The sequence below is a fragment of the Musca vetustissima genome, unplaced genomic scaffold (assembly GCF_032173495.1).
Source record: "Musca vetustissima isolate MV318-11 ecotype Yass unplaced genomic scaffold, APGP_CSIRO_Mvet_v1 utg4859, whole genome shotgun sequence".
NCBI lineage: Eukaryota > Metazoa > Arthropoda > Insecta > Diptera > Muscidae > Musca > Musca vetustissima.
This window is the reverse complement of record NW_026881021.1, coordinates 189082-261170: the sequence shown is the minus strand read 5'-3', so window position 1 is coordinate 261170 and position 72089 is coordinate 189082. Positions and strand designations below refer to the sequence as shown.

The 72089-nt window shown below is 35.6% G+C and overlaps 3 protein-coding genes across 3 annotated transcripts; 2 read left to right on the top strand and 1 right to left on the bottom strand.

Annotated features, from left to right (window-relative positions):
* The first annotated feature begins 14901 nt into the window (after positions 1 to 14901).
* Positions 14902 to 17419, top strand: LOC133327093 (nuclear envelope integral membrane protein). Its single transcript, XM_061535670.1, has 4 exons — positions 14902 to 14998; positions 15072 to 15582; positions 16413 to 16887; positions 16952 to 17419. Exons 1-4 carry the CDS (start codon positions 14902 to 14904, stop codon positions 17417 to 17419), a joined length of 1551 nt encoding a protein of 516 aa, XP_061391654.1.
* A 9677-nt stretch (positions 17420 to 27096) lies between these two features.
* Positions 27097 to 39879, top strand: LOC133327092 (uncharacterized). Its single transcript, XM_061535669.1, has 2 exons — positions 27097 to 27219; positions 39334 to 39879. The coding sequence occupies exons 1-2, from the start codon at positions 27097 to 27099 to the stop codon at positions 39877 to 39879; spliced, it is 669 nt and encodes a 222-aa protein (XP_061391653.1).
* A 6321-nt stretch (positions 39880 to 46200) lies between these two features.
* On the bottom strand, positions 46201 to 67299 carry LOC133327078 (protein rhomboid). Its single transcript, XM_061535653.1, has 4 exons — positions 67126 to 67299; positions 53122 to 53483; positions 46591 to 46933; positions 46201 to 46512 (listed from the first exon to the last, which is right to left on the bottom strand). The coding sequence occupies exons 1-4, from the start codon at positions 67297 to 67299 to the stop codon at positions 46204 to 46206; spliced, it is 1188 nt and encodes a 395-aa protein (XP_061391637.1). The 3' UTR covers positions 46201 to 46203.
* Positions 67300 to 72089: the final 4790 nt, after the last annotated feature.

Below are 72089 nucleotides of genomic sequence, written 5' to 3'. Positions count from 1 at the left end.
TACAGCTCATGGTTCATTCGACGCAGATCGGCCCATATATCTTCCAGAGAATTTTTCTCTCAAACACTCCAAGAGCTGCCTCATCTGATCAGCGATCCACTCAACATCACGGGTAGTATCATCGTCTTGAAGTGTGTGAGTTTGGTCTGGCGGGAGGTGGCTTTCTTTCTAAATTGCTTACATAGACTGTTGGCCAACACTATTCTTCTCCGGATTTCAAAGCTGATGTTATTAGTTTTGTTTATGGCGGTAGCGAGGTTCAAAAGTGGATGTCGTTCAAAAGTGGATGTTGCCGCTCGCAATGTTCGACGTAGGCGAGTAACTTATGCTGTCTGGTGTACAGACCACCATTTCTGTTCACATTTGCATCTAGTATGACCCATTCCAGCAGGATGTTAAACAGGTCACACAACAAACTGTCACCTTGCCTGACTTCTCCTTCGGCATTGAAGGTCTCTGAGAGGTCCTTTCTGACTTTATCTTATCCCTATTCCAAAACGAACTTGTATAAAGACCTATTCCGCAAAAGGAACATCGGACCGATCTTTTGGTTCATCTAGTTCATGTTGCGACAGTCGTAAATTGTTGTCATGTCCTCCTAGTTCATTTTGATTCAATCGTTCATCTAGATTTTTCCGTTTATTGGCAAAAGGAACGATCGGCCTAGGCCCGTTCTTTCAATCATCCAGTTCAAATGGCTTCCGTGTACCAATCCCGTTGATCCAATCGCTCATCTAACTAAACGAGTAGATTAACAATGAACTATGGAACTAAATTATTATTCATTTTGTAATTGTCAACTCCATTGATCGCCCACTTTGAACGAAACCTAAAGGTAAATCATGAAGAGGCTAGAAAAAATAAAAAGGAACTATCGGACAGGTTCATTCGTTCATCTAGTTAATTTTGCGCCGGGCGTAAATCATTGTCATGTTCTCCTATTTTATTTTGATTCAATCTAAATTTTTCCGTTCATTGAACTTTGCGAAACAAACTAGTTCAACGGCCCAACTTTGAACAAGACTTAAATATAAAGGCTGAAGAGGCTGGAAAAAATCGCTTTAAGGCCGTAGGAGACATCATAAAGGCCAGAACTGTTTTGGGGACTTTTACATACCGTCGATATAGCCGTTTTAAAAAAGAAAAAATAAAAGGGAACAATCGGACAGGTTATTTCGTTCGTTTAGTTCATTTTTTGTCCTGTTCTAGTTCATTTTGATTCAATCGTTCATCTAGATTTTTGCATTCATTGAACGTTGCGAAACAAACTAGTTCAACAGAACTATTCCGCAAATGGAACGATCGGTGCTAGGCTCAGTTCGTTCGCTCATCCAGATATTGAAAGTCCACATTGAACGAGACCCATCGGAAAGATGAAGAGACTGGAAAAAATATTACGTTCGAATCGCTTATAAGCCATAGGCGTTATCAAATAATGGCCAGAACTATTTGACATGACTTTTAACTTAAACTTCATGAACTCAAGACCGAATTGGTGGCAGTTTAGGAGTAGGCTCGTACAGCAAGTATAGCAGCAGCGGAACAAATCTAGTTTATTAAAAACGATCTGATTTTTTCCAGAGGTAGTTATTTTTACCATAATTATGGGTATATATTTTTTTTCTTGGGGGACGTACCCGGCTGTTTGACCCGGAAGTTCGGATAAGGGTACCCGTTTAATGTATAAAATTTTAAGGCTTATGAATGGTGATATGAAGGGGTTATCTCAAATCGTTTGAGAGTTACTAAATAAACTCGGTTTTGAATTCCGATGTTTTTTGAAAAACTCACTAAAAGACCAACTTGGGTCCATTGTTGTCCCTCGCAATCCGGACTCTAATGACAGACTTTTCCAAAAATGCGATGTATGTGGCTGTATCTGTTGTGGATGAAAGGATATTGCCGTTAGGACCCTACAAAAACAAGGAAATTCTTTCGCGGAATATTTTTTTTTTTTTTTTGGGTGGTCGACCATTTTATAAGAAAGTTATGTCAAAGCTTCATGAGGATAGAACTTTTATGAATATTCATAGGCAGGCACTATCATGGCTTAAGGTATGGGGATTTTTTATGAATATATGTCCGTGTTATATTTCGTATAATATTTAACCGGACTTTCTCCTTCCCCCATTAGTACCCTTGAGGAAGCTGCTGATCGTTCCAGACGTAGATAAAAAAAGTCTTGTCAGGTTTAATGCTTTCGATAGGTTTAGTTGGGAGTCCTCGGTAGTATTTCTTTTGATTTTTGTGAACTCCATAACATCATAAAATTGATATCTATTAATCTAATATAAATTTTCTTTATTTTTTTAGGTGTTAGGTAAAACATTGAAAACAACAACAACCAATAAAAACAGCAACAACAACCAAGCAACAGCAACTGTAATGCAAATTACGATTAAATAATTACTTAATATTTTTTAGCATATATCAAAACAAAACAAAAAAACTAAAATATAATAATAAAAAAAACACAACAAAAAATACATTTAAATTAATTTTTAAAAACATTTTTCGAAAACATTTTTTCCCCGCAAAACAAAAATCAACATACCAACAGAAATACAAAACAAAAATAATAAAATCACATTTATGAAGTTAAATAAAGAAAAATTACCAAACCAATAAAAAACAAGAAAATTAAAAGAAAGAAAAAATAAATAGAAAAAAATAAAGAAAAATAGAAAATCAACACATTATTTATTAAAAAAAAGAAAAACAAATTAAAAGAAAATCATAAGATACAATTTTATAAACCAAAAAAATCTCTATTGTCTATCGCTCTCTCTCCCTCTAATTCTAATACTGTATTTTCTCTTTTCTAACTATCTGTCTGTCTCTCTATCCTTTAAATTCTAACTGTCTAACTCTTGTAACTTATACATTTTTAGATAGCTCTAACTAATCTTTAAAAACAAAAAAACCAACACCTTTACCTTAAAAAGTGAAAAAGAAAATACCAATGAAAACAAGAAATCACACACACACTATGAAATTACTTTAAAAGTAAATTTTTAATTTTAAAATCTATGTTTTTTTTTTTATTTTCTATTTACCCTAATGTAAGAAATTGAAAATTAACAAGAACAACAACAACAATTGTAACTCATTCCATTTGTAGTCGAACATTTAACATTGTGTTTTAAACCAACTTATAAAAAAATCAGCAAAAATTGAAACTGAACCTAACCTATATTCTAAAGAAAAATCGTAATTTTCTCTCTCTCTAGCCTTATAATTACCTATCCATTTCTCCGTCCTTCCAAACCACCCTTCATACCTTTCATAAATCCTATTTACAATATCATCTTTTAATTTTCCAACGAAATTGTGTTTGAAGCTTTTCACATGGAATTCGAATTGTATTGGACCCAAAATTGTCGGGTATGAAAGAGTCTTTTTAAATGAAATTGTTTTTTTATCCGACCACCTTGTGTTGAGTGTGAACCACTGATCTACCTTTGATGTAATTAAGCCCTACTTTACTGTATTTATTTAGATAGAGGATATTTCATGATTAATTGACCTTTCGATTATCCGCCTTGTATTTATGTAGACCTGGCTCCACAATGAAGTTGCAAAAATTACCTCTTTCCACAGACTCGACAGCTAAAGGTAAACCACAGTTAAACCGTTAAGGCCTCTGACCTGCACAGATTTTGAAGCATCACATTTTGTTCCATCTATGTACGATGGTTCCCATCTATAAGAGATCAATATGATTCCTACAGTATGTTTTTTATATATAGAATCAGACAATCTTTGGCAGTTTTATCTTCAAGTTTCTTTAAAGGAAAATATGGAAAATCCTTTAGAAATCCACTTCAAGGTTTTATATGTTTTGAAGGCCGTCTCGAATATCTGTAAAGATAATCTTTGTTTGGAAGACCTTGTTAACATCATCCCTTTAGATTTCTTATATGTGTGGAAGACCCTGTCTGCCTATAAAATACTATTTAGGTGGTTTTCCGTTTACAATCTCTTTAAAGATCGTGCGTCTATGTAAGGTTCTTCATAGACCTTCTATATGTGGAGGACCCTTGAGGAATGTTTTTTCCAGATTTTATTTAACTCTTTAGAGTTCCTCTTTGCTTGGAATATCTTTTTTAAAAATCTATCTTTATCTATAAAAGATCATAGAGTTGGTTTCCTTCAATAATCACTTTGGCGATCTATCTGTCTATTTAAGATTATGTATAGGCCTACTAAAATTTTTATATAAATGATCGCTTTAAGGAAGGTCTTCTATGTGAGTCTATATAGGATGTGTTCTATGTATAGAGAATCATATAATCTCAACAGAGGCTCTTTGGGGTCCTCTATCGGTAAAAGTTTCTTTATAGGACTTATATATGTGGAAGACCCTTTAAGAATTTTTTTTATATTTTTCTGAAGGCCCTCCCGAATTCCTGTATAGATCCTCTTTGCTTGGAAGACCTTTTTAAAAAAATGTTATCTAAAGATGACCATTTAGATTTTTCGTATGTGTGCTCGGGGTTTTCCTTCTAAAAATATCTTTGAAGATCTATTCATTTTAGTTTCTTTATGGGCCTTCTAAAACTGGAAGACCCTTTAGAGATCTTTTATTTACTTAAAATCCTTATGATATCTAATATCTTGTGTATAGAACCGTTTCTGAGTCCTATATCTATAGAAGACACTATCGGAATTTAATGTTCTATGGATGTCTTTTCGAGTTCTTCCATATTTTTGGGGCTCCTTTAGAGTTCCTCGAAAATACTCTCTAGAGATCTTCTGTTTGTAAATACCTACGAGCTCTTGTTTACCTAGAATTTGCATTGAAGACCTTTTTATAAAGCGTTCTTTATAGTTGTTCTATGTATGAAAGACCTCTCATCGGCCTTTTAAATATTTCCTGAGAAGAATGCCATTCAGACGGCCTCTTTCTATAGCAGACATTTTGTCTGAGAAGGTGCTTTGAGGTTCTCAACTATACAGAAGACAATTTCGAAGATCTCGTCTATCCGTTTAGAAGTTCTCTGCTACAGAATAGCTTTAGATATCTTTATGAAGGACCTTTTTAGATGTCCATTTGAATACCGTTAGAGAAAGACCTTGCAAATGTCCTCTAATTAAGCAAGGAATGCAATTCAAACGACCCTTTCTATGACAGATCTTTTGTCTGAAGAAGAGGGTTTAGAGGTTCTCAAATCTACAGAAGACAATTTCGAAGATCTCTTCTGCCAATTTAAAAGTCCTTTGTCCATAGAAAACCTTTAGAGGTCTGCAATATTAAGAAAGATACTTTGGGCGTCATTCAATTATAGAATACCATTCAGGCGCTCTTATTCCATTTGCAGTTCTTTTGTTTGAAGAAGACGCTTTATATCCGCTTATAAGTCTATAGAATACCGTTAGATGTGTTCTATATATCTTTAAATACCCCTTTAGGTGTCCTTCATAGGGTCCTTCACTTAATAACAAATACCTTGTGGAGAATTGTAATTGATTAATTAATTTTAAGACCACTTGGAGGAGTTATTCTGAGAAATCTTTGTGACACACTCAATAGAATTCTAATTATAGAAAAATTTGTAAAAAAATATATCTAAAGAAGACTTTAGCGACCCTCTGACAATATTCGCAGGTCTATCGTTTATTATAACGAAAATCATACAAACGTCCTCCTTCTAGCATTTGGAGCATTTGTCCGAATAAGACGTTTTGGAGGTTATCCATCCTATATATGCCTGTTTAGATACATATAGAATACCCTTTAAATATTTTCATATATGAAAGCTATCACGATCCTCTTTATAATAATGATCCGTTAGAAGTTTTGTTGTGATAAAAGTATTATATCTTCTCTATAGAAGGTTTTTTTAGAAGTCGTCTGCCCACAAAATAACCTTTAAAGAACTTTTGACATATAGAAAATCTTGCAGCTGGATATCTGTAAAGTAAACGAGAGTGAAAAAAGAAAACTTGGAGGTTAGCTCGATTTTTCCTTACCCGGAATGACATGACTGCATTCTATAATAAATGCATTATTGGCAACATTTTGCAGAAATCTTCTAAAATTTATGAAAGTAATTTCAGAAGAAGTCATCGGGTTTACCCTTTAAAAATCTTGTGGCAAATAGAAAATATTTCACGATCCTCTATTCAAAAGAAGTCCTACTTTTAGAAGACCTTTATTTATAACAGATCCTTAAATGTTTTCTGCTCACATAATACCCATAAGGTTAGATTAAAATCAACACGTGGAGATTTTTGCTCCATCGGCATCATGCAGCAGGATATCTTAAAAAAAAAACGAGAGTGAAAAGAAAAGAAATTCTAGGTTATCACGATTTTCCTTACCCAGAATGACACAGCCTTAAATATAACATGCTTTCTATATAATGCTGGTATTAAAATTTTGCAGAGATCTTGGGACATTCAAGGAAGTAATTTCAGAGGTCTCCTTTTTATTTTCCTTTATACGGAAATTTGCAGTTCGAATTCCATGTGAACGCGTTTTAAACCACCTTTCTTTATTTTCCCTTAAAAAATAACAAAAACTATTATTACAACTACAACTACTACTACTATTACAACAACAACAACTAATGATCATAGTGTATGTGGTCTTATACGTGCCATCTTTTTTAAAAACTTTAAACAATTGTTAGTCATACATATATACAAACATATTTTTTTTTTTTAATTACAAAAGAAAAATTTATAAAAAAAAATACCATAACATTTTGGAATAGGAATCTTAAAAGAATAAAACAAAAAAAAAAACAAAGAAATAAAATCCGAAAGAAAACTGTTAAGGCCCGGAGAAGAAGAAGAAATAGATGAAAATAAAAATTGTAATGCAGAATGCAAATAATGTAGAGAACACGAAAAAGGAAGAAGAATGCTATTTAAATTTAAAAGGAAAACTAAGCTAAGGCAATTAAAGTTACAACAACAACAAAAACAAACATGCAAAATAGAAAAAAAATGAAAGAAAATGCATTACAACAGCAACATAAACGCAATTTATTATTATTATGTTTATTCTTATTGTTATTAGAAAAACACATATAATTGATATCCTTAAAGAATCTCTCTCTAATTTAGTTTTGTTTTGGAATTTATTTTTTCTATTATTATTTATATATTTTTTCCTGTAATTTATTAAAAAAAATTGTTAATTTGTTCTCCTATAAATTGTATTATAATAAAATGTATCTATTTTATTTATTTATTATTGGAATTTAAATTGTTGAATTTAATTTTTTATTTTTGTTTTATAAATATATATTTTTATCTCTTTCCTATTTGTGTGCTTAATATTTATACATGTGTATTTCTTTCATAGTTCATTATAATTGTTTTAATTTTAATTATAAATTAATTTAAGCATAATTTTTATTATTAATAAAATTTTGTTTTAATTTGAAAATGAAAAAAAAAACAAATCTATTTTTTGTGTTTTATTTTATTTAAATTGATGTTATATAACTTGTATTTATAAAATGTCGGACTATAATATTATTTAAATAGAACAATATCTAATCCGAAAAAAATGTATAGGCCCTTAAGAATCGATCTATAATGAAGCCAGTCATGGCCTAAAAAAGAAACGTATTATAGTCTGAAGTCGAAGTGAAACCATAATAAGCCTTTAGGTAGTCGGTTTGACTGGAAAAAGGTTAACTGAGGCTCTGATTGTGTGACCTACATAACATTATGTTTGACTGTTTCATGTTAGATTTCGATTTCTATTGATTTCGATTTCTATTCTTTTCTATCAAAAAGAAAACTCCGCATGGAAATTCTTTTATTCATTTCAAGAACCTTTAAAGGAGTTATTCGATTCATAGAAATTTCAAAATGTAAAGTTAGAATCCTAGTCTGTTTAAAACTATATAGGTCCTTAAGAATCGATCTGCAATTAAGCCAGTCATGACCTGAAAAAAAAGAAACGTATAGTAGTGGGAAGTCTGATAGTCGAAGTGAAAACATAATTAGGCTTTAGGTATTCGGTCTGACTGGAAAAAGGTTAACTCAGGCTCTGATTGTGTAACCTGCATAACATTTTATTGAACTGCTGCACATTTGATTTCGATTTCTATTCTCTTCTATGAAAAAGAAAACACCGCATGGAAATTCTTTTATTCATTTCAAGAATCTTTAGAGGAGTTATTCGCTTCATAGAAATTTCAAAATGTCAAGTTAGAATCCTAGTCAATTTTGCAATCGGAGGCCAGCCAGTCAAGGCCTGTTTCTTACTTACTTTACATAGCTCGCTTATGACAGAACGGTCGTTCCATAAGCCGAGCTTAAAAAAGATTTCCGACGTGTCGGTCTTGTGCGCATCTCATCCAATTTGAAAGACCATTTTCCGATATGTAGTCTTCTACTTGATATTTCCATCGTATTCGTGGCCTTCTCCTTTTGCGTGAACCATCACTTGGCCAATCTCACAAGATGGCCTAGCCAATGAAGTCGCTGCAGCTCGATCGGTCTGACTTTGTCTATGTCCGAGAATAGATGGTATAGCTCAGGGTTCATTCGACGGCGATATTCACCATCGACGCAGATCGGCCCATAGATCTTCCGGAGAATTTTTATCTCAAACACTCCAAGAGCAAGTACCCATGCTTCAGATCCATACAGCAGTACGGGTAATATCAGCGTCTTGTAGAGTGTACGTTTGGTCTGGCGAGAGGTGGCCATCCTTTTAAGTTGCTTACTCAAACCATAGTAGCATCTGTTGGCCAGCACCATACTCCTCCGGATTTCAAAGCTGATGTTATTAGTTTTGTTTATGGCGGTACCGAGGTATATAAAATAGTTCACCAACTCGAAGCTGTAGTTTTCAAGTTCCAAAGTCTATTGGACGTCTTGCGCTTTGATACCATCAGCATGGTCTTCTCGCCGTTTACTGCCAGTCCCACTTTGGCAGACTCCTTCTCAATTCGTTCAAAGGTGGCTTTTGACGCTCGCAATGTTCGACCATTATGTCGATGTCGTCGGCGTAGGCGAGTAACATATGCTGTTTGGTGTACAGTGGATGTGTTTCCAGCAGGATGTTGAACAGGTTACTCGACAGACTGTCACCTTGTCTGATTCCTCGTTCGGTATTGAAGGGCTCCGAATGGTCCTTTCCTACTTCAACTGCTGACATTGTACCAGTTAAAGTTATCCTGCATAGTCGTATTAATTTTGCAGGAATGCCAAACGCAGACATGGCTTCAAACACCGAACGGATGGGGCTGTCGAATGCGGCTTTATAGTCGACGAATAGGTGGAATGTGTCGATGTGTTTTCGTGGGTTTTTTTTTCCAGGATTTGGCGCAGAGTGAAAATCTGATCAATGGTGGATTTGCCAGGTTTGAAGCCGCATTGGTATGGTCCCATGACCATTGGCTTCAGTCGTTCACACAGCACACTGGATAGCACTTTATATGCGATGGGAAGGAGACTTATTCCTCTATAGTTGGCACATATCGTCTTGTCTCCTTTTTTGTGCACGGGACACAGAATGCTGAGGTTCAAATGATTGAGCTGGTCAAATTGTACAAATGAGCTGGTGCATTCTCCTGACCAGCATCTGACCACTTTCTGTTGTTCATATGTAATTCGTTTATCACCGTGCCACATAAACCTCCAGTGTACCTCTATTGATGATCTTAATTCCAAATTTACATTTTTGGAAAACTGTATCTCCATGCCAAGGAAGGTGGCAAAAAGGATAATTATCGGAATTCTCCATGCTTTAATTAATATATCCAATCACATAGTGGGAGTAGAGAACTTCGCGGTCCAGTCAGTTATTATTTAATAGTAAACGAGGCAGTTTAATTGGTTTGTACTCCTTTAGTATGGCTTGAATCTGGTTTTCGCAGCTTTGTAAACGAAATTGATACATCCTCTTCAACTCTTTCAAAAATTAGCCACACACAACCCCTGGCAGTTGGATAGATTTTCAAAAAAAAAGTGTAACATTTTTAGATTGAAACCAAATTGTGAGTCTATGGCTCTTCTAAAAAAAATGACCCGAGTGTCTGGACCTTATCAGTACTTGCTGTATAAAATAAAGTTTCTCTTCGCAGTGTTCTTTCTACTCATGTGTTCCTTTTATCCGCAGAGTCGATGAAATTTTAAATAGCTCATAAAAATTAAGCATACTTTTAGGCGAATTAATTGTCAGCCAAACTATATTAAACCATTATGAATCGACGAGTGTAAAACGGAGGTCCACTGTCGGAATTTTTCAAAAATGTTAGTGAGTAGGTACCAGAGAAGATGGACATATATTGCTAATAGATTCTTAAACTGTCTCCCAATTGTCTGACACTGATTTGATTTAATCAATTTGGGGTCTGAAACCAAGAGGCACATTTTTTGTCGTAGCAAAGGGTATACAAATTGAATCATATGTCGACAAGAGACTACCGTGTATATTTATGTGGTATTTTTTCAAAAATATATTATATTTTAATTTATTGATGTTTTTTTATATTTATTAAATCCAAATTTATTTCCTTCTTTTTTATTACATATCTGTATTTCTTATATTCTTTTTAATATCCAAAAAAGTTTTATTATTAGAAATAAATTTTTAATTACTTAATAGTTGTTTATACATTTTTTATCATCCATTTTCATCACATTAAAAACCAAATACTCAACAGCAAATAAATCACTCACACAGCAGCGGCAAGTCACCATAACATTTAAAAAATATATTATATATTAAGAAAAAAACAAACAAATTAACAATTCTCTTCTCTAGTTGCAAACAAACATAACATTTTAATAAAACAAAAAAAATCATACATTTTTCTATAAACTAAACAAAAAATCTAAAAAAATATATATACATATTTAAAACTCTTAAATGAAAACAAAAAAAAAAATATTTTTAATCATAAGCAAAATACCTTTCAATGGTGTAAAACTTTAATGCAATCTTTTCTTAAATGCAAAACAAAAATCCCCCAAAAAACCAACAAAACTAAGTCAAGTGAATATTTGCGTAACATAAAAAAAATAAAAATGATATAACAAATTTTTATTAATCTAATTAAGTCTCTATTTGCTAATTTATAATATAATAATATTAATATTATTATTATTAATTAATAATAACAACAGAAATTATACTGACTATATATTATTATTAATAATAATAAAGAAAGAAAAACCAACAACAAGAAGTAAATAAAAAAACAAAGACATAAACAAATTGATTTAAGGAAGACAAACAAACAAAAAAATAAAGAAGAAAATCACGCAAACATGAATCATAATATTAAATGAAAAAAAAACAAATTAAAAGAAGATGAAGAAAAAATGATATAAATAACAAGACATAAATAAAGAAAAGAAAAAAGTTGTTTAATTAAAATTTAAGTTTAACATTATACAAGTACCTATCCCTAAATTAAAACTAAAAACAACAACAAAATAAATAAATAAAACAATGCACGTTTATAATCTACGACAATTTTCTTCCCTAAAAAAAACTTTAAATGTGTTTTATTATTTTAAAGGAAATGGTATTTATTTTTTTACCCCGAGCCTTATGGTCAACCTAAAAGAAGATGAAAAATATTTAAACTTCATATGAAGCGAACGGAATATAAAATTTCATTTATTTGATTTAGTTCTAATCTATACTAATTCAAGAATGTCCCTATGAAATTTCAAGTGATAATCTCAACAACTCTTGAAGATATAGCCGATTTATTGTGATAGCATAAAATGACGGTAAGAGGTCTTCTCAAACTTTAAACGCATTTTTCTCCAAACAGCGTTTGTGCGAATGGCGGGCACGATAACTCAAAAACTAATACTCCTATCGATTCCAAATTTTGGAACGTTTCTCTGTGAATGTATAGCTATCGTATGAACTAGGTGACAATATCTTTCAAAGGTCTGCCATTTTGTTGATTTTTGAGCGAAGTTAATAATCCTAGTTCATACGAGAGCCAGACATGTACCCTTTCAAACACCGTTTAAGAAAATAGCTGTACTAACGGATAATCTCAGTGGCATTTTGGAGGTAAAGAACGGTGGGAAGGGGAATTCTCTGGTGGAAGAGCTAGTTGTGCTGGGCACGGAGATCAATACCCCTCTAACGATTGGTGATGCAATAATGCAGATAACAAAAATAATTTTCTATCGACCCCATTAAATGCAAGGAAATCAATAGGATATTAACTGGCCATTGTTTCTGCAACAGCACACTAGCTCGTTTTGGAGTGGAATCGTCAGCTATGTGCGATATTTGTAATGTTGAGGAAACCACAGATCATGTAATTTTTGAATGCCGAAAACATGAGTCCATCAGGAGCTCTATTAACGAGCTCAGTAGAGCAAGATCAATGGACGATTTCATCACCTGTTATGGCTTCGGAAAAATTCTGATAATCACTTCATTGTTTGGATAAAGTTCATGTAAACCTTTAGGCAGTTGGCCTTTTCCATGTCCTGGGGGATAGATTGCTCACACTAGCAGTCATTAAAACAAAAAAAAAAAAACATAAAAAATAAATACATACATAGAAACATAGAAAAAAATCAAATCACAGCCAATTCCGCAAAACGTGTAAAAATACCAAAATGTAATAAATAATAATATTATGGGGAAATTTGTTACACAATTAGAACACAAAATATAAAATTACTGATAATTCGGTTGCAAAATGTTTTTTTTTTTTTTAAATACTGAAAATGTGGGCAATTATATGGATTTCCTGCTAAGATTCGGAACCCTTTTCTAAATATTTGACTGAAATTTCATACAATTTATTTATTAATTTGTTTTAGTTACAAAAATAAATATTGATCAAGATGTTCAAAATATAGATCACAATTATGACAGATAACAGAAATAGATGACAGATAGAGGACATATATTTTATAGATGGCAGCCAGTTAAAATAGATGATTGTCCTCTAAAAAAAACTTTCAATAGGAAGCATTGCTATAAATTGGTAATTAGAAATACATACATAAATTACAGTCAATTCGGCTGAAAATCCTGCCCAAACTTTCCAAAACAACAACATTTTGGAGGGCAGATCATTTCAATGGATAACTTTCAATAGGTGTTTGGTGTGCATATAATTTCAATGGATAACTTTCAGTAGGAAACTACTTACAAATATTAAATTACAGGCAATTCGTCTGAAAAACTTGATTAAACTCCACAAAATATCAAAATTGGGGGCTACTTGCAAATTTGGACCAATGGCGATTATTTTTAATAGGAAGTTGTACTACCTAGTGGTAATGCTAATTGCTAATTTATATCCCATTTAGCAGAAAATCGTACCAAACTTCCCAAAATACTGAATAATATGGGTTATTGTTATATGGGGTGATACGCTTACCAATATTGGTCATTTTTAGTGAGCAGATGTATTTGTACCCAATAAATACTGAAAATATCAAATTGCAGCCAAATCGATATATTGAAAAACGTGCCACAAATCCCCAAAACACCTAATATTTGGGGGTAGCGTTATAGGGGTTATATCAAAACATGGAGCAATGTATTTTATTTCCAACCTCAAATCATTGGATTATTAACAACATTTTTTTATCCTATATATTGCGATCTCTTGTCAGTCAAACTTGAGCCTAACAAGAATTATTTTTTAAACACATACCTATTTATGTTATAATTCTGGTTCCTTAGCGACTAGTTCCACACCCACCTTTCCATGGTTCGCAGGCCCCTCCAAACATTTATATCGACCTCCCTAAGACCAATAGTTAGTCGAAGTGTTAATCAAACTCAATATGGAGCCGTAACACTCAATCGTAATTTCAACAGCCAGATGGGCATTCTATAAATCGACATTGAATTTTACGTTGATCTATGACAGGGTATAAAAATTTATCCACCACGACACAAGGACTCCTCAAACCGCTGACGGTATACATCTATCGATTTTTTATTATTTTTTTGCATTAAAAATGTATGCAGACTTTCATTGGGAGAAACATTGGTATGATTCTGGCTCCTTGGCGACTAGATCCACACAACCTGGGACCAATAGTAAGTCGAAGGGTTAATCAAACTCAATATGGAGCCGTAACATTCAATCGTAATTTCAACAGCTAGATGGACATGCTATAAATCGACATAGAATTTTATGTTGATCTATGACAGGGTATAAAAATTGATCGGACTCCTCAAACTGCTGGCCGTATACATCTATCGACAATTTTTTTACATTTAAAATGTATGCAGATTTTCATTTCATCAAAAGAATCAATACAATCGGGAACTGGGCTTTAACCTAGACTTGAGTCAAAAAAAAGTACATTCTTACCGTTATCCGCCAATGTGTTGAAGATTAAATGCGGTTCAATTTCCATGCCAATTTTTTCGATTAGTTTTCGCCTGCCATCTGCGCAAATTTTTGCTGTTGCGCCAATTCCTCCAATATATACCAAAAACAAATTAACAGTACTTGCCTAGGAAAACCTGTTGGCTTATTTTTCACGTTGGCTTATTTTTCACGTTTTCCAACACTTGGAATCCCGATTCTTTTTATAATATTCGATATTTAAAAAAAGTTTGCAGATTCAATAAATCATTTTACCGCTCTTTTTTCTTTGTTCCCTTTTCGAAATCAGCCTATCAAGCTATCAGCTGATTGACATTCACCATGTCTAATTCGTAAACATGACAGAGTATCTTCTATTTTGTTTCGATTTTGGTGTTTATCGGTCATTCTCTGTTGTCTCCTGCTATTCGCGGCGTGCAAAACGTTTTTTGGTAATTTTCGGCGCGCCGCCGTTTCTTCTGTTCTGTTTTTTTTTCGCACTGCCGGTTATCAACGACAACCAACTACTGGGAAATTGTTTTGTTTTTGTTGAGTTTCTATTTTTAGTTCGAATGTTTTCAAACAATTTTTAAAAGTTCCAAATGAAAGAACAATGAAAATTTTAATAATTTTGATATTCGTCTCAATTTTGGCGACGCAAGCTGCTGAACTTGTACCCAACTCGGCGACTACACGGAACAATAACAAAGGTAAGCAGAATATTATTACCCAAGGATGAAAGCAAAATATAATAGCATCCCCTGTTGTTCTATATGATTTTAGTACGCTATTTGGAGGCTGGTGAAATCTACAACTACGAACCCTTGCGACGCGGCCGTGGCTTCTTCGAACGGGATCTGCGTACCTATTGCTACAAGGGCGAGGAAAGAACACTGAGGCGTCTTTTCGAAACTGTCGAGCTGATTTTAGAAATTGAAGGTGACGATTATACCCAATATGATGGTGCAACACCGGAGGAAGTGCAACAACACTACGATGAACATCGTTCCCTGTTCAGCTTCAATTTGTTTAGTCAGAAACGTGCTCGTCTATCTCTGTCACCGTTCGTTTCCAGTTGTATGGGCATTGAAACGATTGAACCCTATCGTATACGTTTACATAAGGTACGCGTTGATTTCTGGCGTGTCCTTCAATTGATAATTGGTTGTTTGGTATTCCAATATGCGGGGAAATTATCGCATAATTCCCTTTTTTATTATATTACTGGTGTAGCTTTGGGTATATGTTCATCATTTATGCTGCTGATATGGTTGTCAAGCAAACTTGTACCAAGGTAAGTGAGATTTTTTTTGTATATTTCTTTAGAAATTTTTATTGTAAGAAATCTGTTTGTGGATAGACAAGTTTCCAATAAGAAAACAGCAATAAAATGGATTCAGTTTTAATAAAACATTCCGATGCCTAATTAAATTAGGATTAGGGGATGACATTGTATACTCTATCACTAGTGTCAGTTCATATAAATAAGCATGTAAAAATTTTTATGAATCTTGGGCCATTAAGATGAATACCTCAAAATGTGTAGCAATTTGCTTACTTCCGGAAAATTTAACTCCGACTTTATGTAAATGGAGCTCTATACAATCAATGTTTTCCGATTGAAACAAAATTTTTCATACCATATTAAACTTACTAAAGGTTAGGATATTGTACATATGAGCATCTCTTGTATGTACCCAAAGTGGTGAAGGATATCATATAGTCGGCGAACAATTTTTGAACTTCCTTTACTGGTTTTCTTAATAGCCAAGAGCTGTGAGGAGTTTATGGTTTCCTTCGGAACAGTACACATGATGCTGTTTGTAAGTCGACCCTAGTGGCTGAGGGTAGGAACGTTCATGCTTACTCACGACCTTTTACATTTTTCCCTTTAACCGAATGCATTCATTTTCTTTGATTACACTAGGGTCTTAGTAGACATATCTCTGGCCGTAAAAGATTGACCTCCAATGTTTCATTTAGTGTTTCTTTGGGCATTGATTGCACTTCTTAGTGCTTAAGTTGTCAGCGAGGATTCCATAGTTTCCTTTGAGCATCCCCCTCTCGATTTCTGATTATCCAAAAATAATCAAATATTCTTTCTATGACTTTCTATCTTTTCAGACGTACCATGATGTATGGTGTATTGATTGGCGGCTGGACCATTGGTTTATATGTCATACAAATGTTGTGGGAAAATCTGCAAGTCATTATTGTGACCTATCGCACCTATGTCTTTTGGTATATTTTAATAACTGGTGTTGTTTCCTTCTTCTTCTGCTATCGTTGGGGACCGCCGACAAATAAACGTTCCAAAAATATTATCAAATGGCTGTTACAATTGATGTCGCTACTGCTCATTTATTTGTCCAGTTATTATGAGGAGGCAACTGCAGCAATAATTATAATTACCATCGTTTTGCATTACTTCCCACGCTCTCTATGGTATAAATGTCGTGCTTTCTGGTTGCGTAAATTTCCACCCAAACGTCGGCTGCTTACCAACGAAGAATACTATGAACAGGGAGTGCGTGAGACAACCAAAGCTTTGGAAGAATTGCGGCAATATGCTAGCAGCCCCAATTGTAATCAATGGAGGGTGAGTGGTTTCAAATGTTTGTCAAGAAATTCAAAATTCTATAGCTTGCGGTTTATTTCATTAGGTTATGTGTAAGCTACGTGACCCCTTACGTTTTGCCGCCTTTGTTGAGGGTGCCTCTCACTTGCGCGATGAAGAAATTTTACGTTTTGAATCGTCCAAATACGATGAAGATGATGATAGCAATGATTCAGATATTATATTGGAGGATAGTGAAAGTGAAGAACATAATCACCATACTTACAATAAATCACGTCGTTCTACTTCGCGCCAACCTTTACAAGATGATATTAGCGAAGATGAAGATTATAATAATGATGGTGATAACATATCTCGAAGTGGAACACCACAAAATAGCAGTAGATTACGTTATAGTCTAGGAGCATCTACCTCATCAGCTGGAAGACAAAGAGCTGTAGGACGTCATTTAACACCAATAAATTCTGTACACAAAACAACAACACGCTCAAGTGTAACAAGATCCGCAAGTAGAATATCAAGACGCGAAGAACGTGATGAATTCAGTGATTAAGCCTAATCTTCAGGATGGGGACATTTCCACAACTTAACTCATAATTTTAAATGTGTTTTTGTATTATTTGTATTTTCCTTAATTTTATGTTATTTGTTTCGTTGTTTTGTGTTTTTAGTTTTTGTTAGGATTCTTGAACTCATTTGAAGAATTTAAAATACTTATAATATTTGTAACTTCAACGACTGCCAAAACATTTGAAATAAAATACAAAATAAGTTATTTTATAAGCATTCACAGAGCCTCTCCTCCTATTCATAATAAGAGCCTAAAAACACGTCTCAAAACAAACTGATGTTGTACGTGAACAAAAGACTATAATAAAATTGTCAATTTTTTGTCAGCTTACTAAAGTACTGTAGCAGTTTTATGGGAAAATTGATTGGCTTTAATATGGTCCCTCTTTCATCGCAATTGTGAACACTGACCACCCTGCAGAAATGAAAAGGGGCAGGTAAAGTAAGTAAATAAAATGATTACGCCACGTATTGTAGCTGCCATGAAACGAGAAATGAATTTGGCTGCGGATTTATGGTCATCTCCAGATTCACTCAAGTAGATGAGCGAATTGCTATAAACCGTATAAAAGCGAAGTTCTTCTACATCAGTCTTATTTGCGTCCATGCTCCGACGGAAGACAAAGAAGAACATACCAAAGACATTTTTTACGAGCGCCTAGAAACAGCATATAACCACTGTCCTGGCTATGACATTACAATTCTGCTAGGAGATTTTAATGCAAACAATGGAAGAGAAAATGTGGTAGTTAGCAGCATCTCGATATACACAAGGCCACTGGATTTCTCCCGATCAAACAACGTGAAATCAAATTGGTCATGTTGCGACAGAATGAAGGCATTCATCTAGTGTTTTAGACGTTCGATCGATCTGAAGAGCGAATATCGATTCGGACCACCACCTTGTAGCAGGTACCCACTCGTCTTAATGTAGCAGCAAAGATGCGATCTAACACAATACGAAAACTCGACGTCGAAAAGCTGCAGACACAACAAATAGCAGAAGCCTGCTCCGCTCAACTTACCCACTTGCTTGACGAAAGCCCCGTGTCCCAAACATAATATAGAAGCTCAATGGCAATGAATTGCCCACTGCAGCAAAAGCAACACAAGGGTATGTGCCAACATCAAAAAACCTTTCCATTGCATATAAAATGTACTGTGTGAACGACTGAAGCCAATGGTCAATGACATTATTGGACCATATAAATGCCGCTTCAACCTTGCAAATCCACCATTGACCAGATTTTCACACTGCGCCAAAACTTGGAAAAGACCCACGAAAAACACATCGACACAATTCACTTATTCGTCGGAAATAAAGCCGCATTCGACAGCCCTATCCGTTCAGATGTGTTTAAAACCATGTCTGCGTTCGGCATTACTGCATGATAAGTTTAACTGGTACAATGACAGCAATGAAAGTAGGAAAGGACCTCTCGGCGCCCTTCAATGCCAAACGAGAATTCAGATAAGGTGACAGTTTTTCGTGCGACCTGTTTAGAATCCTGCTGGAAAAGGACATACGAAATGCAAAGGTGAACAGAAATGGTACTCTGTGAAACAAAGAACACATCGCCATAGATGAAGTCTGCCAAAGTGGGTCTGGCAGTAAATGGCGAGAAGACCAAGCTGATGGTATCAACGCACAAGACGTCCAGAAGTCTCGGACCAACTGTGGAACATGAGATCTACAGCTTCGAGGTAATCAAAAATTGTATATACTTTGGTACCGCCATAGTATGGTATAAGTAAGCAACTTAGAATAAAAGCCACTTCTCGTCAGACCAAACTGACACTCTACAAAACGCTGATACTACCCGTGCTGGTGTATGGATCTGAAGCATGGGTACTTTCGCAAGCAGATGAGGCAGCTCTTGCAGTCTTTGAGAGAAAAATTCTCCGAAAGATCTATAAGCTGATCTGCGTGAACGGTTAATATCACCGTCGAATGAACCATGAGTTGTATCATATATTCTCTGACATCGACATAGTCAGACGTATCGAGCTGCAGCGACTACGTTGGCTAGGTTATGGCATATAAAAGCGAGCCAAGTGATGGTTCACGCAGAAAGGAAAGGCCAAGAATTCGATGGAAAGATCAAGTGGTAGACAACATTTCGGAACATGGTCTTTAAAATTGGTAGAGCTGTGCACAAGACCGACGCGCATTGAATCTTTTTTAAGCTCGGTTTATGGAACAAATGTTTTGCCATAAGCCAGCTAAGTAAGGATTCCTGGTGAATAAAAAATTAAACAAGTGAAAAAGCGTTAAGTTCGTTTTGGCCGATCTTTGGATACCCTCCACCATAGATATACTGACAGGTACTTGAAATGAAAATATAGGGAAAATACCAAAAAGTGAACCAATACCGACGTTTCTACAAGCCGATTATGTAAACCATAATACAAATTTCAGAAATTTTTAGTCGATGATTATACCTTCAGCCTTATGGCTAGTGAGCGGTGAAAATATACCTCATCGAATTATTGGTCCATGTTTCTTTGGACCAAATTTTTTTTTCAGAAAATTTTGATTTCATCCAATCTTTGACCATCTTATTATTTTTTCCAAACTTAGTTCAAGTTCGAAGATGGGGAACTTCGGTCCACTCCTCTGTTTATATTTACCAAGTGTAATTTGGAACACAATTTTGTAGTAGGATGAACGACCCACTATCACATAACCCCATAACAGAATAAAATATAAATGTCCCGATCGCCTGTAGGAATTTTGAATGCACCTCCACTACGTGGAGGGTATACAAATGTGAACCAGTCCGAACTTTGGAACACCCCATTCCCCCTTCGTTGCAAAGAATTTTGTGGGTATCTTTCGCCCATGACCTCATTTCTAGACAATGACATTGTCTCCATATAAAAATCCCGACCGACTTTAGATATTTAATTAAATTTATACCTTATGGTGCAGGTTTCAAAAAGTTCGGTCCTTCCCTATTGACTTGTTTCAGCATTTTCTTATCGACATTCAATTTTTTTGACTGAGTGTATGTATTTTAATTCACATACCGTAAAACACACTCTTCCGGGCTATGTCATGCAGATTTTTTTTTTTTGTCATCTTCACAGCAATTTTTCTACAATACCCTAAACAAAGTTAACACTCCCATAACATTTATTTAGATGTCAAAAATGTTCAACAATTACCTCGATGTACATTCATCATCATCATCAGCAACAACAATATCATAATTTCATTTGCAATCCTATAATATTTCATAAGACTGTATAATTTTGGGAAGACGCCAGTGGCGTAACTTTGATTATTTCGGGTGGGATACTATGGAGGGGGAATGTTGCCTCTGACCTACTCATATTTAATAAATTACGAAAACATGTCTAACTCCAATAGCAAACGAAAAAATTTAAAGGACCCCACTAATCTTTGCTCTTCCCCGCTAATGATTACGCCTTGAGGTGAATATTTAGTTATATAGGAAATTTTTGAAAAAAAAAATGTTAATAATATTTTACCAAATCATGTTGGCAACAAAAGCAAAAAATAAAATAATATTTTGCAACCATCATTTCCTGCCCATTTACATGTACTACTCAGTGTTGCCAATTTAGCACTTTTAGTGCTAGATTTAGCACTTTTCAAACTCGTTTAGCACCAAAAAAATTGATCTAGCACCTAGCACTTTTTTTAGCATTTTTAATTTGTTCCAGAATTTTAAAAAAATGTTAGTATTACTCCAAAAAAATTATCGTTTTGAGAATGCAAAATACTAAATTACAGTCAATATCGTTGAAAAACGTGTCCAAAATTCTCAAAATATCAACTTGGGTCAATATTAATAATTTTTATTGCGGAGATGTGGTGATACCGTTATATTGGAGGGTGCCATATTAAGGGGGCTACACTTAAACGGAGGTCAATATTAAAATTATTAGTACGGAAATGTGCTATACAATGAGAACCCAAAAATTTGATTGAAAACGTGTCAAAAATACCCATAAGCCATTTCGGTGAAAAAACGTGCCCAAAATGTCTAGAATTGCGAATACCGGGGGTACCGTTATATTGAAACTTGGGTCAATATTAACAATTTTTGGTACGGATATGTGTCATTCAAATGAACCCAAAATACGAAAATACTGCCAGATTACTATCATGCTTTTCGTTGTGGCATCTAGACAAAAAAAATACTCTTCTTGGTTCATTTCATCTGCTTTAACCTATAGATGCCACACATCACCCCATAACCGGAATTTTGTGCAAAATTGCATAGCTTTGATCTAGTGATAGAATAGAACTGTAGGTCATCTTATTGAGGAGATGTATGCATTCTTATAGAAGTCCTGGTGGTCTGGTGGTATATATATACGTATAGCTTCCACACCGGTCTCTGTCCTTCTAGAATAAATGTATACGACATTAAATGGAAAATTTGCAAAATTTTTTTTACACAAACGTCTTGGTCAATATGCTTATTCATTAGCGTTTCCCCCATGTACAGTTTTATGTCCTCTAGAGAGACCAGAAAAACATATAAAATGCTTGTGGTTGACTTCAACTGTCAAATATTGACCGATTTTACCGAACAAAATAAGTGTCTTCACTGGACATAACCGCATATGCAAAATACCGTGACAAATGTTTCATAGCTGTGAACGTTACTTTGTTTACAAATGTTAATGGATATACACGCATATCCATATCGACTCAGCTAGTCTAGATATGACGATCCGTATACTAAAATGTGAGTCCAGGACCAATATTTCGTGACGTTACAAACTGTTGAAACACAAACACTTATAATACACCCACAACATAGTTGTTAACTTCAAGTTCCTTATTCGTATTTAAGTATATACATAATTTTCAAGGAAATAAAGATATAATTAAAAAATAAAAGTAAATATCTTTATATTACTTTTTAGCACTTTTTTCTGGCACTTTTCTAAAATTTTTAGCACTTTTTAGCATTTTTTTCAACAAAATCTAGCATTTTTTCTCAACCATGTTTTGGCAACACTGGTACTACTTCCCCGCATCCCCCTCCCAATATGTTTCTGTTACTGTAATAACCAAAATCATTGGTAGTTTGCAGTTGTGAATCTGACACGATGTTTGTACTTCATGCCACCAAGATGCACCTTCATTCACCATGATGTAACCGAAAAGTTCGCGCCAGGTATGCCAAGTGTAAAGCTATGTGAACTCACAATTAGACCTTATATGGCATACAGTTTGGCATATGGCTGTAACATAGGTGTACACGAGGCACACGTGTTACTTGAATCTCATCGCACGACATACAAACATAAATACAATTTATTTGTGCACTTTAGGTTAAATAATGGGTGAAAAGTAATAAATCATAATACGATTAACAATTGCTTGGTTTTATTTCCATTGTTTTCCGAAGTCGTCGAATTTCAATTACAGTGGAGCCAGAAACAATATCTCTTTTTATACCCTTCACCACACTGTGGTACAGGGTATTATGTCTTTGTGCATATGTTTGTAACAGGCAAAAGGAAATGAGATAGACACATGGTCCCTTTAGAGAATATGCAAAGAATCACGTTCTGAGTCGATTTACGCCTGTCCGTCTGTCCGTCCGTCCATGCATTTTTGTGAACAAAGTACAGGTCGCATTTATGATCCGATTTGGATGAAATTTGGCATAGCTCACTTATTTTGCCCAAGGATAAACCCTATTGAAATTGGAAAAATCGATTAAGATTTATATATAGCTCCCATATATATTTTCGTCCGATTTAATGTAATGAATTAGGTTTAGAATGATGTGCGTTAAGTTTCCTGAAAATCGGTTCAGATTTAGATATAGCTGCCATATATATTTTCGTCCGATTTAATGTAAATAGTGCACTAAAGCCCCTATATATCTTTCGATTTGCACGAAATTTGGCATAGCGTAATGAATTAGGCCTAGAATGATGTGTGCTAAGTTTCGTGAAAATCGGTTCAGATTTAGATACAGCTTCAATATATATTTTCGTCCGATTTAAGGTAAATGGTCCACCAAAGTCCCTTAACATCTTTCGATTTGCACGAAATTTGGCACATTAGGTTTAGAATGATGTGTGTTAAGTTTCGTGAAAATCGGTTCAGATTTAGATGTAGCTTTTATATCTAACCAATTGAAAAATTTAATATCGGCTGCAGAATGACATGTTTATGGATCCAATTTAATTTTACTTGTCCTTTAAAAATGCGACGTCTGTTAGGATTAATCTGTTGAATATGCCCAAAGTGGTGAAGGGTATCATATAGTCGGCCCGTCCGACTTTACTACTATCCTTACTGGTTTTTAATTTTTAAAAGTATCAAACATGAACTTCCGGAAAATCGGCTATAATACCGTTACCGTTATTAACAACAGATCGCTTGTAAAGACAATATCCAAAAGCCCCGGCCTCTAAGTGATTTAAACTTTGAAATAGTATTCTAACAAGTAAAAACATTGTTAAGTTCAGTCGGGCCACAGGCCACAGGTAATAGTAAATGACATTTTTGTTTGAAGGCGAATTTTTGTAAAATTAAAAAATGAAATGAAAATTACAGCCAATTCGGTTGCAAGGAAGCCTAAAAATACAAACGGACTATCCGATTTTAATGAAACTTTTTACAATCTATTATCTTTACCAAGCCTAGATCAAGTAGGAAGATGGGACCGATTGGTACGCTCCTTCTAATACCTCTCCCACAAATGGTCAAAATTGTCAATATTTGTAAATCCAATATCAGGTGAATGGACAATCCATTATTATTACGACGTCTAAATTAAGTTTGAAGATGGGACCCATTGGTCCACTCCTTCTGGTACCTTCCCCACAGATGGTCAAAATTTTCAATATTTATAAACCCAATATCAGGCTAATGGAATGTTCGATTTGAACCAAACTTTGAAAAACCTATTACCTTTACCAAGCTCAGATCACGTTCAAAGATAGGACCCATTGGTCCACTCGTTCTGGTACCTCCCCCACAAAGAGTTAAAATTTTCAATATTTGTATATCCAATATCAGGCGAATGGAATGCCCGATATGAACCAAACTTTGCACAGACCATTATCTTTACGAAGTCTAGATTAATTCCAAAGATGGGACCCATTGGTCCACTCCTTTTTGGACCTCCCCCCCAAAAAGTAAAATTTTCAATATTTATAAATGCAATATCAGGCGAATTTCAACCAAACATTGCAGAACCTATTACCTTTACCAACCCTATATAAAGTCCCAAAATGGGACCCAGTAGATCACTCCTTCCGGTACCTCCGGTCCCTCACAAATGGTCAATATTTTATAAAATTTTATCAACATTAAATCCGAAATAGTTCTGAAAATTATTTATCACCCTCCAAAAATCCAAAATGCCAAATTATTACCACTTTAATGGGAAAATTCTGCTCAAACCTCAAAATATCCTCCACGATTCTGGAGTGGTCTCTGGACCTACATACATATATTTATAATTTTCTGGTAAACAAATGAAAAACATTTAGCAGGAATCCGGAAAGCTAAATACGACAAAAACCTCTTCTTGTATGCTAGGTTAAAACATGAACACTCTAAGAACGCGGAATTTCGGAATTTATTTAATTTCGGTATGAAAATTCGGCTAAAACATTCAAAACAAAATCGTGGACTTATATCGACAATTTTCTGTATGTCAGCCCTAAAAAATCGGAATGCCAAATTACAGCCTCTTCGGTTGGATATAGCTCCCATATATAGTTTCGTCCGATTTTATGTAAATGGTGCACCAAACTTACAATATTCGTCCGATTGAGACAATATTTTGCACAGAGTACTGAATTAGGTCTAGATTCATGTATACCTAGTTTTGTTGAAATCGATTCAGATTTAGGTATAACTCTCATAGTTTCGTCCGATTGTATGTAAATGGAGCACCATACTGCCAATATTGGTCCGATTGAGACAAAATTTCGCACAGAGTACTATATTAGGTCCAACTTCAAGTCTGTAAAGTTTTGTTAAAATCGGTTCAGATTTTTATAAAGCTCCCATATATAGTAAGGCCCGATTTTAGGTTAATGGTGCACCAAACTCCCATGGTTTGTCCGATTGAGACAGATTCAGATTTATAAATAGCTCCCATATATATTTTCGTCCGATTTTACGTAAATGGAACACCGAGAAGCCTATGTTTGTTTTATTTATTACAGAAATATGAAATATTGCCAAGAGTATTGGATTTAAATCGAAATTTGTTGAAATCGATTTCATCTAAATGATGTAGCAAATAACAAAAGTTTTTCCGATTGGGAAGAATTTGTACACAACTTACCAAATTAGAGCTAAAATAACGCGTTCCGTTCCTTTTTTGGTCTCCTACACTTCTTCTTTGGTTTGGGCCACGATGTCTTCTTTGGTTTGGGCGCCATATTCCAATTTCGCCTACCGTACAGGCAATAGTATACGATGAAATATACAATATGCTACGTCTTAATGTGATAGAGGAAAGTAACAGTCCGTGGAGTAACCGAACAAACACTGCCAGTAATCCCGAAAAGAATCGGTTCTCTATAGATACCAGGAATTTGAACAACTTAACCGTTAAGGACGCGCTCCATAATATTGATGTCATCCTAAGTAGAATTAACGAAACATCAGCAGTGTCGATATGAAATATGCCTTCTAGCAAATCGAACTGGATGATGTGTTAAAGCCTATACAGCGTTCACGGTCCGGGGTCGCCCGTTATACCAGTTTAGAGATCGAGATGGGCCTGCCCTAAGGGTGTCGACGGGTTAGCCGGGATGGATTTGGACATCTCCGCGAGGTAGTCGTAAAAGACACTTAATAAGATAACATAATTATTTTTGTCAAAAAATATCAAGGATTTCAGCCTTGAACAATATATTTAAACAATTGAAAAAAATAGTTTAAAAAATAGACTTCGATGTTTTTTAATCTGAGGTTAGCTAAACATTATAATTTTTTCAATTCCACCTATAAAAAAAACAATTTTTTTTTTATGTTTTTTTTTGAGTCCTTTAAAAAGGCATTTAAAAAATTCCACTCATACAAGTGTCCTTATAGTAGAAAGGAGTTCCCCAATAAATATTTTTTTATTAAAAATAAACAATTTTTTTTTTAAATATTGGCCTAATCTATCAACCATATCCCCAAATATGACATGATCATTTAATTTGACACAGTTCACATAATGCCTGCCTCCAGCCTGTCTGTATGTCAGGTTACACTCTCCCGCCAATGTAACAACAACGACATCGAAACATAAAAATCACACTTGCAAAGGAGTGAGAGAAACGAAAAAAAAAATCGCTGGAAAAATGAAATGAATCGATGTTTTATGGCGTGCATCAAATACACCATCCATTGTCTTCTTCCTTGTCGCCTCGTCTTCGTTGTCATTGTATACTGACTATATTATATAATCGACAAAAAAAACCAGCACTTTTTTCCAACAAAATCCCAAGACGGAGGAAAGCAAAACGGAACAGTAGTTGAACAACAACTTTGGCAGCAACTGATGGAAATGCTGGTGGCGTATGGAGGATCATAGATGGCACTGTTAACACAGTAACGTACATTTGAATCTTGCGCCTGTCACAATGGTGGATCCTACGCTATGACTAACAACATAAAGTGGATAACAAATAAAATGAAAACCGGTTAACATGGATTATTACAAAAACAACAACAGTAACAAGGCGAATAATAAAGGAGCCGTCATCTACACAATACAAACATGGCCATCGTGCGATTGGGCTAGATGGCATGCCTGCGCTGATGCTCATCAGGTGAAGAGGTTGACCCAATCATTTGCAACATTTCCTTGATGCCAAACGACCAAAAAACAACAACAACAAAACGTTGACTATTATTTAAATCTTTGTTGTTACTCCTTGGTCTAGACAATCCGACAGACAGCTAGGCAGTTAGTTAGATGGGCCCCGCTGTTTGTGACAATTATTGTGCAAACGAGTCATAAACACTTTGCGACGATTAGTTTGTTTACTTACCAAAGCAGACACGTTCATGTTTCTTTAATTAAACTTTAATATTGGTAATTTACAATTCTTCTTCTTCTTTATCAGAGATTCCACAATCCGTCTGGTGTATAATGTATTTGTCTGCCATAGACTTGGCGGCATCTTTGTGTGAGTGTGTGTGTTTTTTGGGGATTTTCACAATATATACTGTTGACAATTGGATAGGCTAGGCCAGCCCAGGTTATGGGTATGGCATGCATATCATTTCATTGCTTGGTGATTACTATTTTTTTGGACAGGACAGGTAATATATTAAAGATAAGTTGCGTAAATATTTTAATGAAGTAACACCTTGGTGGGCAATCTAAACTAGAGAGTAGTTTTTGCTGCCATATAAAGAGGGTCAAATATTAGCTGTTTAAAATACACATAAGCCAGTCTTACAAAACGGACATAGCCTTAGTTTGGTGCACCATTTACATAAAATCGGCCGAAAAGATTTATGGGGCTATATCTACATTTGGACCGATTTCAACACAACCTGACACACATCTTTCTAGTTTCAATTTAGTACCTTGTTCTAAATTTCGACACAATCGGACAAACATTGGGAATTTGGTTCACCATTTATATAAAATCGGCTGATAATATATATATATATATATATATATATATATATGGGAGATATATCCAAATATAAACTGATTTCAACAAAATTTAAAACACATCATTCTAATCTCAACATGGAACGTTCTACTAAATCTCGTCACAATAGCACAAACCTGTGTGTTTGGTGCATTATTTGCTGTTAAATACGCTATGCAAAATTTCTTCACAATCGGACATACCTTGGGAGTTTGGTTCACCATATATATCGACTGAAAATATATATGGAAGCTATATCCAAATCTGAACCGATTTCAACAAAACTTAACACACATCATTCTAGTTCCAATTTAATGCTCTATCCAAAATTTCATCTCAACCGGTGTTTGGTGCCCCATTTACAGAAAATCAGACGAAAAAATATATGTGGGTGCTATATTTAAATCTGAATCGATTTCAACGAAACTTAACACACATCATTCTAGTCTCAATTTAAAACGCTAGATCGGAGTTTGGTGCATCATTTACACAAAATCGGCCGAAAATACCAAATATATGGGATCTATAACTAAATCGGAACAGATTTTATCCAAATTTCAAATAAATAAATAAATGAGTTTTGCCCAATTGCATCTAAATCGGAGCATAAATGCGAACTGTACTTTGTTTACAATTTAACATGGACAGACACATGGATGTTACAAACTTGTACAAAGATATACCCTGAACCAGGGATACGTACTTATTTACTTAGCTGGCTTATGACAGAACTTTCGTTCCATAAGCTGAGCTTAAAAAGATTTCAAGGCGCGTCGGTCTTGCGCGCATCTCATCCATTTTTTTCAATTTTCCGAGATGTTGTCTTCTACTTGATCTTTCCATCGGATTCGTGGCCTCCCCCTTCTGCGTGAACCATCACTTGGCTCGCTTTTATATGCCTTTTGAGCCGGTCATCTTCATCCATTCCCACAAGATGGCCTAGACAACGTAATCGCTGCAGATTGATCCGTCTGACTATGTGATGTCCGAGAATAGATGGTATAGGTCATGGTTCATTCGACGGCGATATTCACCATCGACGCAGATCGGCTCATAGATCTTTCGGAGAATTTTTATCTCAAACACTCCATGCCTCATATGCTTGCGCAAGTACCCAAGCTTCAGATCCATGCAATAATAATATAAGCGCCTTGTAGAGTGTAAGTTTGGTCTGACGAGAGGTGGCCTTGCTTTTAAGTTGCTTACTCAGACCATAGTAGCATCTGTTGACCAACACTATTCTACTCCGGATTTCAAAACTAATGTTATTAGTTATATAAAATCTTTGGTTACTTCGATGCTGTAGTTTTCATGTTCCACAGTTGGTCCGTGTCTACTGGACATCTTACGCGTTGATACCATCAGCTTGGTCTTTTCGCTATTTACTGCGAGTTCCACTTTGGCAGACACTTTCTCAATTCGTTCAAAGATGGCTGTTACCGCTCGCAATGTTCGACCCATTATGTCGATGTCGTCGGCGTGGGCGAGTAACATACGCTGTTTGGTGTACAGAATGTCATTTCTGTTCACATTTGCATCTCGTATGACCTTTTCCAGCAGGATGTTAAAAAGGTCACAAGTTTCCCACTAACTTTTTACCAGTTAAAGTTATCCTGCATAACCGTATTCATTTTGCAGGAATGCCAAACGCAGACATGGCTTTAAACACATCTGAACGGATGGGGCTGTCGAATGCGGCTTTATAGTCGACGAATAGGTGGAATATGTCGATGTGTTTTTTCCAAGATATGCCGCAGGTCGATTGGTATATTCCAATAATGTCATTGACCTTTGGCTTCAGTCGTTCGCACAGCACGTGGATAGTAGTTTATATGCGATGGGACTTATTCCTCTATAGTTGGCACATATTGTCGACATTTTATACCCTCCCCACACTGTGGTACAGGGTATTATGTCTTTGTGCATATGTTTATAACAGGCAAAAATAATCGAGATAGACCCATGGTTCCTTTTGAGAATATGCATAGAATCACTTTTTGAGTCGATTTATGCATGTCCGTCTGTCCGTACATGTATTTTTGTTAACAAAGTACAGGTCGCATTTATCATCCGATTTGGATGATATTTGGCACAGGTCACTTAATTGGCCCAAGGACGAACCCTATTAAAATTGGAGAAAATCGGTCCACGTTTAGGCATAGCTCCCATATTAGGGTACTCCCAAATCTTCGGTATTTTGAGGTTCTTGAGCGCGTTTTTTAACTGAATTCGCTGAAATTTGGTTTTAAATAAAGGTCCATTTTTTCGGATAGCCCCCGTATAAGGGTACCCCCAATGTTCGGCATTTTAGAGGTTTTTATCGCATTTTTCAACCGAATTCGCTGAAATTTGGTACTTTGAGTTCTAATTGGGTAGCAAATCTCCCTACCAAAAATTATAAATTAAGGGCCATTTTTTCGGATAGCCCCCATATAAGGGTACCCCCAATTTTCGGAATTTTCGGGTTCTTGGGCTCGTTTTATAACTGAATTCTCTGAAATTTTGTACATTGGGTTCTTATTGGGTATCAAATTCCTCCACTAAAAATTATAAATATAGGTCCAGTTGTTCTGGTAGTCCTCATATAACGGTACCCGAATTGATTGTAATTTAGTCATCGAGCTCTTACTAGGTAGCAAATCTCTCCACTATGAATTATAAATATAGGTCCATTTTTTCGGGTAGCCCCCAAATAAGGGTAACCCCCGATTTTCGGTATTTTGGTGTTCTTGAGCGCGTTTTTCAACCAAATTCTTTGTAATTTGGTTTTTTGTAGACCTATATGGTAAGGGGGCCATTTTTTACCCTGCACCACACTGTGCTACCTATTTGTTGAAATAGGTTCAGATTTAGATATAGCTCCAATTTATAGTTTCGTCCGATTTAATGTAAATAGTGCATCAAAGCAATAGTGACTAAAGCAAAGTTTTGCACAGAGTACTGAATTAGGTCCCGACTGATGTACGTGAATTTTTTTTTGGAATCGGTTCAGATTTAGATATAGCTGCTATATATAGTTTCGTCCCATTTTATGTAAATGAAACTCCATACTGCCAATATTTATCCGATTGAGACAAAATTTTGCACAGAATACTGAATTAGCGCCCGACTGATGTATGCGAAATTTCTATATCTACAGGATATTGTAGATATTAACATGTCTTGCATGTACCCATAGTGGTGAAGGGTATCATATAGTCGGCCCCGTCCGACTTTTTAACTTTCCTTACTGGTTGATCTTTCGACTTTGTCAAACCTGAATCGATTTCGACTTTTATATATATATTTTTTTATATAAATCGACTCCGACTTTTTGACTTTTCAAAAAGTCGATTAATCTATATTCGAAAGTCGATTTACTTATCCCTACCCTGAACTACAGTGTGGTGAAAGATATAATCAACCATAATTTTTTCCCCCCGTTACATTTTTCCGATTTTTCTTCCTCCCATTCAAAAAACATGGTTCAATTTTTTTACTAGTTGTCGACATAATTGTTTAATGACCTTAAAAATGTACGTGGATGAACACCAGACAGGTTAAATGTGTAGAGATCTCATGGCAAACATTCGCATAATAACTCAATTGTCTGAGATTGAAGAGTTGATGCAACAACAATAAAAATATCGTGCAATTAAAACTGATGACTATGTGATAGATGTCGATGATGATGGTGACGGTCAATAAGGAAATTGGCTTTCAAGGGAATACAAATTTGTGTAGATAATTAGTTTCAAGATATCAACATTTTGGAAGTCTTTTATAGAGGACTGATTTCACCCTTTTTCAACTATTTTGGGTTTATATCCCGATATACCGAAGTGGATCTGAACTATAAATTTTACCGTTTTCAACAATGACTCCATTTCACTTCATTTGTAAACAATGAACCAGAGCTCTCGGATTGAAGTGACTGCTTCTGAGTGGCGCCCAACTTAAAACCTGTGCGCATTTCTTCAATTGTACCCTGAAACTTTCTGTAAAGAATATATGTTGTTAATTTTTTTGTCAAACTTCTACCACTTCTCCTCACCATTTCAAATATCCATATATATGAGATCTCTCTTATCCATTTATCACCGCTCGAGGTGCAATGACAAATCTGCTAACATAAACTAATCAAATTTCTTGCATGACATTATATTTTCCTTAACACTAATCCCAATTTTACTTTGGAAATAATTTGAAAATAAAAAAAAAAATCAAAACAAGTTTGGTATTGGGGACATATTGTATGAAGTTTTTTTTTTTAATCTGCTTACATAATCACATTTTGAAAGGATGATCTCCATGATGGTGGAGATCATCACACACAAAAAAGAAAACTACAAAGAAAAATGGTGACCACAAACAATTTTACATGTGCGACCGAGTGACCAGTAGCACCTGCAGTCGGCAATATCAATTGATCACGTACGAAAACGATAATAAAATAGTAATAGTTGGAGATGTTCGACATGAGACTGCGACGAATGTAATTATCTATGTAACGAAACTATTATAAAATCGATACTACATTTGTTAATCATGTAATTTGAAGAGAGTGGGCATTTTTGTTTAGGTTGAATACTAGGACATACATTTAAGCCTGTGAGTGCGAAGGATATTGTTTTTATGGCTTTTTTACTCAATGTTATTATATTTTTTTTATCCTGCACTAAACCAATTCAGAGCCTGTAGGGTCGTATTGTAATCTAGTAGGCGAAGTGAAATTTTGATTTTTGGTTCTTCAATGAAAACTCCCAGTCCAGACTTTTCTGCCTATCGGGAGCCATTTGTGTAACAACAGTCACCAGGGTTGATGTTCGCTAGTGTTCCGCTATCCTACGACTAATGGTCTGGTATCATAGTTCGACATTTTGTGACTACTCTTTTTTTCAAGTATTCGATGCGACTCAAAACTACTGATTGAGGATCCGATTGGGCCCTGCACTATATTTTGGTGCGGTCTATTGTGTCCGGTGTCGATCCACTCGTTCATAGCTTTAAGTCTTAAAGCTGCAATGGACGCTTCATAGTTTTTTTGGATGTCATTTGGATGTATGTATATAAAATATAGTCTCCAAAGCTCTCACTGGTGTTCTGCGCATTGTCCCACAAATACCTATGCAGCATGTTCTCCGGACTTTTTGAAATGATTCTACATTACATTTTTTGTCCATTATTGTTCACCAGACTACCGACGCGTATTTTTGGATTGGTCTAATAACGCTCTTATAGATGCAGTGTATCTTCTTTGGATTAAAACCCAAAGATGATACACTGCATTGTGAAGAATGGCCAGCATCTTTTGGCTTTGTCTACCCACTGATGTATGTGGTATTTCCATTAAAGTTTTCTGTCTAGGATGATTCCGAGATATTTAACTATATTTACGTTTTGTTTTAAGAAGTTCTTCAGTAATATCTATCTTTCTAGTCATTGTCCGTTTTTCCGATTTACGTCAGTTGAACGACGATGTTTAACGTCGTTTCAGTCTACCTACATAAAAAGCTTTTCCACTCAGAAGTATGATAATATCGTCTGCATAGCAGACCGGTTCAAATACCTCCGCAGGTAAGATCCTTAAGCGACTATTTATAGTGGTAATCCGCAGGTGTAATGATAAAATTCTTCATTGCGGTTTCCCTTGTCCTACTTTGTCTCTGATACTTATGTCTTGTGGACTATAGTTTGTTTATCTATTCCTTAGCGGCTGATTGTCTGGCCAGTGTTGGCGCTATTAAAAGCTCCTGCTAAAGTAAACATTTTCTTATCAAGGGTACTTTCAATGTGGTGTACCACTTCACGAGTCCACCTTTTTCGTATGCGTTTTCTTTGTAGTTTAGCGTATCGACAGTCCGTTCCATAGTTTTGAGTAAGAAGTTAGGTTTTTTGGTCGATAGGTATGAAGAATACCCTGGCTTCCTGACAGATTTCGGAGTATATACAAACCGTATTCATGTTAATATATAGTCCATCTTTTGTAATAAAGCTGAAGACATTGTCTGACCCAGAAATGGAGCTCTTCTTATCGAAGATATTGAGCTCTTCTTATCAAAAACCTTTAGGTCTTCATATCGAAGACCTGGAGCTTTTCTTATCAAGCACCTGTAGATCTTCTTATTGAAGACCTGGAGCTCTTCTTATCAAATACATAAAGGTCTTCAGTTCGAAAACCTGGAACTCTCTTATCAAGTACGTGGAGATTTCCTTTTTAGCAACATTCGACATTGTTTATTTCACAACAATTCCATTTGTTTATTTTGTTGTTTTTCTTTTTTAACAAACGTCATTTACGATATCGTTTTTCGTTTTTCGAAAAAAAAAAACTTTACAATTATATCCGTTAAAGAGACATTTGTCTTATTATCTAATCTTATTTATCATGGTTTCGGTTGGAGTGTAGGTTTTTGATAGTTTGAGTGTAGGTTTCTTCTTTTTTAGACGTCAGTTACGCTATCTACCTGTTCACAGAAAAAATGCAGGTGTTGCGTTTAGCCCTTCTTGTCATTTTGATGTATTCTTATGGGTAAGCGTGGAAATTGTCCCAATATAACGCAGATTTATTGCTGCGAGTTCTGTTGTATAGTCTTCAGACCTCTTTTCCTTTGTTTCTAATCTCTCTTTTCTCGAAGTGAATAACTTTCTTCGAAAAACTTTACAAATATTGTTGACATTCCTGTTTATGTCGTCAGTGTTTAGGCTATCATAGTTGAGTTGTCCTAACCTAACCTATATTTTATCAATCTTCCGAATTTCATCCAGCCTGCTTCGTTGACACCCTACGTGGAGTCTGCATTGCCATTATTTATTCTTTCCATCAGAGCCAGTTTTGCCGTCTTACTCCGATGGAGGTTTACCCTGGATGGATGACTAGTCCTCCATTAAACGGTCATCATCTCCTAGGCTCCCTCACTCTTTTTGCTAGGCGTTTCTTCCTCGCTTTTGGATTCCTTTTCTCCAATCCTTGCCTTCCCCTTTTTTTGAATTTAGAATTTGAGTTCTAGTTGGGATACCATTTTTAAAGTTCGAACTTAATGGTATTTATAGCGAGATTTCTAAAAAGTTATAGAGATCTGCTGTTTTTTAATTACAAAAATTATGTCACCTTCTTTCTAAACATTTATTTTATTTATTTATTTATCGATATAAATCTAGCACCGTGAGAATAATAAAATTCTTATGAAGTGGTGCTAGTGGTACATGTTTTTATATTAATTACAAAAATATATGTCACCTTTTCATTTTTTCATTTTTTTTTTTTTTTTGATCCTCCCCCAAAAATTACATAATGACTTTCACTTTTCTCCCGCATCCAAACGAAAAACCTCCAGTGACTATGGAAATGGTTTTCTTTTTTGTAATCAAATCCTTATTGAACAATGATGATGGCCATATTGAACAAACATTATGCCACTGCAGTAGGCCATCATTAAAATGGTCAGCACCAGACAGACAGACAACCCACAACCGATGCCATTGTATTAACAAATGTGGAGCTGCTGCATCTTCAAATTATCATTGCAAATGTACACCACAAAACTGGTTAGTCACTCACCCTTCCATACGAGGATCAGCATGCTCTCGGCCTTTTTGCAAAACATATCATCTCCGACTATTGCCAAAAAATTGTTTTTTGCAATTATCTATCAAGCCAAACAAAGTTTTTCCGGTTATAAAACCGATGTGACTTTTCATGTGATTTTGCACTCAGCTGCTAAACAACAAAATACATATTTTGGGAAAAAAAAAGTGCAAGTTATTGTCTGTCTGGTGGTGTCAACGACGATGGCGACGAAGATGATGATGGCGATGACTACCCAATAACAAAGCCACCACCACCGCAATCACCGAATTCTCTGGTATAAATATTCAACCCATCTGCCATTTGAAGTCAGTTAGAGTTTCGCAGAGTCTTGGATTAACAATTCGCTAAAGAAAGCTTAACGGGAGAAGAACTGCCATACAAAAAAGGAATACAGTCCAATTCACCATGAAAGTACGTTGGAAAGCAAATTTTGAATTTTAATAAAAAAAAATCGGAAAACGTTTTTAAAGGACTTTTGAAAAATAACATACAATGTGTGTTGTTGTTGTTGTGAAATTCAAAAGAAAAAACTGTGTAAAAATTTATATGTATATATTTTTCGAACAAAAATTTGATTCGAACACTAAAAAATTAAAGTTTTTAGTAAACATATGTGGTTCCATGCAAGATCATTCAGTAGACCTATAGAAGATGCTACACCCATAAAATACTTATAGATAATCTGCTACACACAGAAGGTCTCAAATCCATAGAAATTCTATAAACAATGAAAAACGTCGTTGTGTTCCGAACTTCTTGCGCACTTTCAAAATTACCTCAATCGCTAGGGACCACTATATGGGGACTTTGACGTTGTACATTATCTGCTAGTAGATTGTTTACGCTCTATGGAAATTATATACCAAATTGCAGACACTTCGATTGAAAAAATACCAATAATTTGGCGGGAACATAATATGGGCGTTATTTAAGAATTTTGGAAATAAGTTTTTTTTTATTTATCAGGAATTCAAAATATCATCGGTGGCAAATGAAAACCATATATTTGAAAATCTGTATGTGAAATATATGGGCGCACTTCTTACACACGTTATTCCAAACATATATCGGTACTCTGTGCAATCGATATAACGCTGGGTATTAATTGCAAAATTATAAAAATACGCATTATAGGCTCATCAAACCACCCCGCGAAAAATATCATTGTCACATGGTGTAACATTTATATGAAATCGGACGAATTTCATATAAATCTGAACCGATTTCTACAAAACGTCAACATAAGCTTTATTCGGTACGCTACTTTTAATTTCGTATAAATGTAAGGAAAAATATGGACTTTGTTACACCATTTACATAAAATCAGGCGAACATATATATATATACGGTGCTATATCTAAATCTGAACCAATTTCAAAGAAACTTAACATGCATCATTCTGAACTCAATTTTACAAGCTATGCACAATTTCTTGCAAATTGAAAGAAATTTAGAGATTTTGGTGTATCATTTACCTAAAATCGGCTGAAAATATGTATGTAAGCTATTTGAAAATCTGAGCCGATTTCAATTCGCTATGCAAAATTTCGTCTCAATTGAACCAACCTTGGGAGTTTAGGGCACAATTTATATAAAATCCGACGAAAATATATATGGGAGCAATATCTAAATCTGAACCAATTTTAACGAAACTGTAGGCTATATACCTATATTGGAAATTTTCTGCAAAGGCGTTTGTCACCAAACAATAACCTAAAATGTCAAATTACTGTAAATGATAAACCAAAATATCGATTTTTTCCGCAATGATATTTTTTACCCTCCAAGAAATCGGAACCGCTATATGAAGGCCATACCAAAAACTTGGACCGATATATTCCAATTTCATTTTATTCAATATTCTTGAAATTATCCTGACTTCTGCTAGTCACGAAGAAATATGTTTAAAAACCAACCCTTTTATTTCTAGATAGCCCTTCAAAGATATTTTTTAAAAATTCTTACCCTCAATCCTGGTAGACTTGCGTACATTTTATTTAAAAGCCCATTCATTTAGTCCCGTAGTCCTTCATAAAATATATTTAAAATCAGTGAGCGTAGCAGTATAGTCGGACGGGGCCGATCATGCGAAACCCTACACAACTACCACGGAACTTTAACTTTCTGTGGATGTTTATTTCGAGCCTGGGCAATATTTCGTGATATTTGCACCCTCTTGACCGATTAGAGATCAACAGTACCTCTTCCTTACACTGACATATTTTCCGATTGTTCCCAATATTCAGTGCAGCACTTCTAATTAATTGTCCAGTTTCCCTTCACAAAAAGAACAAAAAATTAAGTTTTCGGTCCAATCCATTCCAAAATTATTAACTGATAATCGCCGAAAAATTAGGCGTTGTGCTTGACCATACCATGATGCTCATGGAAATTTTCAATCCAATGGTAATGGGTTACTAAATAATATATGAATACGTAAGCACTTAACTTAACTTCTCTTAACTTCCACATCCGAGTACATCCTCTTGGATATACAATCAACTTCTCGGGTCTATGTCCTTCATAGGTATATACGCTATACAATACAAATGTTGTCATTTTTCACTCAAAAGTCAATATTGGCCAATCTTTATCAAAACAGGCATGCTCATTCTTTTGCCCGATCACATTATCCTTGTAAAAAATCGCGATGCTTGGGCCAAACTTGCAGACTCTGGAGCGACCAGAAAATCAGACAAATATAAACGCTTTGGCCCATTTCATACGCTAAATCATAACCAAACATTACCAAAAACAATAAGGGGTCTTCATTGGTCAGAACCCATCCTACATGCAAAATTTAGTGATGACTGGTCCATAACTGTGGCCTGTATCGTGTTTACAAATTTTTATGGACAGACGGACGGACGGAGCGTCTAGGACCAATGTTTCGCGGCGTTACAAGCCATTAGGTATGCACAAAGCTATAATACCCTGACAATATAGTTGTGTAGGATACGAAAAACTAACTTTTGCTGACCCTGACTGACCTTCAGAATATATTTTATACATTTTTTTTGTTATAATAGTGCATCACAAGGTACCCTATAAAAAACACTCTTCATCTCAAAAAAACTACGTTCTCAATATAAATAGTCTTATATTTCTGATAGCACTCCGAAAATATATTTTAATAAATCCTGGCGTTTACAAAAATCAAAAATTAATCGACAATTTCACCAAAGACAAAGTTTCTATGTCTTTGATTTCACTTCTGATAGTCCCTCAGAATATATTTTATAGAATTCCATGCTTTTTGTTAGAAAAGTGCCTCAGAAAGTATCCTCAAAAAATACACACTCTTCATCCTGATATTCTCATAAAATCCACGTTCCCAATATTAATAGTCTTTTATTTCTAAAGGCACTACGAAAATATATTTCAAAAATGGATACCCTCATTTCTGATAGTCCTTTCTTTAAACCCCCACGCTTTTAGTTCGGATAGTCCACAGAAAATATTCTTCAAAAATATTCTTAAAAAATCCCAGCTTTTATTTCTAATTGCCTCTCCGAAAATATTCTCAAAAAAAATCACACTCTCAATATTAATAGTCCCGTAAAAATATCCTTAAAAATTTGTTTTTAGTGCCTTCGGAAAATAGTCTTAAAAAGATTTTAGTTCTGATAGTACCCCAGGAAATATTCTTCACAAATATACTTTAGGATTTGAGGTGATAATATCTTTTGTTTTGTTTTTATTTTCAGGCCTTTGTTTGTTTACTTTTAATTGGCGTTGCTTCGGTAACGGCCAAACCAAAGCCTGGAGGTGGTGGATGGTCTAGCGGCGGTGGAGGTGGCGGGGGAGGATGGTCTTCAGGAGGCGGAGGAGGTGGTGGCGGCGGAGGTGGCGTACAAATTATTAAAATAATAACAGAAGATGGTGGTGGCGGCGGCGGTGGCGGCGGTTGGTCTTCTGGTGGTGGAGGAGGCGGTGGCGGTTGGTCTTCGGGTGGTGGCGGTGGAGGAGATGGCGGCGGAGACATTAAAATTGTTAAAGTCATTAGCCTAGGAGGTGGTGGAGGAGGAGGCGGCGGCGGTGGCTGGTCATCTGGAGGCGGTGGTGGAGGAGGTGGCGGTTGGTCATCTGGTGGTGGTGGAGGCGGCGGAGGTGGCTCTACCAAAATCATCAAAATAATAAAGTTAGGAGGTGGTGGAGGCGGTGGCGGTCATGGCGGCGGAGGTGGTGGAGGCGGTTGGTCTTCTGGCGGTGGTGGTGGCGGAGGCTGGCAACCATCCGGTGGTTGGGCTTAAACCGTTTTTCCCATCACACTTGTTATTTTATGTTTAATGTTTGCCAAATTTTATTTTTTTTGTTTTTGTACATAATATTGTAAATAATTCATTGCGTATATACTTTTGTACATATGTGTTTGTCAGTATATAAATGTAACATATTTTTGTTTCATAAATAAAAGAAATGTATATTTTTAACAAAATAAAAATATAAAAACAAGTAAAAATGTCAGTCGGTGTTGCCGACAGATATACATATATCCTCAGTCAGGCGCCTACGGAGAGGTTGGGCCATGGGTGCGCAGGTGTTCTGCCATGTTTACACTACACAGTGTTTACTTTTGTAAGGTGAACGCTTTGATAAAGATAAAGACGTCCCGAAGACCCTAATTCATATAAAGCATCCCAGGTGATTTTTGAATTCTTGCATCCAAATTCCGCTGATCATGTGTTTCCTCCTCGAGCAAGCTCATCGGCTATCTCATTCTCTTCTATGTTACTGTGTCCTGGAACCCAACATAATTTTACTATCTGTTGTATATCATGTAGAGCATCCTTGCAGTAACGAACCGCTTTTGGGTTAATAGTACAAGACGTAAGTGCCTTAAGGGCCGCCCGACTATCGACGTATATAGTTAGCGGTCCTATGTTGTCGAGTAAACACCTGCACCATTACATTCCTCCATATTCGACCCGTCTGTAAATATCGACAGACCGACCAGAGTTAAAGAACCACTTGCCCAGAAACTCTAATGTTTTTATGAAAGGGAGTATAGTCACTCATGTGAGCACTCCTCTCTAGAAGGTCACAAACTGACATTGTGTTTAGGATAGTAGCATGGCCAAAGTTCAGCGATTTCCAGGCATCCGTTTACCGTAGCCTCAGTTCACATCTTACAGCCTGGAATTTAACCAGAAAGTCCAGTGGTTGGAGATTCAGGATTGCATTCAAGGTTGCCTGTTTTGTACTTCTTAGCGCTCCAGTAATCAGGATCGACGCCGATCGCTGTACATCACTCATTTTGGCCAGCAGTGTATACTTATTTACCCCTTGCCACCCTAAAAGCAGCCAATGTACGAATGGGGAGTACAACCGTTATATACAGCCAGTGTATGATCTCCGGTTTTAGTCCCCAACACTTACCTATAGAGTAGTAGCAGGAGTAGTGCGTTCCTCAACATTCCTTTTCCACGTTAGTTTGTGGTCAAGGATTGTACCAAGGTATTTTGCTTCTAAGGAAAGGGCTGGATGTGACTCCACCCAAAGATGGTCTATACAACTAGGAAAGTGGTTGATGATAGAAGATCAAGAGTCTCTCTGCCATAGTTAGTCCACGTTCCGTCGCTTCGCTTAATACTACCTATAGATTTTGGATCTTGAAATATTACTTTGCAGAATATGGCCGCTTCGTTCACCCCTTCGATTGACTCGCTATAGCACACCTAAGACTCACGATTAGCCTTCTTGATTTCTGGTTGGTGCCTATTGAATTGTTCTCTGTAACGGTCCCAATCTGTACAAAGTTTCGTCTTACTACCTTTACCTGAACCATACCACCATACCGCCTGAAATTTCCTCCCAGGGCCTATCAAAGTTCAAGAAGCCTTTAAGCACTCAGAAGAGTCCCTGTGACATCGTTCACAGTTTTTCAAAACATCCTCAATCTTTCCGACCAAGTGTTGTGGATGCTGTTTTAGCTTTACATTTATCCCAGTTTATCTTCCAAGGATTCCTATAAGATTTCGGTTTTCCTCCGGAAATAGGAATCTGGAAAATTCGCATCTTATGGTCCGAGAAGGAGCATTTTTCAGATACTCTCCAGTTCGTAAACCCAGAGTCGTCCATATGTGTGAGGGTTTGTGTGACTCTTACTCTATTTACGAGCGTTGCTGTATTATCCCTATTAAATATCCTAAGATTATTTCTAAGATTATCCTCTTGGATTGGTGTCACTGCTACCCAAGTGGAAGTGATGGGCGTCACATCCAATGACGGGATTGCCAATGTTTCTCACAGCCTCCATATGGTTTTGTACATTCAGTCCGGGTGGGTCAGGGGCCTCTTATGGGATATAGACGGCAGAGACAATTAGCCGTCTAGAGTGCTGAAATTCGAAAGAAGCATTAAATTTAGTTATTTTCTAGCTAGTCGACAGGTTCTTACCTTCTCTCCCTTAGAGGCGGTAAACACCCCTCAAGCCAGTCACCTTATTTTTGTGGAGATATGGTTCCTGGATGAGCGCAATGTCCGTGTTTATGGATAAGAGGGTGGGCAGCAGCTCAGCAGCTGCTGCTTTACAATAATGCAGATTTATATGCACCATGTTTAGCGCCTGCTGTTGTTGTCTGTTTTCCTTTTTTACTTGCGGGAGGCAAAATTGTAGTTTCCCCATACCATAAAAAAGCTCACCTCTGTTCCTCCTTAGGCACTTTTCCCCAACAGAGAGGTGGTGAACTTAGCCGTTTCATCCTCATCTGAAGTCCGTCGGATTTAGTTCTAACAGTCCTAAAGAAAATATTCGTTAATAATTCAAGTTTTTTAGCTTTAATTCTTCCCTTAAGTAAGTTCCTATAAAAAATATTCTTCATAAACAAAGGTTTTTTGTTCCGATAGTCCCTCTTTAAAAATCCATGTTTTTAGTTCTGATAATCCCTCAGATATATTCTTTAAAAAATCTGCCAGAAATTTACATTTTTAAGGTATATTTATACTATGGTAATAATTCTTCAGAATATATTCATAAGATCACAGTGGGATTTTAGTAGGTATAATCCCTCACAACAATTTCTTAGAAATCCAGAATTCTACTTGGGACAGCAACCCGTAAACGTCTCTTTAAAAATCTACGTTATTATTTGCTTGAAAGACGCTACGACAGTGTACGTAATCTCCCTGAAGTTTAGGACATATCCCGGTATACCTACATACTTACACAAGTAACATTCTTCAGATCCATATAACAGCACAGGTAGTATCAGCGTCTTGTAGAGTGTGAGTTTGGTCGGCGAGAGGTGGCATTTTTCTTGAATTGCTTACTCAGGCCATAGTAGCATCTGTTGACCAACACTATTCTTCTCTGAATTTAAAAACTGATATCATTAGTATTGTTTATGGCGGTACCGAGGTATATAAAATCTTTGACTACATCGAAGCTGTAGTTCTCAAATTCCAAAGTTCTGTTTGGCGCAGAGTGAAAATCTGGTCAATGTTGGTCTGAAACTGCATTGGTATGGTCCAATAATGTCATTGACCATTGGCTTCAGTCGTTCACACTCACACTCCTCGTTCGTATTCCTCTATCCCAATTGTACTAATCAGTTGGTGCATGCTCCTGAACAGCATCTATCCACCGGTCTTGAATAGTTCGGCTGACATCATCGGCACCTGCTGCTTTATTATTCTTCAGCCGATTGTTTGCTTTCTGACCTCATCTTGGCTATGTGGTATACACTTCACTATTTGATACCAGAAGCTTTGCAAAATGTTCCTTCCAGATCGTGCACCAAAGCCTTCGGTTTGGTGTTTTATTCGTTTCCTCTCTCCTTTTTTCCGATAATTCTCCATTGCGTTACGTGTTGCTACCGTTTGCAGGGTTGCCCCATACGCTGTGTTTTTCAACTCAGTAGCATTACAATACTCCTGATCGTACCACGGGCTTCTAGGTAGTGGTCTTTGGTGTTGCTTTTGCTGCAGTTTGTAGGGAATGGGCAATTCTGTTTTATTATCGGGACAATGAGTGCTTTCGTCAAGCAAGTGGGTAAGTTGTAGGGAATGGGCAATTCTGTATTATTATCGGGACAAGGAGTGCTTTCGTCAAGCAAGTGGGTAAGTAAAGCGGAGTAGGCTTCTGCTATCTGTTGTGTTTGCAGCTTTTCGATGTCGAATTTCCATGTTACATTAGATCGCACCTTTGCTACTACATTAAGACGGGTGCGAACCACAAGGTAATGGTTCGAATCGATATTCACTCTTCGTTTCGATCGAACGTCTAAAATACTGGATGAATGACTACCGTCTTTCACAATATGACCAATTTGATTTCTCGCCGCTTAATCCAGGTTGCTTGGTGTATATCGAGATGCTTGAATCTGGTGCTCCTACTACCACGTTTTTTGCTGCCGCGAAGTCAATGAACCGCATGCCGTTGTCGGATGTTTCTTCCAACAGTGGGGCCAAAAATATTTTTGCCCTTCTATTTTTGCGTTAAAATCTCCCATAATTTTAATGTCATTGTCAAGGCAGCGCTCATATGCTGTTTCTAGGCGCTCGTAAAATATGTCTTTGGTCTGTTTATCTTTGCCTTCCGTCGGAGCATGGGCGCAAATAAGACTGATGTAGAAGAATTTCGCTTTTATACGGATTATAGCAATTCGCTCATCTACTTGAGTGAATCAGGAGAGGAGGTATTTTATTCTCCTGTAACCATAAATCCACAGCCCAATTCATGTCTCGTTTCATGGCAGCTATAATACAGGGCGTAATCATCTGATTTACTTACGCGAGTCCCTGTCCATTGCATTTCCTTTAATGCAATAATATCGGCTTTGTACTTCTTGAGTACATACGCCAAAGTGAAAACTGCACCTGTTCTGTACAACGGGGTTTAGTTTTCTTTCTCGTTGCTTTTTAATAAATTTTTTTCGAATGTGTGCTGAATTAAGATTTTCTATACTAAAACGTAGCTGAATTAGGTATTTCTATAGTAAAACGCAGATAAATTCTGTTTTTCTTTAAGTCAACGTTGCGAAATTGTATTTTTCTATACTAATACTCCTCTAAATTGCATTTTTCTATTGAAAAACTTAGCTGAATTGCGATTTTCTATAGAAAAACTTGGCTGAATGGTTTTGGTATACATTAAAACCTTGCTTAAGGAACTTTTTCTTGATTAAATCATAGCTGAATTGCGATTTTCAATAGAAATACTTAGCTGAACGGCTCCAGCCTACATTAAAACCTTGCTAAAGAGACATTTTCTTTATTAAATCATAGCTGAATTGAGTTTTCAATCAAAAAACTTCGCTGAATTTTGATTTTCTATAGAAATACTTAGCCGAATGGCTCTAGCCTACATTAAAACCTTGCTAAAGAGATTTTTTCTTGATAAAAACAGCTGAATTGGGGTTTTCCAATAAAAAACTTAGTATAATTGCAGTTTTTACAGAAAAACTTAGCTGAATGGATTTAGTCTACATTAAAACGTGGCTACGAAGTGCTACTTCATATCAAAACACAGCTGAATTAAGTTTTTCAATTGAAAAACTTAGCTGAATTGCAAGTTACTACAGAAAATCTTCGCTGAATGGCTTTAATTTACATTGAAACATCTCTAAAGACTTTTTCACGATAATTAAGATTTTCCATTGAAAAACTTAGCTGAATTGCAATTTTCTATAGAAAAACCTAACTGAATTGCAATTTGGTGAACTCGATTATTATTATGATAAACTCATAGGCAGTATGATCTATAGTTTTAAAAAATATATTGAGCTGCAAAATATTTGGTTTTATACAAAAAGTATATATATTTTATTAAAAAAAAAAATAAATACATAAAGACAAAAAATATATATGCAAAACATATTTAAATTTTACAAAAAAAAGGTATTTGTATATGTCTACAAGTAAATTCCTTAAATCTAACAGTGTCACACAAAATTGGTATGCCAATTGCAATACAGTTATAAATTAGAATTTATATAAAAGTAGTTATGTATTTATTTGTATAGCACATTTTTCAATTGTGATTTGTTGATCTCTTTACAACATTGTTCGCACAAATAGTATATAGTTTTAAAGATTACAGTTGAACACGAAAAGCAAGTTTGTCATTTGTTTTCTTATTTGCTTTAATCCAAAGGCACTTTGGTTTTATAGACATTTTTTATAAAATTATTGTTATTATGGGGGTGGGGAATAGATTTTGAAAACATGTTAATATTTTCGATTTCTTTTGGTGCTTCGAACATTTTTCAAATATTGATTGTTATTATCGCGAGGGGAATAGATTCTGAAAACATGATAACATAAATCTCAATTTATATATTTAATGCTTTCAATTATTGATCTAATACTCGAATTTTCACTGAATCATGTCTTCCCTCAGAAGCGTGGTAGGTATTTCTTTAAATACGCATTAGCTAATTATAAATATTATGGTATAAAAAATATATTTATATTTATATTTATCTCGTTGTACATACACATACATGCTTTTTAATCTTACAAATACATTGGTAAAAAAATATTAAATACACTTTATATATGTATTATGTTATTATTGTTATAAATAAGTAAATCGTTTGTGCTCTTCTATCTTTCAAAATAATTAGTTAATTAACTTAAAAATACTCTTGTCGGGGAAAATAGTCCGGGAGAAATATATGTATCAGTGTACCGGTCATCATTAAGGCAAAAAAGAAGATAACAGCAATCCACCATAGAATACGTTCCCAGCGGCGTACCTCCAAATTTCGTAGAACACCTATGCCCACCAGAAGCCCGGCAATGGCACCCGACAAATGCGCCATATAACCAATTTGATCATGCTGATCGGTAATGTGACGATATATCGATGTACCCAAATCGGTAAGGCAGAATATAAGAAAAACAAATAGCTGGACAATGGCATATTCCATTTCATTCCAATTCTGCAAAAAATAAAAAAAAAAACAAAAACATTTTTAATATTTTTTTTTCAAATTTCTTCGTCATGTTTTCCAACTTACCATAATAATAGTGGCAATATGGGCCGTAATCAAGGCATACACCCCACCCGATGCTCCGGCTAAGAAAATTCTTGGACTTGTCAATGATGTACCCATGGAACCGGCAACCACACCAGCCAAGTATACCAAGGCCACACGCCACCAATGATGCACCAATTCCAAGGCCACGCCCAAGAAAATTTGTATAATCAAATTCATAAAGAGATGCATTAGGCCGACATGTACAAACATATAGGTGACAAAACGCCACGATTCATAACGTTTGTATGGATTATAAATGAACAGAGTTGCGGCAGGACCATTTGTATTCTCGCCAATGCGTCGATTGTTGTCTGGATCATCTCTGAAAGGAGAGGAAAAGAAAAAAATACGTTAGTTTATAAAAGCTGACGCAGGAAATATTTATATCTGTGTATGTAGAACTGAAAAAAGCCACTGAAAAGTAACCAGGCTGAAGGTCTCGTAAACTTTTTAGACGCACAAACCCTCTAGAGATCATGATCGACTAGCTGAAGTCAAGGGCACTTTATTGGAAAGCTAAGGAACTGAAATTCATTATAGACAGTTCTGCCGAACTGAATTCTTCTGAATATTCATAGACAAACATAACACCAGGGAGAATTCATAAACATCTGAAGGCCTGAAAATGTTTCACACTATCTATTCTCGCATATCGTCATATTATAGGCGAACTAATGTCTTATAATCAAACCGAAGAACAGAGATTTGCAGGAAATGCGATGGAAAAGGACTGGAGTAAGTAAATCAGATGATTACGGAATGTATCATAACTCACATGAATTTGGCTGGGGATTTATGGTTAACAGAAGAATAAAAGAGCCAGATTCACTCCAGTAGATGAGCGAATTGCTATAATCCGTACAAAAGTCAAGTTCTTCTACATCAGTTTTATTTGCGCCCATGCTCCAACCGAAGACAAAGATGAACAGACCAAAAACATTTTTTTCAAGCGCCTAGAAACATCATATGAGCGCTGCCTTGGCCATGAACATTAAAATTCTGCTAGGAGATCTTAATGCAAAAATCGGAAGGAAAAGCATTTTTGGCTCCACCGTCAGAAAATTCAGCCTCCATGAATAAACATCCGACAAGGGCATTGAGGTTGATCGGCAGCAAAAAACATGGTAATTAGCAGCATCAGATACAAACATCTCGATATACACAAGGTCACTTGGATTTCACTCGATCAAACAGCGAGAAATCAAAATCATTATGTTGTGGTAGACTGAAGGCATTCATCCACTGTTTGAGATGTTCGATCGATCCAAGGAGCGAATATCGATTCGGACCACTACCTTGTAGCAGCCAAGGTTCGCTCTTAATGTAGCAGCAAAGGTGCGGTCTAACACAACAGATGGCAGAAGCCTACTCCGCTCAACTTATCCACCTGCTTGACGGAAGCACGCCTTGTCTCAATAATAGTATAGAAGCACAATGGCAATGAATTGTCCTCACCCTACAAACTGTAGCAAAAGCAACACTTGGGTACCAAAGACCACCATCAAGAAATCCGTGGTACGATCAGGAGTGTCGAAATGCTACTCATATGAAAAACGCAGAGTATAGGGCAACCCTGCAGACAGTAGCAAAACGTAATGCGAGACTGAATTAGCGGAAAAAAGGTGAGAGGAGAAACGTATTTTCCGAAAAAAGAGGAAAGAACAAAAAGAACGTGAGTGGGAGCATATCGAGATATGCAGGAGTGAGAATGAAGTCCGGAAATTTCACCAACGATTCAAACGCCAAACCGTCGTCTTTGTAGCAGAACATCCTCCTGTAGAGATGAAGAAGGAAACCTGGTCACATATACAGACAGCGTGCTGAGGATCTGGAAGGAGCATTTTGAAAAGCTTTTGGTATCAAATAGTGTCGGTGAAGAAGATACCCCAGAACCAATAAGATATGATGGTATAGACTGTATACCACCTATCCAAGATGAGGTCAGAATAGAAATTATTCGGCTGAAGAATAAAAAAGCAGCAGCCAAACTATTAAAGACCGGTGGTCAGATTCAGTTCAGAAGCATGCACCAGCTGATTAATACAATTTGGCTAGAGAAATGCATGCCATATGATGGGAACCTCAGCATCCAGTGTCCAGTGCACAAAAAAGGAGACAAGACGATATGTGCCAACTATAGAGGAAAATGACTTCTTCCCATCGCATATAAAGTGCTATTCAGCGTGATGTGTGAACGACTGAAGCCAATGGTCAATAATATTATTGAACCATATCAATGCGTCTTCAGACCTGGCAATCCACCATTGGCCCGAGTGAAATCAGGATCTGACACCAGATCCTGGAAAAGATCAACGAAATACCCATCAACACATTCCACGTATTCATCGGCTATAAAACCGCAATCGACAGCCCAATCTGTTCAGAGGTGTTTAAAGAAATGCCGTTCGACATTTCTGCAAAACTAGTACGGCTATGCAGGATAACTTTAACTGGCACAAGGTCAGTAGTTAAAGTCGGAAAGGAACTTTCGGAGCCCTTCAATACCGAACAAAGATTTAGACAAGGTGACAGATTGTCGTGTGAATTTTTTAACATCCTGCTGGATGTAAAAGTGAACAGAAAAGACACACTGTACACCAAACAACGCATGATACTCGCCCACGCCGACGACATCAACATAATGGGTCGAACATTGCGAGTGGTAACAGCCATCTTTGAACGAATTGAGAAAGAGTCTCCCAAAGTGGGACTGGCAGTAAATGGCGAGAAGACCAAGCTAATGGCATCAAGGCGCAAGGCGTCCAGTAGACTCCGACCAACTGTGGAACTTGAAAACTATAGTCAAAGATTTCATCTATCTCGGTACCGCCATAAACAAAACAAATGACATCAGTTTAAGTATAGCATTGGTCAACAGATGCTACCATGGTCTAAGTAAGCAATTTAAAAACAAGGCTACCTCTTGCCATATCAGAAGCATGGGTACTTGCGCAAGCAGATGAGGCAGCTCTTGGAATGTTTGAGAGGAAAATTATCCGAAAGATCTATGACCCGATCTGCGTCACCGGTAAATATCGCCGTCGAATGAACAATGTGTTATACCATCTATTCTCGGACATCGACATATTCAGAAGTATCGAGCTGCAGCGACAACGTTGGCTAGGCCATGTTGTGAGAATGGATGAGTATGTCCCAGCACAAAAGTAGATCCAAATTGATTCTTTGAAATCGAAGTGATGGGAGTCTTTACAAATGTTTCAAATGTTAAAGACAGATTTACCGATGTGTGAGGAATTTCTTTCTCAATACTTATTCATAAGAATCTATATTATAATAGTTCTGTGGTTTCGTATGAAACAAAAAAATACAATACCTATGTATATCATACATCATTTTTTTTCAAAAAAGAACGCGCATTATTAATTATTTATAATTACGGATTATTTATAATTTTCTTAATTGTTGAAATTACACCAGAAAGCTATTTCTCATACTTAGGCTATTCTTTATTTAAGAATTATTTCCATTATTGAGGTATGGCTGTCACGGTCACGCAACATGTTCCCTACATACGAGGATTTAGATAATATTTTATCGTAAATAAATATCGTACCTAGCACATACCCCTTCTGACAACTTATTACGTGTTTTATTTACCTTCCAAAAAAAGAGAATTTGGAACCATAAAAATAAACAGACAAATGACCAACAAACAAAAAATAACAACCAAAATAATTCACAGAACACCATCTGAATTTCTAATTAGAATAATAAGAAAACAACAATTATAAAAACAATAACAACAATATTTTTTTTAAATCCACCAACTATACTTACTGAAAATGTATAACATCGACGAGAAACATTATTATCTCCACCAATGAAAATATCACCATAGTCAATGGTGGTGGACATATCGACATTTGTTTTTCATAGGCCCCATCTATTTCATCGCCCTCCAGGGGTTTTGGTGGTGGTACAACCATTCGACAATATGATGCCAATAGATTGCGGATCATCCATTTGTGTCGCTTCGACATCACATAGAATTCTTCAAAATCCAAATAGCCATTATTATCGCTATCGGACATTTTCAAAATCTGTTGAGCTACATGTTGGGGAATGTTCAGCCTCCATGAATAAACATCCGACAAGGGCATTGAGGTTGATCGGCAGCAAAAAACATGGTAATTAGCAGCATCAGATACAAACATCTCGATATACACAAGGTCACTTGGATTTCACTCGATCAAACAGCGAGAAATCAAAATCATTATGTTGTGGTAGACTGAAGGCATTCATCCACTGTTTGAGATGTTCGATCGATCCAAGGAGCGAATATCGATTCGGACCACTACCTTGTAGCAGCCAAGGTTCGCTCTTAATGTAGCAGCAAAGGTGCGGTCTAACACAACAGATGGCAGAAGCCTACTCCGCTCAACTTATCCACCTGCTTGACGGAAGCACGCCTTGTCTCAATAATAGTATAGAAGCACAATGGCAATGAATTGTCCTCACCCTACAAACTGTAGCAAAAGCAACACTTGGGTACCAAAGACCACCATCAAGAAATCCGTGGTACGATCAGGAGTGTCGAAATGCTACTCATATGAAAAACGCAGAGTATAGGGCAACCCTGCAGACAGTAGCAAAACGTAATGCGAGACTGAATTAGCGGAAAAAAGGTGAGAGGAGAAACGTATTTTCCGAAAAAAGAGGAAAGAACAAAAAGAACGTGAGTGGGAGCATATCGAGCCAAACTATTAAAGACCGGTGGTCAGATTCAGTTCAGAAGCATGCACCAGCTGATTAATACAATTTGGCTAGAGAAATGCATGCCATATGATGGGAACCTCAGCATCCTGTGTCCAGTGCACAAAAAGGAGGCAAAGAACAAGTCTCCTTCCCATCGCATATAAAGTGCTATTCAGCGTGATGTGTGAACGACTGAAGCCAATGGTCAATAATATTATTGAACCATATCAATGCGTCTTCAGACCTGGCAATCCACCATTGGCCCGAGTGAAATCAGGATCTGACACCAGATCCTGGAAAAGATCAACGAAATACCCATCAACACATTCCACGTATTCATCGGCTATAAAACCGCAATCGAAAGCCCAATCCGTTAAGAGGTGTTTAAAGAAATGCTGTTCGGCATTTTTGCAAAACTAGTACGGCAATGAAGGATAACTTTAACTGGCACAAGGTCAGTAGTTAAAGTGGGAAACAAGGTGACAAAGATTTGGACAAGGTGACAGATTGTCGTGTGAATTTTTTAACATCCTGCTGGATGTAAAAGTGAACAAAAAAGACACACTGTACACCAAACAACGCATGATACTCGCCCACGCCGATGACATCAACATAATGGGTCGAACATTGCGAGTGGTAACAGCCATCTTTGAACGAATTGAGAAAGAGTCTACCAAAGTGGGACTGGCTGCAAATGGCGAGAAGACCAAGCTAATGGCATCAAGGCGCAAGGCGTCCAGTAGACTCCGACCAACTGTGGAACTTGAAAACTATAGTCAAAGATTTCATCTATCTCGGTACCGCCATAAACAAAACAAATGACATCAGTTTTAAGATACGGAGAAGTATAGTATTGGTCAACAGATGCTACCATGGTCTAAGTAAGCAATTTAGAAACAAGGCTACCTCTTGCCATATCAAAAGCATGGGTACTTGCGCAAGCAGATGAGGCAGCTCTTGGAATGTTTGAGAGAAAAATTATCCGAAAGATCTATGACCCGATCTGCGTCACCGGTAAATATCGCCGTCGAATGAACCATGTGTTATACCATCTATTCTCGGACATCGACATATTCAGAAGTATCGAGCTGCAGCGACAACGTTGGCTAGGCCATGTTGTAAGAATGGATGGGTATGTCCCAGCACAAAAGTAGATCCAAATTGATTCTTTGAAATCGAAGTGATGGGAGTCTTTACAAATGTTTCAAATATTAAAGATGTGTGAGGAATTTCTTTCTCAGACTGAATACTTATTCATGAGAATCTATATTATAATAATTCTGTGGTTTCGTATGAAGCAAAAAATACAATACCTATGTATATCATACATCATTTTTTTTTTTCAAAAAAAGAACATGCATTATTAATTATTTATAATTACGGATTATTTATAATTTTCTTAATTGTTGAAATTACACCAGAAAGCTATTTCTCATACTTAGAAATGGTTATTCTTTATTTAAGAATTATTTCCATTATTGAGGTATGGCTGTCACGGTCACGCAACATGTTCCCTACATACGAGGATTTAGATAATATTTTATCGTAAACAAATATCGTACATATCGCACATACCCCTTCCTCTTTCCCACAACTTATTATGTGTTTTATTTACCTTTAAAAACAACAGAATTTGGACTCTTAAAAATAAACGGACAAATGACCAACAAACAAAAAATAACAACCAAAATAATTCACAGAACACCATCTGAATTTCTAATTAGAATAATAAGAAAACAAAAATTATAAAAACAATAACAACAATAATTTTTTAAATCCACCAACTATACTTACTGAAAATGTATAACATCGACGAGAAACATTATTATCTCCACCAATGAAAATATCACCATAGTCAATGGTGGCGGACATATCGACATTTGTTTTTCATAAGCCCCATCGATTTCATCGCCCTCCAGGGGTTTTGGTGGTGGTACAACCATACGACAATATGATGCCAATAGATTGCGTACCATCCATTTGTGGCGCTTCGACATCACATAGAATTCTTCAAAATCCAAATAGCCATTATTATCGCTATCGGACATTTTCAAAATCTGTTGAGCTACATGTTGGGGAATGTCACTGCATAGACCAGCTTCAATTAGACCCTTCAATTCGTGTATGCTAATTTTGCCATCAGCATCGGCATCATGCTGTAAAGAGAGAGAAAAAAAAACAAATATATGTATGTGAGAAGAAAATTAAATTCAAATCAAAACAAATAATAGTGCTGCCGAATGAATGGATTTCATTCATTCGCCACCACCAGCCAGCCAAGGGAGGTTCATTGAACTCGGAATTTATTTTGTGTGAGTTTTTTTTGTTCGGTATACAATTATAGTGTTAGTGCAAATTTATTTATTGTTTTTAGAAGAAAATAAAACTTAAGAGCAACGATAGACGCAATGAAAGTCTAGAGGGTTTTAGATGTTAACTAAAAAGGGTATTTAAAATGATGCTGAAGTGGCTCTTCGAAGTGGTCCTTAAGGAATATTTATAGAGGAACTGAATATGTATTTTTATACGAACTAAGTATTGTTTATATATGAGGAAGTATTTTTTCAACACCTGAAGACCAGCTGAATTGAGCATTTATAGAGGAGATGAAGAGAGTATATAAAGACGAGTTGAATGAAATCTTTCAAAGACGAGCAGAAGGGAGTCTTTTTTATAGACGAGCTGAAGGGAGTCTTTCATAGACGAGCTGAAGGGAGTATTTCATAGACGAGCTGAAGGGAGTCTATTTTCATAGACGAGCTGAAGGGAGTCTTTTTTCATAGACGAGCTGAAGGGAGTCTTTTTTCATAGACGAGCTGAAGGGAGTCTTTTTTCATAGACGAGCTGAAGGGAGTCTTTTTTCATAGACGAGCTGAAGGGAGTCTTTTTTCGTAGACGAGCTGAAGGGAGTCTTTCATAGACGAGCTGAAGGGCGTCTTTTTTGGACGAGCTGACGGGAGTCTTTCATAGACGCGCTGACGGGCGTCTTTCATAGACGAGCTGAAGGGGTCGATCATAGACGAGCTGAATGAAGTCTTTCATAGACGAGCTGAGGGGAGTCTTTCATAGACGAGCTTAAGGAAGTCTTTATAGACGAGCTGAAGGGAGTCTTTATAGACGAGCTGAAGGGAGTCTTTATAGACGAGCTGAAGGGAGTCTTTATAGACGAGCTGAATGCAGGTAGTCTTTATAGACGAGCTGAAGGCAGCTGAAGGAAGTCTTTATAGACGAGCTGAAGGGAGTGAAGGGAGTCTTTTTAGACGAGCTGAAGGGAGTCTTTATAGACGAGTGTCTTTATAGACGAGCTGAAGGGAGTCTTTATAGACGAGCTGAAGGGAGTCTTTATAGACGAGCTGAAGGGAGTCTTTATAGAGGAGCTGAAGGGAGTCTTTCATAGACGAGCTGAGGGGAGTCTTTCATAGACGAGCTGAAGGGAAGTATTTATAGACCAGCTGAAGGGAGTCTTTATAGACGAGCTGAATAGACGAGCTGAAGTCTTTCTTTATAGACTGAGCTGAAGCTGAAGGGAGTCTTTATAGACGAGCTGAAGGGAGTCTTTATAGACGAGCTGAAGGGAGTCTTTATAGACGAGCTGAAGGGAGTCTTTATAGACGAGCTGAAGGGAGTCTTTATAGACGAGCTGAAGGGAGTCTTTATAGACGAGCTGAAGGGAGTCTTTATAGACGAGCTGAAGGGAGTCTTTATAGACGAGCTGAAGGGAGTCTTTATAGACGAGCTGAATGGGAGTCTTTATAGACGAGCTGAAGGGAGTCTTTATAGACGAGCTGAAGGGAGTCTTTATAGACGAGCTGAAAGGAAGTATTTATAGACCAGCTGAAGGGAGTCTTTATAGACGAGCTGAAGGGAGTCTTTATAGACGAGCTGGAGGGAGTCTTTATAGACGAGCTGAATGGGGACTTTATAGACGAGCTGAATGGAGTCTTATAGAAATTCTTCTTAGTCTTTATAGACGAGCTGAAGGGAGTCTTTATAGACGAGCTGAAAGGAAGTATTTATAGACCAGCTGAAGGGAGTCTTTATAGACGAGCTGAAGGGAGTCTTTATAGACGAGCTGAAGGGAGTCTTTATAGACGAGCTGAAGGGAGTCTTTATAGACGAGCTGAAGGGAGTCTTTATAGACGAGCTGAAGGGAGTCTTTATAGACGAGCTGAAGGGAGTCTTTATAGACGAGCTGAAGGGAGTCTTTATAGACGAGCTGAAGGGAGTCTTTATAGACGAGCTGAAGGGAGTCTTTATAGACGAGCTGAAGGGAGTCTTTATAGACGAGCTGAAGGGAGTCTTTATAGACGAGCTGAAGGGAGTCTTTATAGACGAGCTGAAGGGAGTCTTTATTCTTCTTAGTCTTTATAGACGAGCTGAAGGGAGTCTTTATAGACGAGCTGAAGGGAGTCTTTATAGACGAGCTGAATGGGGACTTTTTAGACGAGCTGAATGGAGTCTTATAGAAATTCTTCTTAGTCTTTATAGACGAGCTGAAGGGAGTCTTTATAGACGAGCAGAAGGGAGTCTTTATAGACGAGCTGAAGGGAGCCTTTATAGATATATAGACGAGCAGAAAAATGGTCTGAAGATCAGATATTCTATACTGACGCGCTGAAAACCAATGACTATATATAATGATTTGAGGACAGGGTGTATTGTAGGTAATCTGAAAGCTAGGTAATCGAACCAAGAAACCTTTGTAGGCAATTGAAAGAAGAATTTCAGATAATCCGAAGCACGGAATATCAACAGAACAGGGCAATCTGAAGGGACTCACTATAGAAAATCTGAATGGGGTCTTTATAGACGAGCTGAATGGAGTCTTTTAGAAGAACAGAAGGGAGTATTTATTGACGAACTGAAGCGGTTCTTTATAGACCAGCTAGAGGTGGTTCTGAAGAAGCGAGTATTTATAGACGACCAGATATTTCCTATGCTGACGCGCTGAAAACCAGTGAATCGATGCAATGAGTTGAGTAGGGGATCTGAACGCTATGTAATCGAATAAAAAAACGTTTATAGACAATCTAAAGAAAAAGTTTCAGATAACCCGAAGCATGGAATCTCAACAGAACAGGAACAGGAGAGAACGTTAATTAAGAAATGTCCCATTTTTGGATTTTAACCAAATTATGATCGGCTCAAAGTTTTGTGAAACTTTGATCGGCTCTCAGTTTCACAAAATATTTATACCCACTGTGTACGTAGTATTTTATGTAAGTATGTCAGATTGAAAAAAACCAAACAACTTTTTTGTATTATCTCCAAAAATAGTATTGTTGTAGATTTCAGCTTGATTTCATTCACGCAACTTTTATTGACTATATTCGGTAATAACGCAATAGCAAATGCAATCAATCTACAATTGAAAATGTTAAAAAAAAACTAAAAACAATGAACATTTATGCCATGTGGGAGGGGCGACAGGTGTTACGATAGAACAAAACACTAACCAACCAATAAAATTCGGCTCATAGCTTGGGGATGAAAGGACAAATTGTTCAGAGGTTTCAGCGGGTTTTAATCTCCGATATTGTGGCTTGGGATAATAGGAGTTTAACGAGTCAGCTATGGATACAAATGTGTACCCTCACAAATAAAATTTAAAGAGGAGAACTTGTGGTTTTGGGCTTCTGTCCATAGGTGAAAGACTATTCTAAAAGAGTCCGGTGGAAATTTTAAATCCCATATTTAAGGAAGTATGGATAGACTTCTTCAAAAAATATATACATTTTATAATTAAGACTTCAAAATTCCACGACCAGCCCTAAACTTCAATGTTTCCTGTTCATTTATCGAATTGTATAAATTTATCTTTTGTACGTAGATTTTTTTCTAATGAGTGTATATACATATTTAGCCATTAATAATTAAAGAATTATAAACAGAACGGTCAATACGCTTCACCTCTCCTGCATTTAAACTATCATCTAAAAAATATGGGTCAAAATATTTGTATTAACGATATAAATTATTTAAACGCCATTAAAATATGTGGGTTTTTAATCGCGTGGCATCGACCAGTCAATCATTCAGTCTAAAAATAGTTAACTCAACAAAACAAACGTAGATATATAAATACGTGTGTGCAGTTCCAATCGATGAGATGAAGTCGGGGAGTGTGCCATTAATTTCTGAATCATACATTCCGTTTAGAGTAGAGGGGGCTTGCATTTAAATCCCATTAAGGTAAACACGTTTTCATTTTTTTATAAATATAAAACCTCAATAGTAGTCATATTAAATTAAATATACAACAGCAACTACAATAATTGTATTTTTTCAAGATATTACAAAACAAGTGCACTAGAAGTTGTTGTAATTGAAAAAATATTGGAATTTTTTATAATTGAGTTTGGGGTGCGAAGTAATTTATATTTGACACCTGAGACTTACTGAGTATTTTTAAATTAAATTTTAGAATGCATTAATTTTTTAAATGTCATACACACCATAGCCCTTTACAATACATTTTCACCCTAGAATAAAATTCTATGCCGATTTGCCATATCCGTCTATTAGAAATCTCAATATTTAGGGTAGAGCTGAGCAAATAAGTGCCGAGCTGATGGGAGTTTTTTTCAGACGAACTAGCAGTTCTTATAGACTGATGTAGTCCTTATAGACGTTCTGATGGGAATCCTTATAGACAAACTGAGGGAGTCTTTATATCACGAATTCCACAAAAAGGTCAACCACACAGGTGAAAAATCAATTCGTTAAGAGAGATATGAAATTATATAGGAAATATTCTTTGCAATCCGGACAATATATTTTTAGTTGAATTTTGAAAAATAACCATAGTTTTTCTTTTCGTTGTACCATTTTCGCGTGGAGAGTAACTTGGGCATATTTTTATTAGTTTTAGAGTGTAATTTGTCGTAAGTGTGAACGCTGTTAGCTAAAACAATATCAATAATAAATATTAAATTCAAATAAAGTAATATCTTACTAAGAATTACATATATATAAACCTATACATATACCAAGAGAATCCCGTGGTAAGTGCAGTTAAATAGTGTAAGAAAATATGTAACGCGTGCGTGACAAAATTAGCATATTTTTCTATACAGAACCTAATATGAGAAATTTTTTTTTGATAATGCTGTTATGTGTGGATCTTGAGATGACAAATTCAAATAAAACAAAGTTTGTCTTCTATCTCCATCGAACAAATTTGTATCCGTCACGCACATGTTACATTCTTCCTCAATAAGTTGCTTTAGAACCGAATTTACGGGCAAAAATGTCGTCCATAACTGTATAATGATTTACCAAAGGTCTTGGGGCCACACAAAGCTATAATATCCTGACAACATAGTTGTGTGGGGTATAAGAACTAGCATTTTTAAAACATTCTGTTTTGAATTTAATTTTTTTAGTACATGTGTGTGTAACAGTGCGTTACGAGTGTAACATGTGCGTGACGGTGTTCAAAGTTAAAAAAGTTTATCTTAGAATTTTTTTTCTCAAAAAAATTGAATGTCAATATAATCTTGAATAACCCATTATAGCTGTAAAAAAAATCCGCAATTTTATCTCCAGCCAATTCGCAGAAATTTAATATCGAAACTGATATCCAATTTTTAAAGGGAAAATTTTGTAGCGCGTGCGTACGCTAATTTTTTCTTAATATCTCCGACATTTACAAATATATTCATAAAAAAATTAGCAGGTATTGTAAAAGGCGTAAAACTATTTAATAAAAATTGCGAAAGAAATTTCAGAAACAAATTTTTCTTAACTAAACAAACGATTATATTTCGCACGCTGTAACAGTGCGTGACATGGAATTCGTGATATACAAACTGAATATAGTGTTTCCTAAGGAACTGATGGAATCTTTATAGACCAGCATATGCTTGTATTTTTAGACGAGATTTTTCAAAACGGTCGGTGTTTTTGGACAATGTGAAGGTTGACTTTTATAGACGAGTTGAAAACCGTCTTTGTAGACGAGCTGACTTCTTATCAAGTAGTTGGCGGAATTATATACCAGCTGATAAGTGGAGTATTATAAACTAAAGCTAATGAACGAAACCTATTTAGATGAACCGCCAAAGTAAATCATTACACAAAATATGACAGTTATACGAACTGAGAAAATTGATCCAGACAGATAGGAAACTCTTTAAAGTGTTAATGAGGGATCTTAAGGTCAAATATTGTGTACTGGGGCGCTAAAGACCAGTAATTTCTGTAAAAAAATATCTAGAGGCAAAGAAGTTGGAGACTGGGAATCTTTTCGGATATCTGAGCGACAAAATGTATTTTAGAGAAATTCGAATACCGAATAATATATTTATGTTTAAAAGCTGAGCAATACATATATAAAGACCAGTAACACTCTGTAAAAGGCTACAGGCAAAGGAATTTCTCAGGAATTAAGGGGACCCCCTCCATTCTCGGGGTCAAAAAGTTTGTTGATATAATTCGAATCTACACTAGTTATAGAATGTGCCTACAAAATTTCAAATGAAAATCTCAAGAACTCTTGAAGATATAGCCGATTTATTGTGTCAGCATCAAGTGACGGCTGAAGGGCTTCTCAAACTTTAAACGCGTTTTTCTCTGAACATTTTTTGCGAATGGCGGGCACGATAACTCAAAAACTAATAACCCATTCGATTTCAAATTTTTACACTTTTCTCTGTGAGTGTATAGCTATCGTATGAACTAGGATAAAGCCAATCGGTGAAGATCTTCCTCATTTTTATACCCTTCACCACACTGTGGTACAGGGTATTATGTCTTTGTGCATATGTTTGTAACAGGCAAAAGGAAACGAGATAGACACATGGTTCCTTTTGAGAATATGCATAGAATCACTTTCTGAGTCGATTTATGCATGTCCGTCCGTCCGTCCGTCTGTCCGTCTGTCCGTCCGTCTGTAGATGTTAAATTGTAAACAAAGTACAGGTCGCATTTATGATCCGATTTGGATGAAATTTGGCACAAGTCACTTATTTGGCCCAAGGACGAACCCTATTGAAATTGGGAAAAATCGGTTCAGATTTAGATATAGCTCCCATATATATTTTCGTCCGATTTAATGTAAACGGTCCCTATATATCATTCGATTTGCACGAAATTTGGCACAGCGTAATGAATTAGGTCTAGAATGATGTGTGTAAAATTTCATAAAAATCGGTTCAGATTTAGATATAGCTCCCATATATATTTTCGTCCGATTTAAGGTAAATGGGGCACCAAAGTCCCTTTATATCTTTCAATTTGCATGAAATTTGGCATAGAGTACTGAATTAGGTGCAGAACGATGTATGCCAAGTTTCGAGAAAATCGGTTCAGATTTAGATATAGCTCCCATATATAGGTTCGTCCGATTTAAGGTAAATGGGGCACCAAAGTCCTTCTATATCCTTCGATTTGCACGAAATTTTGCATAGAGTACTGAATTAGGTCCAGAATGATGTGTGCCAAGTTTCGAGAAAATCGGTTCAGATTTAGATATAGCTCCCATATATAGTTTCGTCCGATTTCATGTATATGGTGCACCAAAGTCCCTATATATCCTTCGATTTGCACGAAATTTGGCATAACGTACTGAAATGAGCCTAGAGAGATGTCTGCCAAGTTTTGAGAAAATCGGTCCAGAATTCTATATAGCTCCCATATATAGTTTCGTCCGATTTCATGTAAATGGTGCCCCAAAGTCCCAATATATCTTTCGATTTGCACGAAATTTGGCATAACGTAATGAATTAAGCCTAGAGTGATGTCTGCCAAGTTTCGAGAAAATCGGTCCAGATTTCTATATAGCTCCCATATATAGTTTCGTCCGATTTCATGTAAATGGTGGACCAAAGTCCCTATATATCCTTCGATTTGCACGAAATTTGGCATAACGTACTGAAATGAGCCTAGAGAGATGTCTGCCAAGTTTCGAGAAAATCGGTCCAGATTTAGATATAGCTCCCATATATAGTTTCGTCCGATTTCATGTAAATGGTGGACCAAAGTCCCTATATATCCTTCGATTTGCACGAAATTTGGCATAACGTACTGAAATGAGCCTAGAGAGATGTCTGCCAAGTTTCGAGAAAATCGGTCTAGATTTCTATATAGCTCCCATATATAGTTTCGTCCGATTTCATGTAAATGGTGCCCCAAAGTCGCAATATATCTTTCGATTTGCACGAAATTTGGCATAACGTACTGAATTGAGCCTAGAGTGATGTCTGCCTTCTTTCGTGAAAATCGGTCCACATATAGATATAGCTCCCTTTTATTATAGATTGATTTTAAGTATTTAACGTATCCTTCGATTTGCACGAAATTTGGCATGGTGCCCAAAGTCGCAATATATGGTGCCCCAAAGTCGCAATATATCTTTCGATTTGCACGAAATTTGGCATAACGTACTGAATTGAGCCTAGAGTGATGTCTGCCTTGTTTCGTGAAAATCGGTCCAGATATAGATATAGCTCTATTTTATTATAGATTGATTTTAAGTAATTGACGCACCAAGGAACCAATAGCTTGATAGGAACAAAACGTTCTGAAATTACTATAACCTAACCTGTGACATGTTTGTTTGAAATCGCTTAATATTTGGATAGAGCTTCCATATATATTTTCGCCAGATTTCAAGTAAATTGGGCATCAAACTCCTCATGTAGTCAGATTGACATACATTTTTGCACAACTTACAAAATTGAGCATAGAATTACGTATTTGCGTTTTCTAGAAGTACAGACATAGCCCAACGGATGAAATGTTTATATTTGTTTGAAGTCGATTTACATACTTTATGAATAGATCTAGGAAGATTCACATTTAGATAAATATCACATATTTTATTTCAACCAATTTCATGTTAATAGTCCTGTTTAATATACCCATAGTGGTGAAGGGTATCATATAGTCGGCCCCGTCCGACTTTACTACTTTCCTTACTGGTTTAACTTGGGTTTTGGTAAAAAATCGGCGATTTTCCAAAAATATTTTTTCAAAGGTCCACCATTTTGTTAATTTTAGAGCGAAGTCAATAATCCTAGTTCATACGAGAGCCAGACATGTACTCTTGCTAACACCGTTGGAATTTTCGGATTCCGATGTTCCAGTGAGGAGTTATCATACCCGCCATCAAAAATAAAGGCTTTTCTTTAATTACAAAAAACAACAACAAAACAACAAAATTTGTTTGTAAATTATTTTTCTTCTATTTTAAATCTTCAATTATATATGTGTAAAGTTACAAATCTTGACAAACATTGGTTCCCTTAAGTGATCGGAATGACCGTTAACCTTTTAGAGAAATTCGAATGTCAAGAGGTCTATATCAGCGATCTAAATACAGTGAACTCTCGATAATATGAACTAATTAATATAGCGGTAGTTCATATTTTCGATTCGACCAGCTTATTTACAGTATGGGTATTTACCCATCTGTTTAAAGTATAGTAAAACTATACTTTATTAATTGAATTGATAAAAGAAACACGAAAATAGGGTGTAAGATGTTGTATTACCTATTCAATATAGAAAATACCCAAATAAATACCAACAAATTGGTATTTACCACCCCCCCTCCCCCCCTGGCTATTTACCCGATAAAAACCATCTGAACACATAAAAGGGATTGAAAATTTTAGGTACTTTCACGACCCTAGGTTGATTTTCTAACCAAGATGGCAGCAATTCGGCATTTTGGCATATACATCCATCCTCTTCGCTACACGGTTCTTGGTAGGTATAAACCTCCTCGCTGCCATTTTGTATTAAAGATTCTTAAACGATTATATATATATATATATATATATATTTACATATATATATATTTACCTAATTGACAACATATATTGTACGATGATGCATGCTTCGACATAGTCACCAATTTTAGACATTTTGAATACCCTTCTCATGGAGGAGAGTATAAATAAAAATTCGTTTCGATCGAACTTTTTATTATACAAAGACATTCAGTGAACATAAACATTAGATTAAGGTACATATTATTATAATTATTAATGGCCCCTTTAAAATTCTGATAACATTGCAATATCACAGGTTACCTATTTTGGAGTTATATTTGCATATATAATTAAATGTTCAAACAAACAAAAAAAGATCGTGTGACTCATAGCTCTGCAAATGATAACAATGTTCCTATTTTTTGCTCACTTTTCCCCTAAACTAAATTAAATAAAATAACCAAAGACATTTGTGCAAATTTTAGTTGAAATTATTGTTTTTTGCCCTCGATTTTTGTTTGTTTGTTTATTTAACAAATATTTATTTAAATGTCACAGTCACACACCTCCGACGTCTTGAGACTTAGAAAGAAAAAAAAAACACCTCCTAGCACATTCCACACCTAAAATTTCAGCATTGTATCGCAGAACTTTACACCTTTTCTTTTGAATGTCGACAAAGTATCAGAGATGTCAAACATTTTGACATTGCGGTGGTGCTGGTGGTCCACCTTTAGTCAGCTGTCACATTTTGTAGACTCTTTGATTAAAGGTAAGACACCTAGGTAATTCTTATCTAAATATTTACCTTTTTTCAACACTCATCATCATCAGAACGCCAGAGCATTTATAGCACCGCTGTGTTGCCGTGTGCGTAGAACAAATTAAAACAAATAACAAACCGGTAAAATGTTTTTTTTATTTGTTGTTGTTGTTGTAATATTGTATTTTTTATCTTTCTAGGAATAATAATAACACAAAAAAGGCAAACAGTGAAGTAGAAAAGTATGATTCAAAGAAGGTCCAATTATTCCTTGTTTATTATTATTGTCTAATTAAAATCTGGATCAAATTTTGGGCATTAAATTCGTTTGATTTTGGGACACTGGGTGGGTGTTACCACAAGAAGCGGACTTTGTACAAAGTTTCGCGGAAATTGGATATTCGGTTCGCTAACTAGGTGTGTGTGAGGTACCACAAGCAGTGCACCGATATCCTCCATTTTCGAACTTGATCCAATTTTGAAATAAATATTACAATGTGCAAAGTTTAAATATAATCCGTAGCTCCCTTTGAGAATTAATTATTTTTTCATATCAAATTTCTGACAAATACTTTTATTAGCAACTGTAACATTTTTTTTTTCATTTAACAAATTTCATTATAATTTCTAAAAGTTGTTGAGGGGAGGGGGTAAAATAGGGAGAACAAAAAATAGGTTCATCCACATGAATTTCATTATCAGCCGTTTGGAGGAGAGCAGCACAACCTGTTTGGTAGTAGGTTTGTTACCATTTTTTCAACGTTGTTGTTATTGCTGTGAACTCGTATTGTTGCTTTCTTTCTTTATTACTATGACTTCATTCGGAGCGATAACGTAAAAAAGAAAACAAAAAAAAATCGTTGCTATAAAATGTTTACATTATGCATCATCAGCTTTTAAAAATAACAACCGCGTGCAAGCAAAAAAAAGTTCTGCATGGTTTTGCGGTCAACCAGAAAGAGTTTATCGACTGTATTTATTGGTGATTGAAATTTATTACAAAAAAAATAAATTATTTAATGATTAATAATATGAATATGAGAAAATTTAATGCTCAAATGGATGGCTATTTTGGATATTTAAAAATCCAAAATAAAGTGTTTAAAAAATATACAATTTCTATTAATTCGAAATATTTTTTTAATTTTTTAATTTACATAGCATGAAAAATGAAAAAGATTACTTGAAATTCTGCATTTGCTAATGTATTAGAAAATGAATTTAAAAAAATCCCATTTAATAATTTCGGAAAAAAATTTTTATAAAAAATTCATATCACCATAAATGTTTAGAAAATTATTCTTAAAAAAAACTTTACTTCTCAAATATTTATTATAAAAAAAAAATTCCTATATTTATAAATCAACTATCAGGCGAATGGAATGTCCAATTTAAACCAAACCTTGCACAACCTATTATCTATGCCGAGCCTATATCAAGTTCGAAGATGGGTCATATTGATCCTCTCCTTCTGGTACCATGCCCACAAAGGATTAAATTTTCCTATATTAACCGAATGGAATACTAGATTTGAACCAAGCCTTGCACAACCTGGGACCCCTTAGTCTACTTCTTCTGGTTCCCCCCCAAAAAGCGAATTCAATAACCTAGTTGATCTAGATTAAAACAGAAACCTTTTGAAATATTGCTTATATAAAACGAATAACTTCGAAGACCTCCTGTCGGATCACTCACGTCGAATTTTTGAATTTCGGAATTTAAGAGGCTCGTATATTGAAAAGTGTGCAATGTCATATATTTTCATGATCAGGTAAACTTTGCCTACATGTGGTAAAAATGATAGGAAAATACGAGATGAGCCTCTAAACTCAAATAAAACCAGTAAGGAAAGTTCAAAAGCCTTAGCTACTGAGCTACGAAAGACAGCTGGAAGGGAACCTGATCTAAGGTTAGCGCTGAAAATGCTTCATAGTAACGGCGATCAAAATAAGTTCACATTTTTTAAACATATAAGGTTTTTATTAAGAAGAAAAATATTTACATATTTCGTTTCAGGCGGAACCGACCCTTCACCACTGTTGGTAAATACAAGGAGGACTCATATAAACAATATCCTGTAGACACGATGACATTAAATGTTTGAACTACATAGATATTTGAACTAAACAATCTATGAAAAACAGGATGTCAATCGGGCAGATTTGGGTTCTTTGCTGTACCATTTGTGTGAAATCGAGCAAAATTATGTATAGGAGCTGTATATAAATCTGGACAGTGTTCTGTCCAAAATTTATCTCGATCGGAGGAAAAGGCTATTATTTGGTGAACAAATGGCACTCAGACAAAAATCGATACTTAACACACATTATTCTAGGCATAATTCAGAACGTCATGCCAAATTCCGTGCAAATCGAAAGATATATAGGGACGTTGGTGCACCATTTACATTAAATCGGACGAAAATATATATGGGGGCTATATCTAACTCGAAACCTATTTTTCCCAATTTCAAACACATCATTCCAGACAAATAGTACACCTGTGTCAAATTTCATCCAAATCGGATATAAATGTGACTTTGCAATTTACATAAAATATTAATGGGATCAATATGTAAATCTGACATGCATATATCCAATTTCAAAGTGATTCTATGCATATTCAAATAGATGAGCTGTGTCAAATTTCATCCAATTCGGATCATAAATGTGACGTGCAATTTGTTCACAAAGACATAATACCCTGTACCACAGTGTGGTGAAGGGTATAAAAATTACATTCGAAATAAAATACATGTTTATAAAAGTAGTTTAATTATAGTTAAAACGAAATTTATGTTCATAGCTCTAATATTTTGAAATCTGCCAAATAGTTATTTTTTCTTTCAAGCACTGCCATCCCTGTCTGTCGTACGTTGTGTTGTTGTCATGAATGAATGAATCATTTGAGTCAGGGAAAATACCATCCATACCCATCTCATCGTGCGAATGGGCAGTCTAGCTGCACACATACGTACGTACATACATACATCTATATAAGAAAGAAATATAGACAATCAAATGGCATATACCGTCTGTCTTGTGTGTATGAATGCCTTCCTATATTCCAAGTACATACAACAAAGTCATTATCAAAACATCACGAAATTAAAGTAGTAAAACAATAACAACAACAACAAGAACGAAAAACAACAATGGCTTGTAAGTGAAACTGGAAAATGCATAGCAGATACTTACACACAAACACCCATATATTCATGAGAAATGCATTATGTATATATGTTTGTTTGTATGTAACTTGGACATCAATGAAAACAAAGAAAAATTAATTTACAGATGGAAATGCTGTTTGACCTACCCGTTCAAAAATATCTCTGACTCTGCGACGATCCTCGGGTTCTTGTGGTGGCATTTCGCGTAAGGGAATCTCTTCCAGATCCACTGTGTCCTGGCGTGTTGGCGGTGGCCGACTGTGGCGTAATTGGGGATACAGGCCATTCTCCACATCTTGTTGTTGACGTTGGGTGGCCATTATTGCTGCTGTTGTTGTTGTCGCTGTTTTGATGACCTTACAAATTCTCACAACAAAATTTAATTTTCACAATTTAGCCGGTTCAAATGAAGTTACATTCATAGACAAAGCCACTTGTTGTAATACAACAAAAAAGAGTATTCAAAATATTCAAAAACACCTTTTTAATTGTTGCTCTTTTTGGGTTTGTTCAATACATTTTGTTTTTGTTGTAAGTATTTATTATATTTTTCAATGACAAGGTTTCTTTTGCTATTCGATTCGTTTGTTTCATTCACAGATAAGATAAATTATTAACGGTGTTGTTTTTTCACTTAGAATTGTAAATTCGCATTCCATAGTTTCTTTCACTAAAACGAAATCTATGCTTTGTTACGATTTTTGGTCGACGCGAACGATTCTTAAACACAATACTATCCCCGCCTTTGTCTAACTTTCAACTAACTTAACTACCAGCAGAGTTGTGTCAATTCCAAAGAACGATTCTGTGAAATGAACCCAATGGAACGATTTACAACTCATTCGTTTTACTAGTTCCATTAGTTCACATTGCTTAGTCGTGTTCATTTCGCCGGCTTGATTTGTTTTGATGTTTGGCTGCAGTGAACGAAAACAAACGAAATGATTTTTAATGTTTCGTACCCAAAAACACAAACTTTTTCAATGCTTGAATTACAACAACTAATAATATTAATAAACAACATTATTATTATAGAAAATAAATTGCCAACGCCTGAAATAGAATACTAGGGTTTGTCAAAGAATTTTTGATTGGAAAATAAATAAAAACATTAGGCAACGATCAGGAATGTTGTAATGAAAATTTTACCAACGAGTAAAACAATAAACCAAAGGCTTTGGTATAGGCACATCCTCCTGTAGATATATTGTATACCGCATAGCCAAGGTGAGGTCAGAGTAGTAATTAATCGGCTGAAGAATAATAAAGCAGCAGGTGCCGATTGATTTTATCTCTTTAAAAACTGGAGGCAGTTCCTCCTCCAGCTGGTCCACTTTCTAATTGAATAGATAGTATAAGACCATAAACCATATGCGCGAGATAATCGAGATTTTCTTGTATTTTTCGTTAGTTCGATAACAGAACACGTGGCAAGTTATGCGAAAGCTTAAAACAGCGCCATTATGTACTTTCTTTTAAGCCCGTAGGCGTGATTAACTTTTTAAATGCGTCTTTCTTGTGAGCCGTCCAAAGACGAACTGAAGATCGGTGGTTAGATGCTGGTCAGGAGCATGCACCAGTTGATTAGTAGAATTGGGCTAGATGATTGCATGTCCTATTATTGCAACCTCAGCATAGGAAATAAAATTTTGATACTAATTCATCCCACAAATTTTAAGTTTCTTTCCTACGGATCTTTTGCAAAATGCATATTTCAAACGACTTAAATTGAAAATATTACACATACAGTCATGCATTTTTGTATGTGGATATGACATAACAATCCACAAGAAGAAAAAAATGGTAATTTGTAAGTTCCTTTAGCCTACCTTGTATTTACATTACTGAATCCACTTCATCTCAAACGTCAATTCCAAAGCGCATACGCATGGTACAATAATACAAGGTAGAGCAGCTTGAGGTGAATAACAAAAAATAAAATAAATATAAGCACCAAGTGTTTGTGTTTATTTAACATTTTTTCAACACAAAAGTAAAAACGCGAAAAATGAATGAAAGGTTGTGATTTCTTCCCAAAATCCAGTAGGGAATACCATCAAATGTTTGTTTCATCCATAACAAAGTAATTACTTACAGACGAACATGTTAAAAACATAATTTTCATTTCAATTAAATTCGAATATATTTCAATTTATTTAACATAGTATTGAAAACAATTCACACACATACACAAAATATGTATTTTGATTTGACGGAACAAGCCACATTGAGAAAAAATTGTAATCAGTTGGTAGTTGTGCCCTACCTTGTAATAATTATACCATACGTATACGTATCATTGTTTTAATGTCTACATGTTCGAATATGGTTTAATAGTACCGTTATCATTCAGTAAATATCATACAAGATCAGTATAATAGTACGTTTATATTTAATCGGATTTCGTTAACCCAGTGGGTTTCAATTGTCAATTCCTTTGCATATATGGCAAATAAATCCTCATAAAGTAGGTTAACACGGTAAAAAGTTCGAATATATATGCCGTTTTAAATTCACAAAACAATCAATTTGCTTGAGGACAATTTTGTTGTTTGTTTACAAAACATAACAAAACAGCTGATTAAATATCAGCTGGTGGTACAAGAAAATTCTTACTGAAAAAATTTTTCCTTGCTGAATTTGCAAATACTCAGTAAGACAACTGTCAAATCTGCTCTCTCTTTTACTGGACTTTTGGGTAAATGAACAACATTTTGAAATAATTTGTACAAATTATTGAGTAAACTACGAACCTATTGACATCAAACGTGAATGATATTTCACGTCATTTATCATCACCCCAAAACCGCTTAGTTAACAGTAATTTCCGTATTTATTTAATTTTATAGGTTACTTATATAAAAATGTCATTAAATTTTCCCAAAAATAAAAAAGAAATCAAAAATTTATTTTATCTCCTTAAATACCGCATCATTTGAACACCCCTATTAAAAAGTACGCCGACGGTAACTGTCACAATGGCCGACTATGACATTCACTTGGATATCTCTGCTACTACACTCGACAGAAGAAAATAATTCTCGGGTCTGTTTATTCATCAACAATTTAATTTGTTATGCAGAATTTAAACAAAAAAGAAATATAATTGACATTTGTTATGACTACAAAGTGGTATAAAATAACAACCACAATAATAAAATATAAACGTGAATCCAAGGGAAAAAACAAATCAATTGTCATTTGAAGTGGAAAAGGATTTGTGAAAGAAGAAAAGTAGAATTGTGTCAACTTGACTTGAGGCGAATGGGATTTGTGTATGACAGACAGAAAGACGAGAAATTGGCGGCGTTTTTTCTCAACTAAAATGTGGCTTTGGAATTTTTCCATTGGCAAAAATATGAAACGAGAATAATAAAAACACAAGGAAAAGTGTATTAAAAAATACAAAAAATACACATATTTATATTCACTGTGAATTGCTATTATGAATTTTGTGGCGTAGTTGCCACACTTTCGCGACACTTGTCATACAAAATTTTGTTATTGCGAAGTGTTGGTTTCACTGACTGACTGGCTGGTCGTCGTCGTATTTAATACTCTCGATACTTGAAAGTTTTTTTTTGCTCGTTCCGTTTTCTTCATCTATTAATCAATTGCAAATTTTGTGAATACTTCTTCTTGGCTGATTAATCAACAATCAATGATGTGTTGAAGTGTATCCTTAAATTAATGGAAATTATTGTGCAAAAAAAATATTCAATGGAAATTTTAAGTTGTCATTGAGGTCGTCAAAAACGAAAAGAATGAAAATTCCAGAGAGGCAGGAGAAGAAATAGCCCTTTGTTTTTGTGTATGAAAAATATAAATAAGAAGGAAAAATACGAAAAAGCAAGCAAGAAGTGGTGTTATTATTATTGCTATCGTTGCTGCTGTCGCTGGTGTTGTTGTTTTTATTGTGGTCGTCGGCGACGTAACTGCTGCTGGCAGTGCTCGTGGTGGTGGCGGTATAGTAAAGTGAGTGAGCAAGTTGAGTGTGCGTGCGTATTCTATTGCCTCAACTAAATTTCGTTTGTTTTTTTTTCTTGTATTTGTTGCAAACGGAAAACAGCAACAACAAATTAAAAAATATATATTGACAATAAATTGCAATTGTTGCCGAAAGAAATGCATTCTTCGTAAGAAAGTGTGTGTGAAAAAGAAATATTGAAAAGCGCTATTACAATAAAAAAAAATAAGAAAAAAGGGAAAAATAAAGTAGTAGATGTGTGTGAAAAGAAAGTGAAAAATAAAGAAGAAATCCACAAAAAAATTCAAATTCTCCTTCAATTGTCACTAAACAACTACTACAATAACAAATCAAATACTACCAACCACTCTCTTCGGCTATTGTGCTCTCTTTTGTTGTTGCAAGCAAGTACACACAAGTGGGAACAGTTAAAAGGGAATTATTTCATATTGTTTTTTCTGCAAACAGGAAATAAAAAACAAATTGATAATAATTAATGGTAAGTAGCAGAATTTTCATTTTTTTATTAAACAAATATACAGCAGCATCTTTTCTAAGTTGGGAGCAGCATTTCTGTTTCTCTCTTTCGGCAAATGTTGGTTTGTTGCTGAGAGACCTGCCTGCATTAACAAATGCAAAAGTGATCATTCACAATAACGTTTATTAATTTGTTTCTTTATGTTTGTCATCTGTGCCTAGAAATCAAAACAAGAAAATTTTTTGTCAAAACTTAATTGGCTACAAATTGCCGGCATAAACATGTTTGGTTTTTGTTTACATAATATAAGTGTGTGCAACTTCTGTGCAGTTAAGTGGTAACAAGTGATTTCGTGTATTTTATACATCTTGTGGTGAGTGTACTGTGCTATTGTGAATGATTTAACCCTAAATAAACGGGGTGGGGCAAAAATCAACCCCTTTTTGTGTCAATGAAGTGCATTTCATTTGTGAACAAAGGATTATGAATATTTATAATGAAGCTCACGATTTTTTTATGCATGGAAATGAAAATTGAGTAGTGAATCATTATTAAAATAATAAATCATTATTAATCATTATTAAAAAAAAAAAAAATAAAAACATTAAAATAATTATTCATGGTTTAAATTAAAAATAATTAAATATTGTAAACAAAAAAAAAAA

Bases quoted from the DNA above. Each gene is read 5' to 3' on its own strand.
- LOC133327078 (XM_061535653.1), bottom strand. From the start codon at position 67,299: ATGGCCACCCAACGTCAACAACAAGATGTGGAGAATGGCCTGTATCCC. The intron at 53,484-67,125 runs GTAGGTCAAACA...CTCTCTTTACAG, and splicing joins TCAGAGATATTTTTGAACGG to CATGATGCCGATGCTGATGG. The intron at 46,934-53,121 runs GTAAGTATAGTT...CTCTCCTTTCAG, and splicing joins GTCGATGTTATACATTTTCA to AGATGATCCAGACAACAATC.
- LOC133327093 (XM_061535670.1), top strand. From the start codon at position 14,902: ATGAAAATTTTAATAATTTTGATATTCGTCTCAATTTTGGCGACGCAA. The intron at 14,999-15,071 runs GTAAGCAGAATA...ATATGATTTTAG, and splicing joins TACACGGAACAATAACAAAG to TACGCTATTTGGAGGCTGGT. The intron at 15,583-16,412 runs GTAAGTGAGATT...CTATCTTTTCAG, and splicing joins TCAAGCAAACTTGTACCAAG to ACGTACCATGATGTATGGTG.
- LOC133327092 (XM_061535669.1), top strand. From the start codon at position 27,097: ATGGATTATTACAAAAACAACAACAGTAACAAGGCGAATAATAAAGGA. The intron at 27,220-39,333 runs GTGAAGAGGTTG...TTTTATTTTCAG, and splicing joins CCTGCGCTGATGCTCATCAG to GCCTTTGTTTGTTTACTTTT.